The 72,089-nt window shown below is 32.4% G+C and overlaps 2 protein-coding genes and 2 long non-coding RNA genes across 4 annotated transcripts; all 4 read right to left on the bottom strand.

The window, feature by feature from the left end:
- Positions 1 to 7,456: 7,456 nt before the first annotated feature.
- On the bottom strand, positions 7,457 to 29,852 carry LOC126265827 (sodium/hydrogen exchanger 10-like). Its single transcript, XM_049968658.1, has 16 exons — positions 29,727 to 29,852; positions 29,440 to 29,674; positions 25,718 to 25,792; positions 22,204 to 22,416; positions 17,405 to 17,836; positions 17,043 to 17,352; positions 15,107 to 15,247; positions 13,417 to 13,594; positions 10,471 to 10,763; positions 10,181 to 10,415; positions 9,637 to 10,129; positions 8,360 to 8,633; positions 8,063 to 8,308; positions 7,829 to 7,987; positions 7,681 to 7,774; positions 7,457 to 7,624 (listed from the first exon to the last, which is right to left on the bottom strand). The coding sequence occupies exons 2-16, from the start codon at positions 29,657 to 29,659 to the stop codon at positions 7,511 to 7,513; spliced, it is 3,477 nt and encodes a 1,158-aa protein (XP_049824615.1). The 5' UTR covers positions 29,660 to 29,674; positions 29,727 to 29,852; the 3' UTR covers positions 7,457 to 7,510.
- Positions 29,853 to 32,632: 2,780 nt separating this feature from the next.
- Positions 32,633 to 32,966, bottom strand: LOC126265836 (uncharacterized). Its single transcript, XR_007548291.1, has 3 exons — positions 32,941 to 32,966; positions 32,794 to 32,887; positions 32,633 to 32,737 (listed from the first exon to the last, which is right to left on the bottom strand). It is a non-coding gene; the product is annotated as an uncharacterized LOC126265836 (long non-coding RNA).
- Positions 32,967 to 33,045: 79 nt separating this feature from the next.
- LOC126265833 (uncharacterized) lies at positions 33,046 to 40,088 on the bottom strand. The gene is made up of 6 exons (XR_007548288.1): positions 39,993 to 40,088; positions 39,847 to 39,938; positions 38,599 to 38,739; positions 33,436 to 33,709; positions 33,140 to 33,385; positions 33,046 to 33,074 (listed from the first exon to the last, which is right to left on the bottom strand). It is a non-coding gene; the product is annotated as an uncharacterized LOC126265833 (long non-coding RNA).
- Positions 40,089 to 44,706: 4,618 nt separating this feature from the next.
- LOC126265968 (uncharacterized) lies at positions 44,707 to 46,530 on the bottom strand. Its single transcript, XM_049969082.1, has 3 exons — positions 45,967 to 46,530; positions 45,250 to 45,925; positions 44,707 to 45,194 (listed from the first exon to the last, which is right to left on the bottom strand). The coding sequence occupies exons 1-3, from the start codon at positions 46,528 to 46,530 to the stop codon at positions 44,707 to 44,709; spliced, it is 1,728 nt and encodes a 575-aa protein (XP_049825039.1).
- Positions 46,531 to 72,089: the final 25,559 nt, after the last annotated feature.

A 72,089-nucleotide genomic window follows, 5' to 3' on the forward strand; every position in this document is an offset into this window, starting at 1 on the left:
TGGCAGTTAGCGCATTTGGGGGTTATTCCCTCGACTTGGCGTAGGTTTTCGTCTCATGTTGGTTCCCGCATTTCAGACACCTATGATCCCTATTACAGTTGCTGGTAGCATGACCTCACAGTTGACATTGATGGCACTGCATCATTTGTTTTTCATTTTTTCTTCTTTCCCAGAATGTATTATTATTAAGGATATATCTTCAGGTTGTGTTCAGCCAATCGCAAGTAATTGTGGCATCTGTGACGACCATGAAAAGTGGTCTTGTGGATTTGGGTCGATATACCTGGTGTACCGTGATATCGTGGCTTGTTTTTATGTTATTTACTATGATGTCTATGTCTGGCTCACCATCCAACCCCCTTACTACGAACGCGTGAGTTTTTTTTGTTGCTGTGTGTGTAGTTTCTATTGCTCCGTAAGTGTTATGTGTGTTGTTATCGGGCACTCGACCTAGTTGCAGGGCGGTGTTGCAGAGTCTCAACCTGCATTGGCGCTGGGATGTGGGTTGCGACATTTGTTTGTTGGTGGGGTCCAAACTTGGTTGAGCAGATGTGTCAACAGCCTCGGTAGTCACAGATACTGACTTCGAGATATTATTCCCGAGAACTGGAGGGAGGATGCTTTCTGATTGGTTGTGTCAGGCGCCTTCAGGGAAAATTTTGCTTTTCACCACAATGATGAGGTATTCCCTTTCTGCGATTTTGTTTTTCTTATAATCTGATATATCTAGGTCAGATTGAGAAAGATTTAATTTTGGGATGTATTTTGCCTGAGGACGTGACAGATGATAGAGATACGTTGGTGGACGAAAATTGAGGGTCCTCTAATGTAATGCTTTCAGTGCAATTGTCTTCTTTATTAAGGGGTGTACTTAAGGATTTTGATTTATTTTTTGAATAGTAATGTTTTACTACGCCTGTGCCTAGGTTCGCTTCATATCTTCTGCCGCGTGCGGCAATTGTTTGCTTTGTTTAGGCCGCACTGAGGGTTCACAAATGATGAGTCAAGTTTCTCACATCATTAGAACTAAAACTGATTATAACAGTACACATCAAACTAAAGCAACAATTAACTGAGTCTATTTCTCTATATATATGCTAAATCACATTTGGTAGGATTCAAACAAGCACTTTAATATTGGTAATTTACACTTGAGTTATCGGATACACGTCCTGCGTGACAGGCGGGGATACTAATCCGGCTCCGACAACTGGTCGCTTGACCACATGAGCATATTGTTCTAGTATTTCGGCGGGTGTGTTGTTCCCCGCTTGTGGGATTGGGACGCTGATGGTCATTCATCCGGTGAGGACCGGATGGATGACTGCACTAGCGCTTGCAACGTCAGCGAGGCTGGAGATGGAGCTATGTGTCGGCGGAAGAAGAGGTTGGGTGGAAATCTCACTGCAAAGCACGAGGGTGACGGCCCGCTGGTTATAATTTCATCGGTGGAGAGAAGTCTCATAGGGTATGCATGCAGGAGATATTTGGATTTGTGTGTGGGCGAGTTACGGGACTGTTCGGGTCGCGTGGGACCGGCCGCTGCGGCTATAGGGGTGGGTGGACCGCGCTTGCAGGCTCCACCGAAGGTGAAGAGGTCCTATGCATTGGTAGTAAAGCCAACGGATACGACCGTGTCTAGAGGAAGAAGCGCGTGCTGGGTACCAAGTACCACCCAAGTTGAGTGATATTAGTGTCAGGGCGGTTCGGCGCAACAAAACAGGAGTGGCAATAGAGACGGTGACCAAGGAAGCGAGAAACAGGCTGCGTGAGGTGTCGGCTTTCGGGGAGGCTGATCTCACGACCGAAGTGCGAAAAGAATGGCTAGTTTGAGCATGGATAAGTTTAACAAAAGGGTGAGAATAGATAGGAGATTTGTGAGTAAGAAGGATGCGTTGTTAGGAACTCCAGACTCGTTGCGTATGTGTGTGGGGAGCGAGGATGAGAGTGGAGGTGTCTGAAACCAAAACCACTGCCACGCTTCTCAAGGGACAACTGTCAGCCAATCGTCTACCTTGTATAAGGTTGGGCAATGGCCATGTAAGATATGAGAGAACGGTCAAATGTCTGGGTATTTTAATGGGTGAACGTATGAACTTCTCCCCCCATATTAGTAGTTTGCGGCGGAAAATATCTGCCGTGGCCAGTTCCTTATAGAGGGTAATGAGAAAGGAATGGGGACTTCGGAGGAAGGTGACTCGTACTCTATTTAGGGAACTTTTTGAAGCGTGTGCGTTGTACGATGCGAGTGTTTGGTGTGCATGCTTGTCCATGGTAACGAATAGGGTTCGTCTACTGCGTTGTTAGCGAGTGGTATTATATGCTTGTCTGAATGTGTATCGTACAGTGTCTACGGGGGCCATGGTGGTGCTCACGGGGGAGCTTCCTTGCGAGTTGGAGACGATAAGACGGAGTGTGGGGTTCAGAGTTCGGCGAGGACAACCACCCGGTATGTATGAGAATGCTGTAATGAATGTGGGAGTCGGTAGGGCGTTCAACTAATACTTGTTTGCGCGTTGGCAAGAGCGTCCAGTGACAAGGGTCGACCCGTGTACAGATACGTGAAGGAGTTGGGTTTCGTTATTACGGGTCAAGGTAGTATGAATGTGTTTTTATTTAATAGAAGGTTGGTGACACTGAGGAGTGTGATTGTGGTATCGGCCGAGAGGATGTGAAGCATTTACTGGTGGAATGTCTGTTGTATGTGAATGAAAGGAAGGAAACCTGGGTGAGAGGGTATGTGAGGTGAAGGATTGGTCAGCTGTCATCGGAACTCAGAATGGTTTTAAAGCACTGAGTGCATTTGCCACATATAATATGGTGGAATGGAGTGAGCATCGTACATTTTAAAATCGTGTCATCATATATTTTAGAGAGGATGAATGTGTGCTTGGGGTTAGAGAGCAGAGCGTGATGAATGTTGTGAATCAGGGACTCCCTGACTGATGACAACTGAAGTGTGGAGAGTATGCTTTTTTTAATTTTTCATGTATTGTGCCTTCTTTTCAGGTACGTAGGGGGCGTGTGTTTTTTTTATTGCACTCGGACTCGTGGTGTAACCATGTCACGATCCTGACTATACCAATGGTGCTGCCGTCGTATTGGAGGAATCGGAGCTTCCAGTCTGCTGAAGGTCATAAGGGAAGGAAAATGGGCGGACATTGGGGCGGGCACGGGAATGTTTTCAGGAGGTTCACTCACGTTTCATGGACAGCGACCATGCGTTCCCGAGCTGGCCACATAGGGCCTGGTGAAGCTATTTTTTTTTGATATAATTTTAGAGTTAAATGTTAAATCTGAATTTTATTTTATGCTGTTTAATTGTTATTAATTATTTTATGTTAATGTTTTGGTTTATATTTTAATAAAAGAACTCATAAAATATAAAGAGTGTTTACCTAAGTGATATACATAAATCATAACGAGGCGTCTATCCCCGCATTAGGCAAGTATCCTTCGCAGAATTTTTAACTTTGGACTATTATCCGCTACTATTGCCAACTATCCCTGTTTTGAGATGACAAATAAAACAGGATTTATTTAAAATAAATATTAAATAGGTCTACAAAAATCGGCTAATATTAAAGTTCAGACTTAACTTTGGGGCAACTATCCGGCTTTTATTCTACTATAACAGGAAAAGCAAAAACAGTTACACTTTGTTTAGCAAAAACTAATCACGTGCAGTCAGGAAATGTATTGCTACACTGCTTGTGTAGCTCTATACTTAAATTTAAAGTAGTTTTGAGATAGATACTCAAGTAACACGGGTCAATGACAACCTGAAATGTCATCACTATAACAAACCCTCTTCAAGTTATAATTAGGACTCTTAAAAGTTTAAAGAGAAAGTAATTAGTGACTGCAGAGAATCTCTTAATTCTCAATACATAAATGGTTTACCGTTTAGTTTTTGGTAACCGAGTATAATTTATTATATTTTAAGATGATTAATTTTAATTATATTTACAATACTAATTTAGACAAATCTACACAACCTATTTGAAAGTCATGGGGAATACTACTGGAAAGTGGTTCAATATAACAATGAAATATTTTCTTTGCAGGATGTATTTTCATCATCTAAAATTAGTATATTCCAAATTTTATTATAATTAATAGTAATATTAGAAGAAGAATAAAGAAACATTTAATGTTAAATAAAGAAACTATTAGAAATGATCGGTGTTATTTAATATTTATGTAATTGAACAACTCAATAATTCATAGAAAATGATACATGCGATAAAATTTGAAATTAAATAAAAAAAATTAAAGTTGGCAGTTATAGAGACTGCCGATAGAAGTGAAAACTTAGAACTTTTAATGTTAAAATTTGAAATTTCATAATGTTTGAATTAAAATTATTAACTCAATCTGGTTTTCACATCTATTGACACTCCGAGCAACAATTATGTTTATGTGGTTTTTTATTATTCAAACATATTACGGACTGAACATGTTCACAAAATATAAATACAATTCTATTGAAATAACAATTAGTAAACAATCATATTATTTATGGATAGTATTTGTATTTAGTTATTTCAATGTACTTGATTTTTAACATTAATTAATTGTTTGCATCATTGTCATCATTAATTTCAACAATACTTAGACTTTTTGTACTTTCAATTATTTCATTTTGTTCTAAAAAAGATACAATGTGCTTATAGTAAGTAAAGTAAGAAATGAAAATGTTTTATTCAAATTTATCTTTGTGTCGCGTAAAAACGGCATCGATTGTTGTTTTATATTTTGTAGTACTGAGTTTTCGATCATTGTCCTTGACAATTCAAATAATAATCAAACAAGTATATACCATTGCACTTTTCACTAAATCCATTCAATTTCACTTATAAGATATATACAGCACAATACGTCAGCTGTATAGTTACAGACATATTGTCAGCATCTCGATGATGCGAACGCACGAGATTTCACCCATTCAAAAAGTGTCTAAGGAACACACCACACTGCGCTTGCGCCAGTTCTGATCATGTCGGTGACACGAACCCATAGGATTTTCCCCTACCAAAAAGTGCCCAACGCGCCTAATGAAGTTTTCACTTCAAAAAATTTCTTTTTGTTTATTTTGTCACGTGAAACATTGCTTTACTTTTTATTGATGACTTCATCTATACATCTATACATATAAATAAAATTGGAGTGTCTGTTTATAATATTGAAATAAAAGTTTTTTACTACATGCATATGAATATAAATACGGTACATACATGAAAATAACATTTTTTACAATTTTTGTCTCTCTGTCTGTTTGTTCCGGCTAATCTCTGAAATGGTTGGACCGATTTTGACGGGACATTTATTGGCAGGTAGCTGATGAAATAAGAAGTAACTTAGGCTACTTTTATTTTAGAAAATTTTTTTATTTTAGAAAAATAAAGTAATGTTGCAATGTCCAAGTACTGTCCAGTACAACGCGCAGTTCACGCGCATGCCACCACTGGACCATTACGTCGGGCGCCTTCCACCACTTCTCCCACCAACGATTGATTGATAGTTTGATTTGATTGGGTATCTTTTATAATTCCACCGATTCGTTCTTCTTATCTTATCTTATCTTAATTCAAAATATTTTGTTACATTTTTACTGCTTTCCTTTTTTACCTTTGAGTTGATTTGTGTTCAATATTCAGATTTACATTGAAATTGATAAATTATTTATGGGTTATTTTATTTAGTTAGTAACGTAGATAGTTGTTTTTTTTTTATAATATTTAGTTATGCCTAAAAGGAAGTCAAATGTCTCTAAAACATGAGAAAGGCCAAAAGCCAAAGATTGAGACGTGAAAATGAATCTGAACAAGATAGGGAAAGTCGTCTTACAAATTGTAGATTACGGATGTCCATGTCTAGGTCGAATGAGAGTAGTTCTAAGAGGAATGAACGATTACAATTAGATAGAACGCGTCATTCATTGTTAAGGGCTCAAGAATCTTTGGAATCTCGAGATCACCGTCTAGAAAACGATCGTATTCAACACGCTATCTCACGAAGCCTAGAATCGCACGATTCGATTGGAAAGAAAGAGCAACGATTGGAAAATGATCGTATTCGACACGCTATCTCGCGAAGTCTAGAATCATCTCATTTTAGGGGGCAAAGATTAGAGAATGATCGTATTCGTCTCCCGATCTGATTCTAGAGAGCAAAAATTGAGTCAACAATAAGGTGTTGATCTGTCTAAGCATTAGCTAACCTTTAAAATTTTAAATTATTTTGTCAGGAAACACTTTTTCAACAATGCAAAGCATATACTCATTGAACTTTTCACTAAATCTATTCAATTTCACTTATTTCACTTGTTTGGTACGAGATAATAAAAACTCTAAAATATCACTTACTGTTAGATATTTAATATTAGGTTAAAACAAATGATAAGTAAGACGTTACTGCAAAGAAAGTGTAAATAAAAGGCATAAATGTATTTCCAGAAATTCTTTTGTTTTTATTATTTATTAAAAAAGTATACCTGATTGTCGATGAATAAAGTAAAAGTTTCCTATTACGTGGCAAACATGCAGACTTATACTGTTTATGTCGTGATTGATGTCTCTTGCAAAATGCAATCGGATCAAAAGCTTTTCGATCGGTATATCACTTCTTCAAGTTAGATCTAAATCTTCATGTAAATGTTTTTTCTTAGTAATCGATAACTGTTGTTTATTGTAGTCAACCGCTCAGGAAAGAATCTGATTAGTAATGTTGTTTCTTAAGATCGACTGTATATAAATGTTAAAATATGCAGAGTGCACTGCAGTGAATAAAAAAATGTTATTTCATTAGTGTTTTCAATATTTAAATCCAAACTCATTATCCTCTAATTATTAGTAGTAGTCATTGCAATCATTGGTAATCTTGGAGAATCCGCGACTTAAGGAACATTTCTTGGTTCTTGAACAGTTTACAGTGCAGTGTTGTCGCTTTGATACGGTGAAAATATTCGAATTGTTTTTGTAAAAGTTTTATGTTCTTTGTGACTTAATTATTGTTAAAATAGTATATATCTTTTTGTTTTTTAGTTTATAATTTTTTCTAATTTGATGATTACGCTCATTAATTAAAATATTTTACATTACAGCTTATATTCCCATGGTGTTTCTAAAAACAACGTATTATTCTTATTCTTCTGGTAATTACATTCTTAATTTATTGGTAAGCTCATTTATTATATTTTACTTTATAGATTATTTTTATTTTTAAAACATTATATATTTTTAATATTCCGCGGACCGGATCCTAACGAAAATAACAAGTTCACAGACAGTTGGTTTACAGAATTACCACACAGTCCAACATTCGGCAAGAATGAATATCTAACAGTAACCACATGTGAACACAGGTTGTGAAAAACGGGATTAAAGTAAACTGTCACTCGTTATTATTTTAACATCTACCATATAATGTATTGAAAATTAATTTTTAAACAAGATAATTTATTTAAAATTTATTCACTTTTATTCAAGCTTTATAAAAGAATGTTTGTCTAATTTTCCTCATATTTATATTTTTCCTGAATCTTGGAAAGTCTCATATCTCTATAATATTTACTCTTTCTAAGTTTCCAAGGTGTACGTTTGGTACCAGGCAAATTGTATTCCTGAAATTTACATGTTGATACAGAGTATTTAAATATTTGCTACACAATTTTCTTACGTCAACATCTTCTTTTACTTGTACTTCTAAATCATTTATGTCTTTATCTTCTTGTGGCGACTCAATAATATTGGTTAAACTTTGATACAAATATCTAGAGAATTAGAGAGGAGACTAATAAAATTTCAAAGTAATTATCAAAAAATACCTTCCAGAAGTTCTACTCCAAATTTCTGAAATACGTTCTTCAGATTTCATAAGATCTGCTTGTTTTATATCTCTAGCAGGTATAATCATCATTTTGGTGAAAATATTAGAAACATGCCTCAAAAGATGACTTTTGGATAAAGCAATTTTTTCTACATTTCTAAAAGATTTTTTATGTATTTTTGATGCACACGATTAAAGATCGTACAAATATAAAAAATAAACATATATATACCTAGGAATATAACAAGGGGCGACATACATTTTATTCCTTCGGATATCTAATATTATACCTTCAATTAATAAAAGTTCTTCTATATCACTATGAACTACAAAAATTTTGTAGTCCTTTAAATTGGGAATAAAAGCTCTATCAACCAGTTCCAATATTTCTTCTTTAGTTGAGTTAAATGCTCGACTCTCCATCAGTAATTGATAAGCAATCATAGTTGCCGCATGTTTCCACATAGCAGCTTCCAGACTAAAAATATATTATTAGACAAGTAAAAATTAGGGTTAAAAAATAGTATACTTATTATAAGGGCTCGGATTGTTCTCAAAAATTGTATGAAAACAATCTAGAGGTAAAAAATAGCACATACACGGAGTTTCCACCATTACTTTTGAGTTATAATGTCGTCCAGTTAAAACACCCATCTCCCCAAAAGAAAAATCTTTCATTAAAAGATGTTCAGAAATTGTTGCAAAACTCATATTTGGTTTTAATTCTACAATCGGTAACTCTCCATGCACATTTAATGCTTCTAATAATTCTGAGTTTGGAGTATATATAACTCGAACATTACCTAAAATATTGTTAAAATATTACTTAATTAATGCAATATTTTATTTTCTATGAAGAATTGATAGTATTAGAAAAAACCCAACTTTGGAATAGGAGATAAAATTTGTAGATTGTCTTATTTATTTAATAAACTCGTAATTAAAAGATGCCTTCGATATTTTAGAACCACCACATTCGATATATACCATACACGATGCGAAATATTCTGCCGTAGCACTGAAAAATTATAAATGTTTGACGAATGGAAAATGAACATCTGATTATGTGGCAATACTAGATTCCCGCTATGATGTCCTCATATTTTTTCAATTCGACCAATACCCAATAATTAGGAAAAACTGGGACGCGAATGTGCAAGATATCAAGATGACCATCGAAAATATTCATTTACTGTATATTTGAATTGTATTAAAAAATTATGAATATTATCAAACGTCACAAATAACTAAATTTAGCAAATTTAGACAAATAAATAAAGCGTTCAAATATGCAAACCATTAACTTAATTAGAACTGCTACTTTGACAGAATGAAAATATGGAAACTAAAGAATTCCAAGTCTTCACCATCATGTAAAACAATATAAAGAAAATGTAATAGACTCAATAATCAATCACAGGCAATTAAAAGGATTTATACGTGGATCTTAGATATTCTTCCTTTGTGCATGCTGTAGTTCCAACTACCGAGGAAAGAAACATGTTTCTGAGTCTTTCTTGTATATGCGAGTATCTGTCCACACAGGAAACTTAACAAAAGAAGATTTTAACCACTGCCGGAGTTAAAGAACGGCAGTGATGTGTTAAATTGTACCATTTGAAAAATTCTATTGTACGTTGAATTGATGTTAATATAATATTCGGAACCCTCTTTTCAGAAAAACCGACTTTATACACATATAATAACATTGTTTCTTTTGATATACACTCTATAATAAATTCATTTTTAAAAAATTATCATTTTTCTTAAAAACAATATAATACACATTACAATATCAAAATTTACCTAAAGCAATAATGTAAACTCCAATGGGCTTATCTCCTTCAGAGTATATAACATCCAGCGGTAGATAGAATTGAATTTCAACATTTTTCAATAAATAATTTTTGGTATTAGAATCCAAAATTTTTAACCAAGACACCTTACTAAATACTTCTTCTGCCGTTTGTGGAGAAACTTTTTTCTGAAATTTATTTAAGAACAGCAATCGATCTTCATACGAGTGCATTAATTTATAATACTCCGATTCATCGATTCTTCCAGTATCCTTCATTTCTTCAATATTTTTCTTTGTGTTTAGCAACGTCTTATACATAACATATTTAGTTCTCACTGTTACTAAAACCCAAGGATGTTGTTTGATTAATAAGGCCAGTTTTTCCATAACTTCTTGCTTATGTCTATTTAAATGTTTAATTAGTGATCTTTCGATTCTAGGATCTTTAACAAGAAAATTTTCAACAGAATGTATTGCATCATCATTTCCCCTATTATAAGTCTAAAACTGAGAGATGTATAACAAATTTTAATGTATAAGTTCATTTGAAACCTGTCCCAGAATATAGAGGTATATTAAGTTGTCACGTATTTTATATCGCACAAATTCCTCAAAATTAGGAAGAATTCCAAACACAATTCGACAAATATTTCCACTAACTCTAATAACAATCATTATTATTAACAATATTCGAAGAAAACCATGAAAAGTTAATATGTTACACATATCCAATGTTACTTTTAATATTGAAATCATCCAAACAATAATGTTAAAAAGTGTAAACGACCTGAAATTTATGTTATAGTCAGATCTATATCTATGTTGTACTTTTAAATTCTCACATAAGGTTTCTTTTTATCGCATCCATATACCCATATCTACTTGAAGCCGTAAAACTTAAGAAAATATCTATCGTTCCAATAAAAATTGATGTTAGTAAAGTCACATAAAGTTGAGAGCTAATAAATATAAGGTGGAAGAATAAATAAATGTCCACAACCATGCAAATAAATCTAAATGTACATGATCTCTTGACTGTGTAAAGAAAGGCCCCCCAAAAATTTGTTGGCTTACGTAATTTTCTATCCATATCAAGTAAATCGAATAGACATAATAATATTATTCTGATAAATTGCTAAAAAACAGTAAAATCAAATATGTGTGTCGTTGAGCATCTTATTGAAGCCGATGTTCACGTAAAACTCTTCATCTGACAGACCAAAGAGTAGAGATGAGATATTTTAGCTATTCATTGGTTTATTTTAGCGCTGCAACATTTTATGTTGATGTTGTATTAACACTGGAAATATCTTGTTCTATTAACCCCTTGAGACCCGATTTATTTGGAATTTTTAACACATTATACATACAATCCAATGACGGGTGAGGCTCGTCATCTGTAACTTTGGTTATTCATATCGATGACGAGTCTCATTCGTCAAATGTACCCAAAGGGTTAAAATATAAAAATATTTATATATTAACCGACTTATCTCCTTTGACACCAGACTATGATGTGATTCATATTTTACTTGATGCGTTCAATTTTTATTAGTTGTGCACATAAATATGTGGCAAGAAAAGGGTTCAGAACTAAATAATTTCAAATTTTTAGATAGTTAGTACACTCCACAATGAATTCAGACAAACAAATATGGATCATTCAAAGCTCAACAAGCTTTAGTTGATCAAATATGTTTAGATGTAATGCTTACAGACTACGGACCTAAATTTGGAGTAAGAGCTTCTAACGTATAAATAGATATGATATTTCAAGATAAAAATTATAAATTTTTTTTAAAATTGAATACACCTGTAAATGTTCTTCAAAATATGCAAAACGAATGGACAATTAATATAAATAAATGTCAAATTAAGTTATAAAATCAAAAATATCCTTCAACATCAAACAATTATAAACAATTTAATGATTATACAAATAATTATTAAATTAGACCAAATGTCACTCCAAGAAATCCAAATTTTATTAAAAATTTTAACACAACGATACAATTTGAAACTCCTAATCAACACTTAAGGTCCAGAGGGGCAACTGACAATCTGAAAAAATTCTAATATCGGAAAAACTGTAGTTTCTGACGGAATTAATAGTACCATTTACATAAATGAATTATAATTATTAGTAATTCTTAAAATAAAGAATATCACGATACTCGTGATACTAGAAAATATTAGGAATCGAAAATGATTCATAATTTTCGAATATTAAAAAGAAATTATTATTAGATATTAAACATGAAATAATTAATTTTTAAGTAGAAAAAGGTGTCTTATTTAAATTAATAAATTAATTTCTTTAGCTACCAGTGTTTCTAAAAAGTTAGTTTAGTTATTTTAGTTAGTTTAGTTAGTTTAGTTAGTTTAGTTAGTTTAGTTAGTTTAGTTAGTTTAGTTAGTTTAGTTAGTTTAGTTAGTTTAGTTAGTTTAGTTAGTTTAGTTAGTTTAGTTAGTTTAGTTAGTTTAGTTAGTTTAGTTAGTTTAGTTAGTTTAGTTAGTTTAGTTAGTTTAGTTAGTTTAGTTAGTTTAGTTAGTTTAGTTAGTTTAGTTAGTTTAGTTAGTTTAGTTAGTTTAGTTAGTTTAGTTAGTTTAGTTAGTTTAGTTAGTTTAGTTAGTTTAGTTAGTTTAGTTAGTTTAGTTAGTTTAGTTAGTTTAGTTAGTTTAGTTAGTTTAGTTAGTTTAGTTAGTTTAGTTAGTTTAGTTAGTTTAGTTAGTTGAGTTAGTTGAGTTTGACTTTGCTTAAGTGTATAATTACACTGGTATACAGGGTTTTAGATTGAAGCAAACAAAGAAAGAAAATTTCAAAAGTAAATGACAGTATTTAAACAATCGTTTGTCTTTGTCTGGGTTCATTTCACGAATTACTAAATTTACCTGGATTTTATGGGAAAAGTCCATATGTGAAAGGGAAAAATGCATTTTGAGTGACATCCGTGCACCTAACTCACAATAATTTTACAATAATTCAGTAACAATTTGTCTCTAGTTATCACTTTTCATGTTTTCAAGAACATCATCAACGATGCTTTTGAAAAATTGCCAGGTTGCAGATTCTTTCCCCAACAAATATTGTGAAAAATATTCATCATAAAATAATTTCCTGATGTGAAGACCAACAAATATGTCTTCTTTAATTTTAACCAAATTTACAGCACCACCTTTATTCAGAGCCGTGACAATGGTTTTGAAAAGACCTAGCTTTATTTGATATGTTTTGCTTTCCAAAAGAATACTCTGCTTTTTTTGTGCGGCTTAAAAAGAATTGGACGTGATACTATAGCACAATTTTGAATACTACGTAACCAAATTACTTAAATAATATCCTTCCCTTTGTAGACCAGTGTTATTAGTATAAACTTTTATATAACATTTAAAACATGAGGATGAAATCGAAAAGAAAATTCCAATATTAATTTGCTACATTAGAAGATAATTTGTTTTTTATCTCCATGAGTTTATTTGGTGAAATAAATTTAAAAATCAAACGTATTTAGAATCATACTATTTTTATAAGAGAACAATATCTAATTTAATATTTATTTTAATACTTTACTTTATCTCAAATAATAATAATAAATATTTAAAAGAGATCACGTAACAATTCAGCATCATATTTGAACTCATAATATTTAATGATTTTAGCACATATTAAGTAACAGTTGTTACTTGAGATTTTTTGTCAGTTATTTATTTCCTTCATCTCTGCTCCAATAAAAAATGTGAATAAAACTCTCGAAGATCCCTTGTTATGTTTCCCATTATAATTTTACCTTTTTGTCAAAAAGATTAAGGATACTTTCCACTTTTATCGTTTGAGTTTTTGACATGTTTCTTGTATGACTAACTAAATTCTGAAGTGTAATCAGAACTGCCGAAGTACACAATCCTTTTTCGTATTGTTGATAGTATGACATCTCCAAAGCATTTAAAACTCTCAATCTTGAATATCTAAAAATAAAAAATTATGATATTAACTCTGACTTATACAACGAATCGTTATTAATAATTACAATTATTTCCTCACAGAGGAATATTGAGTTTATACAATATATAAAATAAAAATATTTTTATTTTAAAGTTTAAAAAGAAAACTATTTTAAATTGTTTATGTTATATACGAAGCAATTTTCTCTTTTCCTCTGCCTACTTTTTAATACCCCATTTTGTAACTCCAGAAATTCAGTAGACATCTTAAATTTATAGTAATAGTAATATATAGTTAAACAATAAAAAATAAAAAGTTTAATTTTAGTGATGATTATTTGTTTTGGGCTACAAATAATTTGTAATTCGTATTTTAATTAAATCTACACTAATATATCGTAAAATTCCCATTATTATGAATAACTAACAAACGCTTTTTTTTAATGGAAAGCATTAGATGGTAAATTAAAAGCAACTGCTTAAAATATTTTGAAGTTTTCTTCGGGTCATTATATTGTTGAAAATAGTGTTTTAGTGGCATATTTTGTTCTGAATACGGTACCACTTTATTTTATATTAACTCTGTTGTCACGGGTCGCGACAAAAATTTTAAAACACAAAAAAATGTTCTGTTTCATATTACTACATTGGTTAGTTACTAGGAATGGTGCCAAAGTGTATATTTGTGCTCTTTACGTGTGAAGCTGCTTTCTCAGCCTTGGTGTACTTAAAAAATAAATATATAAACAGAATGGATGTCGAACCGAATGTGAGAATAAAATTAACATTATTTCTTCCTAATTCGAAATTATTATGTGATGACAAACAACATCATCCTTAATAAAGTTTTACATGAAGATAATGGATATTTTTTTAATTTGTTTTTGTTATATAATTATTTTACTATTTTTGTGTATGAAAGAAACAAACAAACATGATTTTTATTAAAAAAGAAAATTTGTTTTGTATATAAATGTTTTCCTTTCATAAGGTGGGTCGCGAAAAATTTTAAAATCTCGTATAAAAGTTTGGAAAACGCTGGTGTAGACTGTAAAACTAACAATTATTGTAGATTTTGTAGAAATTGGTGACATTTAATAAGATTGTTGCTCTACTTTTTGCCAGCCGAATTTAGTTTTTTGATTTGTAGCTAGCAGAGTTTTAATACAAGAAATATTCACCGACATAGTATGATTATAATTGTAATAAATTATATCAGATTTGCATATAGCAATTTATATATTTTTAAAGTTGCCCTACTTTCTGCCAATACTGTACACAAAATGGTTGATATAAATTTGATATATTATGTAACATAATTTTTTCCTTCCCAACACAATAATTATTTATTCTTAATACATTTTATGTTCAGTATTAAATAAATTAACAATTTACGATAATATAATAATAAACAATTAGGTATAATTACTTAATGCCAACAAGTCGATGGCATGGTAATGAATTTTCAATACATTTGTTTAATAATTAATACCTTTTTGTTTAAAATTACAATACACTTAAATAATTATACTGTACCTCAGTAGAAGTTCATAATTGAACGTGGGCTTAGGTTTTGCCACGTTATCTTCCTCATTATTTACAATATCTCTTTTTTCGTATGAGCTATCAAATTCTATCCATTTGCTTACTACTTCCCAATTTACAGGACCAGGATTCCTAAAGTTTTCAACTGAATTTAATCCTACATAAGCTGTGACCTATTTAAAATGGAAACTCAATTCTATTGAATAAAAGCTTAAAAATTAGATATTCAAAATATCCTCCAACAGAGAAGTATTACAATATATTTTGTAGTCAAAAATTGAAAAAAAATATGTTCTTTAAATTTTCATGTGAAATAAAATAGGGACGATTACAGAATTTAAGATTTCTGCCAAACATCGATGAGGCAACGAGTCTATCAACTTTTAGCACTTCCCTGGGGAATTGAATTTCATGCTTCCTTCACCAGGAACCAGAGAGCTTCTTTATTAGTGACACTATTACCTCTCAGACCTTTCTTCACAACGTGCCATAAGTTCTCGATAGGATTTAGGTAAGATAATTGGACAGGTCAGCTTAAAAGCTGAATTTTCTTGTCAGAAAACCATTTCTTTACCACCTTCAATGTTTGTTTCGGATCGTTGTCTTGTTGAAACACCTATCGCAGTTGCATTTTGTCCTCAAAATATGCCAATATAGTTCTACTTAACACATTACAGTAACAGATTGCTGTCATTAGTTCGTTAATACGGTATATTAGACTGACCCCTTGATAGGAGAAGCATCCCCATACCATAATAGATCCCCCTTCGTCTTTTAACTGTTTTTTCTCGTAAATTGTGACTTGAACGCAGTGTCTTGTGCTCTACAATCGGAATGAAACAAATTTTATTTGGTTTCATCTGACCAAAGAATATTGCGCCATTTCTCCACTGGCCAATATATAGACTCTAGCAGTAGCAGTTTTTTAATGTTTCGATTCAATAGGAAAGAGACTCCAATTGGCTTTTTCGCTTTTAAACTATTCTTAATTAGCAGTTTTTTTATTTACAAATCTCGTAATGATTCGTTCAATATTCGGCGTTATCTTAAAATTTCGTCCTCACGTTTTATTTTGAGGCTTATATTTTACTGTATTTCTGAAAACTGTCTTTGAGTAATTTAAATTTTCGGCTATTTTCCGGTATGAAATAGCTCTTTTTGGTAGTTGTTCTATCGCTTTCGTCGTTCAAAGGTGCAATGTTATACTATATTTTCACTTTTTACTAAATTTTTAAAAATAAAAAAATAAAAAAATTATATTAATAGATTGAGTTTAAAAAAAACTAGAAATTCCCTCTACTTGTCGAAATGTCGTAATATATCATAAAGTTAGAAAAACATTAGCCTAGTTCAAAGGTTCCCTGTCCTCGCTGTCCACGTTTATTTGGTCTCTAATACTAGAGAAAGGGCAATCTATAAGTGTATATAGTCTTTGGTTCTATTATGTTATGGAATCGCCCCCGGGACTACCCAGACAGGTAAAAGAGATCTTCTCTCTTGGCTGTGTAACTTGTTTCCGAAATGTCCTCCTGGGTTATGGCTAACTTGAGCCGATCCCACTGGAGAGGGGTTATTAGTCGGTGAAAATCCGACACTACCTCCAAAATCCATGTTTTAAAGCGTATACTGCGTCACGTTTCGTCGTGGATCTCTGACAGCTGAGCGATATTTAAGAAAGGTTCTTGAAGAAACTGTAGTAACGTTGCAGAATAACTGTTATTTTTATTATTTTGCTGGTTTTCCTTTCATTTCTAATTTTGTGGCGAGTGTATTTCATTTTTGATTAAAATATATATATTATAGAAGGCATATAAAATCTTTTTCCCTGTCTTTTGAGCCATTATTCAATAAAATAAAAAAATAAGAAAAAAGTTGGAGGTGCTTCTCCATCTTAAATGAGTCACAATATACATAATTCTATATTTACTGTTTTCTTTTTGCAATATCAATTTTGCATTTGTTTATTTCCATAATATGCTTTCCACAGTTATTCATATTTAATTCACTTATTCCATCCATTGTCTTGTCTTTCAGAAGTACGACAAAATAAGGGACCAACGAAGAATTTATAATGTTTGAAAATATGTAATGCATACAAATTGCTATAAATATAATATCGCAGTTACGAAAATATTCGACTTGTGCATCAGAAACAATTAGCAAAAGTATCATTTGAAGGAGTTCAGACATGCTAGACCATCCAACTATTATCACATCTCTCCACGTGTATTTATAACCTATTATCAAATACCTATGTAATAATTATTAATAAGTTTATTATGTACTTACCTAAAAAATATAGAAATGGCCAACAACAAAATACACTAACATATCGGCTGATACTCAAAAGCGGATAGAGGAGGAACGCAAATAAAATGATCTTGAGACTAAGTGGGTGCAGTGAATCATGAGTTATTCTATAATATACTGGCAATGTCATTCCCAACACCATTATTAAGAATATACGACATGTGAAATCTATCATGCGAAATAAATAATCGTTTGCTTCGTTCAACTCCATAGAGAAAGTTCTTCTTTGACTACTTAGTAAAAATCCCATCACCAAAAAAACAACTGTGCCATTTAAATATGCTATTTCGTTAATATATTGTATAATCATAGGCATGGCGACGTTTGTCATCATAACACTAATCGTATCCCGATTGGAAATGTAGTATATAAATATTATAATTTTCGCCCACAAATAACCGGCTATAAGAGCTAGAAAAAAATAAATAAGAATCTTTATATACTAATACATATACAGAAACGTCGCAATATAACAGATATATGTACAGTCGGCTGCAGAATGGCATTACAACATTGTCAACAAAACCCTATGTGACCCACATCAATAATCTCCCACAGTATACCAAAAAGAGATGCTCTGTGGACAGATTTAGTAAAAAAGGGATAAATACTAATTGCGGTACTAGTACTAAAATTTCAAAGTTAAAAGTACACTGTCGAAATCAAGATTTCCAATCTCCGTAATATTTTTAAAAGTGGAAAATTAGAAGAAATTTGTTCCGATTTAAATCTGACTACAAGAAACATAATTGTTTCCCAATTGAGAAACTCCTCTCGAAAATCTAATTGTAAAATTTGGTCTCTTTATAATCATTCTTGTTTATTTAGAAACAATCTTGTAAGACAGTTTTTCTTAAGTATAGATTTATGGAGATCTTGATGAGAGCAGTGATTTCAGAAATCTAAAACTTTTACAAATTTATTTATGACATTGCGCCATAATTTTTGTTCACTAATTTTAAATTATTATGTGAGAATTGTTGCACAGAATTATGTTATTTCTTATGTCATTTTTCGTCCGTTGCATGTTGTTTTTACTTTAAGTATTGAAGCTATTCGCCGAATATCGACTATTCGGCGAGCTCCCTATTTTTACATTAGTTTTTGGTTTTATTGCAATAATTTAAGAATACTGTGTTCCCTAGACACTTTGACTGCGTTATTATATATTTTATTACTGCATCGCTCTCTCTTTCACAGACGAGCTCTCATATTCAGACCGCAAGTGAAACTGAATAATGGAATGGCAATGGCATTTTGCAGCCTACTATGTACCATTCGCATGCATAAGTGGTCTGCCACTTCATCCACGTCAGGCGGTATACGGTCACATTCTGTATTACCGTGCACTGCCTACTCCACACCACTCCACACCACATCGTCAGATGAGATTCCCAAATGTGTTGTCGATTCAATGTGAATTGTTATTGTGAATAGAAGTAAACAAATATGAATCTAAACAAAGAATATTTTCCTTAAAGAACAAGAGAAAAAATGAATGTTATATATAGCGATGGAAGAGAACCTCTCTAGATGTGGTTTAATGTTTTTGGTATTTTAATTTTAAAAATTGTTATTGCAATTTAATGTTCCATATAATAAAATAAATACAATTTTGTGATTATAAAATGAATTGGGAAACACTATGGCCATTCTGCAAACCGACTCTGAGGTCTAAGATGATTTAGATTTAAGAATCGAATCGAAACACGACGTGAATTTTGTGAATTATATGTACAAATTATGTGTAACTGATAGAATCTGGAGACGATACAATGAATAAACATTATTATAACTAATATATTATAGATGTTTACTCAATAAATATCTTATATTTTAATCTTATAATTTTTTATTTTCATTTACAATATTAATATTTAATTTATTTGTTTAAAATAAATGTCAATAATAAAAAAATAAAATAATAGAAATTACAAAATTATATAACATGAAAACCTAATGTATACATTTTTTTAATATCTTTCACTCGAGGCTATTTGAACTGTATGCAACAACATTTAAAGAATACCATTTATAGAAACAGATTACAAATGATGAATGAGTTATAAGATGTAATAACAAATAATGTTCAAAGAAACAATAAATGAAGAAAAAGTGAGGATCTTTTTTGAACAAACCAAAGTGGTATTTTTAAATTCATAGATCCAAATTCTTTTTCATCGTTTTTTACTACGATATGTATGTTATATTGTTAATAAGTATTGTTATTTTATTGTTTTAATTTTAATCTACATAAAGAAATTAATAGCAAAATTGTCCATAAAATAAAGTTTTAAAAAAGTAAAAATGTTATGAATCATGACCGTTAACTATTTACTTAACAACATAAGAGTAAATACAATTAACAATTTGCCATTATTATTAAAAAGAATATTAGATAAGTAATTGTCGTATATCGTGATATTTCAACTCATACACACGAAGAATTTCTAATTACTCGATCTTTTTTATTATATTTGTTCATAACATTTAAAATGTTTTAATATGTACTATTTTACGTTTCGTAAATACTTTATTTTGTTATGAAAATAGTTAATCTTTGTTTCTTGTATGTAATATTTTAAATATTTTTAAAATATATCACATTAGTCAAATACTAATTTAAATCATTTTTAAAATAATTCAAAATAATATTAATTAAGATTATTTTAATATTTGTTATTTAAATAATCGTTTTATATATTGTAGTTATTATAACAATTTTAACAAAACATAAAAAATATTCTCTGAATAACTAAAGCTTACAAAATTAGTTAATAATTTGGCATATTTCAATCCTTGCAGTCCTGTTTATATTACAAAATGTAATTCTGTAATTTCGATACACTTCAGGCGGAGTCAAAACTTATATTAATTCAGTTTTTGAACCAAAACGATGCACGATGCACGGTGCACGGTAACAGAATGTGACGGTCGAGGTCAAGCGCTTCCGAAAGTGGCAGACCACTTATGCATCCGATAGTACATTACATTATATATTTATTTTTTATGAATCCTTTTTGTTATACGGATATGGGGTATAGTATAGACAAAAGACGATGAATGACTAAGCTGGAAAATTTGAGGAAAGTATGGAACGATCTGCCGACGATCGCTGCGTACAGTGTGCGAAGAAACTCCAGTCTCGACCGGGATCAAATATTTTAGAACAGGGATGGTGAACGAATGGCACGCGTGCCACAAGTGGCACGTTTGAAAATTTTGATGGCACGCATAAAAACAAAATTATTTTTTTAACTACACTTAATTTATTATTGATTAGTAAAAAATTGTTTAAAGAAGAATTGCTTTTATTTATTTAATTATACTTATGTATAGTTTCACCACGCTAACATTTCGAATGAAATTTTATTGTGGCACATTACCTATTTAAAAAAAAACGTCAAAAACGGTTCGCCACCCCTGTTCTAGAAGAACCGGCTAAGGACATAAATGTACGCTTGACCGACAGCGACATACTAATAAATATCAGTGCCTTGTTGTGTCTGTGTTGCAAATAGAGTTTCAGTTTAATTTGGTGTCAGTATTATTTTCACACTACCCGAACCAGAAAAACTCTTACAATATCATGTAACATAAGTACATTTAATATTACGACGTCCAGAAAGTACAGTATTGGCAGAAAGTAGAGCAACCTTTTTAAAATTCAAATAATTTTTCTCTTGGTTATTATATTCAAAAAAATGTATATTGAAAATTTAATTATAAAAAAATAAAGAGTTTAATTTTACTGATGATTATTTGTTTGGGGCTGACAAAAAGTAGAGCAACTTATGCTATTTAAAGTTTTATTACTATAAATAATTTGTAATTAGTATTTTCATTAATTCTACACTAATAGATTGTAAGATTCACATTTTTATGAATACCATCCAAACACCTTTTTTCTTGGAAAGCAACAGATGGACTATAATATTTGGATCCATACTTTGCTAGGCCTCTTGAAGGCCCGTGAATAAATCTTCCTGATTACTATACACTTATTTTGTTGTTCACTAACTTCCATAAGTTTTTAATTAAGTTTAGATCGGGAAATTGACATGGCCAGTTCATAACATTAATTTTTTTCCTTAAAAGCCACTGCTTCAAATATTTTCCTTCGGGTCATTATCTTATTGAAAATAAGGTTTCAGTGGCATATTTTTATCTGATAGTAGTGGTTTTTTAGTCTGGTCTTCTCGCATGAAGACCCCCTTGTAGTAATCTATCTCTTACGGTCCTTGAAGAAATATTAATTCGAAGTTGTGTCTCAACCTTTTGTTTTGCTGGAAATCAGGAAAGGACAAAATTTGTTTATCCTGAAACCTACAGTTTTGTTTGGTTTTCCAGTTTTGTTTTTTCCTGTCACACAACAAATCTTGTAAAAATTGTTGTATTATAATCGAGCGATACTGATTTTCTCTCATTAGATTGAAAGAACGATACAGTCCTCGATTTTAATTCGGAAAATAATTTTTTTCTACTAGGTACTATATTAACTCAGTTTGTTTTAGTGTGTACTATAAAACTAAAAATTATTGTGGATTTTCAATAAAATATCTATATATTAGTGACATTTGGTAAAACGTTGCTCGATTTTTTGTCAGCCGAATATTTAGTTATTAGATTTGTAGCTAACAGAATTATTCTTAATACAAGAAATATTCACCTAGATTTGTATATACGAATTTATATAGTTTTAAAGTTGCACAACTTTCTGCCAATACTGTATATCAATTAAGACATAAACTGGTATAATATTAATGGCTATAACTTACGAAAAGTAATGTGCTTGAAAATGTCGTATAAGAATTCTTGCCATGTCTGAATCATGTGCCTCATCATAGGTAGAGTGGCAATCCCTTTTAAAGTACTTATGAGTGCTTCGAATTCTAATGTGTTTGAGAACATTCCTTGATAAGCCCTCTCATTTCCTTCTCTAAGCATAATATTCACTGGATCTTTCACCAAAATTAATGTTAAGAGAGCCGCTGAAATGATTTACGGATTCTAAATTGTAAATAAATTAAAAAATAAAACATAAAAGTAAAAATTATGTGCTGATTAACAACAAAACTATCTAACAAAACTGTGTACCCAGGTTAGGTTAGGTAATTTATTAATTAATGTTTGAGAAATATCAAAACCTATCTATAGATTTGAACATTTTTTTATTAATTCACCAAATTCAGCATTCAGTTGCTACACTCCACTGAAGACTTCAATATATTTTTGGTTCATATAGTCGATTAGCGAGAATAAAATAGGGGTAACTAACACACAAGTTTGGACAAGTCACCTATTTTATGGTGTATCAAGTACAATGTTAGTTATTAATCTTGTCAATTATATTAACGTGTTTTATAATTTTTAGGTATAAATGTATCTTTTACAATAAAAGATGTATGAAATACCAAGTACGGGCTAGATTTGTGTAGAGAGAATTGTATATTTTAATTTTAAGAGGTATTCAAAGTAACATGAACAACATAATAATCAAACAGTGTTAACACGCATGTTATCCTCAGCAACAATTTAAAACAGTTTAAAATATGGCAAAGATATCACGGAAAGTGTACATACACAACTTAAAATTATACTTCTAACGTATTAAACATATTTAAATCTTTAACAACAAAATGAGTAATATTTTAACAACAAGCATCGGAGACCTTTATTAAAAAATAAAATAAGAAATTGTAACACATCGTAAACGTGACAAAGATATCATAGGAAGTGTAAAAATGTATATGGACATTAATTAAAACTATTCAATTTTTAGAAAGAATCTGAATATTATATTATTGTTATGATGTGGAAGACTTAATTTATTTAAATAGTGAAATATAAAATATGTACCCTGAAGATACCTTAATAACCTTATTTAATGTAATAGTTCTAGTTAGATTTATTTATGAACAGTAATATTAAGTTAATTAATATTACTGTTCATAAGTAATTATCCAAAATATAAATAATAAATATTTTAATAATTTGTATTGTTTATACAGTAATCGTTGGATATTAAAAAAGCAATTTCATTCAAATTTGTAGTTAGTTCACCTAATGTAGATGAAATTATTAAGAAATAGAAATTAGATAGATAATTTAAGCACTATGTAGGATAGTATGCATGATAAACATCAACAAAATAATTTATACCCAAATCAACTAAGATACTAAAATACTTCAAATTTGTAATAAAGTTTGGTATGAGATAATATTAAAAAAAGAACAATAAAATATCACATTTAATATAAGATTCAAACAAACGTTATGCAAATAAAAGGCATAACTGCATTTACAGAAAATTGTATATGACAAATTAGTCAGTATTACTTAGTGAACTGTTTTGATGCCAGTAAAAAGTGGCAGCAACATTAAAGGTTTTTCATTGCATACTAACTATTCATCGACAATCAGATAATGTAATCTTCTGAGAACTTAAAATGAATTACATTAATAGTTTGATAGCAATTTTAATAAATAATATATACTTTTTAATAAACATTAAAAACAAAAGAATCTCTGAAAATACATTTATGCCTTTTATTGACACAACTTTCTTTATAGTAACATCATTCATATCATTTACATATTTTCCACGAGTAAGTTATATTTTACTGTTTTTTCTTTAGTGATATCTCATAATAAACTTTATTACAAATTTGAAGTATTTTAGTATCTTAGTTGATTGGGTTGGTGGATTTTCTAAGTATAGATTATTTTGTTGATGACTATTCAACATAGCAAACTAAATTTGCGCATAACAAATAATTACTTGCCAAATGAACCCTAACCTAACAAAATTAGGTGTATATTATTAATTGTTAATAAACAAAACTAATATTTTAAAAATAAAACCAATTTGTTTTGCTACTTTTATGCAACTACAATTTTATCCCACCATGGTTGTAATAGTAAGAGTATTATTATATAATTGATAAACTGTAATCCTGTACCCTAGATTTAACAAACTTCTTATTATAATCAATCTCAATAAAACTCTTTTTAATTAATTTGAATGACAAAAAAGTAAGATAAATTATTAAATAATTACTAATTATTATTAGAAAGTAATTTATATAACCAAAAATATTTGATTAAACAAACTTTGTTAAGGTACCTTCAGGGTAAAGTTTCACTGTTTATATAAGTTAAGGTTTTCACATCATCACAATAGTATAATACTTTAGATTTGTTCTAAAAATTGAATATTTTTAACAGTTCATAAATATACTTAAAACTAATAGCCATATACATTTTTACACTTCCTATGATGTCTTTGTCACATTTACATTTTAATTTAGGTCTTCAATGTCTGTTGTCAAAATATTACTAATATTGTTGCTAAAAATTTAAGTATGTTTAATACATTAGAAGTATAATTTTAAATTGTGTATATACACTTCCTGTGATGTCTGTCATTTTCTAATATTAAATTTAGCGAGTCTTTGGTGCCAATTTTCGTTCAAATCTGTACATAGTGTAACAAGAACTTGTTGACTTTATCTTTCTGTTTAATAGTTATAACAGAGGATTCATTAAGGATGTCTAAAAAGAGAGACGAATGACAATAAATAAATAAATATTAAAATTAACATTAAATTAGCTTCGCCTTTTTTCTATTGCTCTCATTCAGTTTAACACTCGCATACCGCTATACTTAAGAGCAAAATATAGTTGTGGAAATATTCTTCAAATATTATTGTAAAGGGACAAGTAAATATATAGAACTCTGTAATTTTCATTATTATCATCCAACTTTTTGAAAGACATTTTCGAAACAAATTTTATAATATCTAAATAAACTAATAATCCTTGATGATAATTAAACCAAAGAACTGAAGGTACTTCTTCGATTTTTATGTCATTGTTACTAATAATTCACGTCTTACCTTGGTTTTATCTGTTCATTACATCATATAAAAAATATACTCCCAAATAAAGAACTGCAGGAATAATGACATTTTACATTAGTTCTATATATCATCAACAAAAACGAAAATTTCTGCTCACAGGTCCTCACACATATTTGAACACAGTGAGTCAAATGTTAGATATGTTGATTCGTGAAAAAGTTATATGACCAGACCTCTATTTGATATTTTTTTTAAGTACAAATCATTTAATTAGAAAAAGATAACTCGTCCATCAATATATCTGTGCCTCCCTATTGTCTTTAATATCAATCTCTCTCTTCTAGGACGTCCTTAATAAGAATCTAACAGTCTGTTTGACCTAATATATGTTAACATTTAACTTAATTTAAGCTTATAGATTAGGAATTACCCATATCCGGAGAAAGATTAGGAAATCCCATTAACCACCACCAAATGTAAATTGCGAATCCATCAGAAACAATATCTAAAATGAACAAAATATTAAAAAAGCATAACGTAATAATAAAATTTGTTTATATATAACTACATTTAAAATAAAATAATGCATACAATGTGATCAATTTTTTGTAACTCATAACATCATATTTGTATAAATGACATTTTACATTTTGAACCTTATTGAGAATAGAAACAAGAAAAAATATGTACTTTTAAGAAATATCGTTGTATATTGGATAACAAATTTCGTAACTTCTTTGTGGTGTTATGAGGTGTAGAAGTGTAGAATCTCTAAGATTTTATTTTTAAAAGTTTTGCATTGAAATTTTATTATATATTAAAATTTTAAATTAATGAACGTTATATTGGGAGGGAAAAAATATATCTGATAAGTAATTTGACAATTATTTTAAAACAGTTCAATTGCATTAATCCTGTCTCCCTTAAAAGTAAAAGCTACCCTAGATAGTTTTATGATTAAATTTGTAGTTTTGAGTGAATGTGTTTGTTTTTTGGGAAGTGCATTAGAAAATTTTCATTAATACAGTCATGTGAAAAATAATAGGGACACTTGTGTGAAATAAGATGAAAATGCCCCTGGGTTACAATTTGTCTGAATTTATTCGGAATTATACATTAAATTGGCAACTGGAATCTTTAGACAGAAAAAACTGTTGTCTGGGGGTAAAATGTTTTCATTTTAATTGATGGTGGTCCTAAAATACTTAATAAACGGCAAATAGAAAATATAGTGGATTTTAGTTACAATGGGGAAAGCAAAACGTTACACCTTTGAACGACGAAGGCAAATAAAACAACTGCATAATATAGACTTTTCGTACCGGAAAATAGCCGAAAACCTAAATTGCTCGAAGACAACGGTAGGAAATACAGTAAAAGATAAGCCTCAAATAAAAACGGTCGAAAGGCCAAAATAACGCCGAATTATGAACGAATCATTTCGAGATTTGTAAATAAAAATCCTTTTTCATCGTCAAAGAACATTAAAAATGAATTTTCTGTGACCATCCACACTTCGACTGTTCGAAAATACGAGTACTTATATATATTCCTTTCAAAACTTTTTGAAAATATTGGTTTAATTTACATTTTTTTTGTATACCGACAAGTGCCTTTATTATTTTTCACATCATAGTAATTTAATATCGAAATTAAGAAAAAGCGTTAGTTTTAAAAAAATAGATCTGGCTCTATCTTTTCTATTTTCTTTGTTACTGAAAATATAATGTAAAAACATTTCAGTCTATATAATTATCAATTGTAATGTAATCCTCCTTTAATAATATAAAATAATAAAATGGACAAAACTAAATACCAAATAATTTGTAGTCCACAATCATCTACAAACTAATAAATATGTGGAAGCTCACATAATGTATAAAGACAAAACCTTGATACTCAAGGAAGATCAAATTTATCTATTCAACAATTGAAAAAACGAGGAAGGTCTCAAAAACAACATAATACATGGGTGAAAAATCTTAATTTTTATTCGATTTTAGTTTGATAGGACGTTTATAATTACTTAAATAACTTAAATCTGTCACTTTATTGCATCGAAACAAATTAGTATTGTTTGATGTGAAAATTTTAATTACTCGGGAACTGATGATGTGTTTACCACGGATATGCATATGAACCCTTTGAGTAGTACATATAAACGCATATTTTATGAAAGTGAGAAAAGATATTTTATTCAAATTAATTTGCATTGATAGCAAAAAGAAATTTCCTCTTTCGAGGCTCGTGTTGTCGAGTCATTTTTCTACATTTTCGTAGTCGGTGAAGCGTTGCTCAGTCAACGCGTGTCCCATCGAAGCAAACAAATGATAATCAGATGAAGCCAAGTTTGGTGAATAAGCCGCATGAGAAAGAATTGCCCAACCAAATGTTTCAATTGTTTCTTTCGTCTGTTTTGCAGCGTGCGACGGTGCGTTATCATGCAGCAAAATGACTTTGTGGTGCCTTCTTTGATATTCTGGTCTTTTCTGACGCAAAGCTTGGTTTAATTTCACCATTTGTTGTTGGTAGCGTTCATTATTGACAGCTTCGTCAGGTTGCAGTAGCTCATAATAGATAATACCTTTCTGGTCCCACCAAACACAGAGTATTGTCTTCCGTCCATAGCGTTTTGCGAAATACCCATGATCCTCTACGCTTAAGATTCGCAAAATAGAACCACTTTTCGTCTCCAGTAACAATCCGGTGAAGAAATAACTTTCTTTTTTACCTGGCGAGCAACATATCACAAACGGTCTGTCTATTCTTCTGCTGCCTTTGGCTCAATTCATGTGGAACTCATTTTCCAATCTTTTGAATGTTTCCCATAGCTTTTAAATGTTTGAAAATGGTTTCTTGGGCTACGTTTAATTGATTCGCGAATTGTTGTTGGATTTGAGTAGCATTTTCATCCAACAATTCTTGTAATTCAGTGTCTTCAAAGTTTTTGGTGGGTCGACCACGTTCTTTGTTTCTAATATCAAAATCACCACTTTTGAATTTTCTAAACCACTCTTTACACTGTGTTTGACTAAGAGCATGGTCGCCATAGACTTCCACAATCATTCGATGCGATTCTGCAGCAGTTTTCTTCAAATGATGCTGACTGCACATCACTATTTTGAGTTCGACATGTTTAACGTTGTAAAAATATATGTTCGTGTAACGAAATTCGAATTCTCTCAAGTTCTAAATATTCCACAGACAGAACCGAAACAAACAAACTCAATCACTCGTCTGTATGGTACCAAAACTGACCGCTAGGACCCTTCTAGAAAAAGGGCGGTTTCATATGCATACCCTTGGTATTGACATTTTATATTATTTGTGTTACAGGAAAAATGTTTGTTTAAGTGGGCATTTTTATTTAATTTATTTTTATTTAGACGGTAAATAATTATAAAATTACGGTAAATAATACCAATTATAATGTTCATTTTATGAACATTTATTGATTGTAACATATACATTTAGTTTTACACTATTGTTTACTTCACTCCGTACTTTATATGAATACAGTATAGGTAACTGGTACGACCAGTTCTAATTTGTTCCATATTGATACAAGAAGTTGGCAAAGGCACACTTTGTGTGTCGCGGGGTTATGAGGTTGCCAATGTGGCCAATCGATTTTACTAAACGTTCAGTGAGGACTAGAATTAAATAACAGACAAAGCTGTAAACTAGGGCAATCAGACAAGTGCGTAATAGCTGAACAGCACTACTAGATGGAAATCGAAATATAAAGTTCCAAGAAACACAGTTGCTTGTCTCAACACAAGGATATCACAGTAAAATGACTAGGGAAACAAATGAGATCCATAAACCCAAATTTTAATAAAAAGGAAGAAACATTAAAAAGTTGTCATTCGTTAATCAGATGTCAAAGGGACACGAACCAGATTAGACCTCTGAAGATGCTAGCCACAAACAATTGTCAACAAAAGCCTTTACTGCATAAACAGCCTGATTCATATACCAATCGAAAAGCGTTTGATCCGATTGAGAGAGACATCATGCACGACTGAGGCAGTAAATATCTGCAAATCTGCTCCATAGTGGAGGTGCATGATGTCTCTCTCAAAATTCAGTAAGATAAAACGCTTTACGATCAATGTATTGGACACTACTCGAATTTATCTATATACTTACTAAATGCTGTGAGGATGAAAGCATGCAAACAACATAATTTCGCTCCTTGAAGTGGCATATACAAAATCCTCTTAAAATAAATGGTTGGAAGATAAATATACAATAAAAAACTGGGGTTGTTAGATATAAGCCTTTTCTGTATCAAATGAAAAAATTTGTACTCTTTCAACACCATGGCCAAACTAAAGGTTATTAAAAAAATACATGGCATCACTGACATACTCGTGTTACGCACCTAGAATATTTTGAATTAATTTAAAACCGCATTCGTATTCATTTATACTTACCAAAAATAGAGTTAATATTATAGAACTAACAAATATTACTGTGAAAATTGCACCCAGATCACAAAACCTTTTTGTTAATTCTACAAAAAGAAAATTGGGATATGAAATCTCTGTTAGACAGAGTACAAAAAGTACTTTTGTAACCAATAATATATATATTTTATATATCAATTTCATTTCTATATGAAACGGAAAATGAAAACCAATATTTATGAAAGTTACTAACGAGTAACAGTCATATTGTTGAGATGTTGTCATAACATTCCAGACAAAAAAAAAATGAAAATCATAAGCTACCCATGATGGAAATATATTGTAAAAATATGTGTAACAAAACATTATCTGAAATGTGCAAAATTAATCATATTGATCCTTGACCTTCTCGATCTACAGGTAATGGAAATGTGCAGACATACCAGTATTTATTAAACGTTTACTAAACTTATTTTATTTATTATTTAATATATTTCAGAATTTCATGAGATTACTATAAAATCATATGTTTAAAAAAGTTGAATACATATAACTAAAATTGGAGTGTCTGTTTGTAATATTGAAATAATCGTTTTTTACTACGTGCATATGAATAAAAATAACATTTTTTACAATTTTTGTCTCCTTGTTTGTCTGTTTGTTCCGGCTAATCTCTGACATGGCTGGACCGATTTTGACGGGACTTTTATTATAGAAAAATAAAGTAATGTTGCAATGTCCAAGTACTGTCCAGTACCACGCGCAGCTCACGCGCATGCCACCATTGAGCCGTCACGTCGAGCGCCTCCCACCACTTCTCCCACCAACGATTCATTGATAGTTTGATTTGATTGATAGGTATCTTTTATAATTCCACCGATGCGTTCTTCTTATCTTATCTTAATTCAAAATATTTTGTTACATTTTTACTGCTTTCATTTTCTACCTTTAATTAATAATTATAAATAATTATAAATTAAGTAGATTTGTGTTCAATATTCAAATTTACATTGAAATTGATAAATTATTTATAGGTTATTTTATTTAGTTAATAACGTAGATAGTTTTTCTCTAATATTTAGTTATGTCTAAAATCAAATAATCAAAATCAAAATAAAAGTCAAATCTCTGTAAAAACATGAGAAAGGCCAAAAGCCAAAGATTGCGACGTGAAAATGAATCTGAACAAGATAGGGAAAGTCGTCTTACAAATGGTAGATTACGGATGTCCATGTCTAGGTCGAATGAAAGTAGTTCTGAGAGGAGTGAACGATTACAATTAGATAGAACGCGTCATTCATTGTTAAGGGCTCAAGAATCTTTGAAATCTCGACATCACCGTCTAGAAAACGATCGTATTCAACACGCTATCTCACGAATCCTAGAATCGAACGATTCAAGAGAGCAGCGATTGGAAAATGATCGTATTCGACACACTATATCGCGAAGTCTAGAATCATCTCATTCTAGAGAGCGAAGATTAGAGAATGATCGTATTCGACACGCTGTCTCTCGATCTGACTCCAGAGAGCAAAGATTAGAGAGTGATCGTCGTCATCACCAAAATCAACGTGAATTGAAAAGTCAAGAACATCATGACAACCGCGTTTCAGAACAATGCCATCGATATAATGAGTCACAAAGACAAAGAATGGAGCGCTTATCTCAGCTACGTGAAAGGGTGAGCATCATACGCCATGTATCGCTTGCCTGTCCTGTTTAACATTTTCCAATATTTAATTTATTTAAGTGAAAACTTTAATCTCTGTCCACTTTGCACATTAAATATAGTAAATAATATTGCGGTATCGAAAATGTTACGTTTTATTCTTTTTTAAGAATTTCCATTACATCATAATTGGTTAAATTATACTCAATTGCATTTTTAGATAGTAGAAAGCATATAATTGTTGTCTAGTCCTGACTTAGTGGAAACGGAAATGTTTTCGAGTAGTTCAATTTGAGTGGGTTCAGAGTTCTTGTTGTTGAAATCATTTGATGTTGCTGAACATACCATTTTTGGAAAGAATGTGTTACATTATTTATAAAGAAAATAATAATTGATATTGTCTATCACCTTTATTTCGTATCCAAACAACAGGAATAAAGTCCATTGCGGAATTTAGTCCACATTCTAACAGTAACTACATGTGAATATAGATTGTGGGAAATGGGATTAAAGTAAACTATCGAACTATCATTCATTATTATTTTAAAATGGTAGTAAAACGTAGTTTGAATTGTCATTTGAAACTATATTGAATATTTATTTTTAAACAAGATAACTTATAAATAATTTCTAAACTTTTACACAATCTTTATAAAAGAATGTCTGTCTACTTTACGTCATACAATATTTCTATTCTTTTATGTGTCCTGGATACTCTCATATCTCTATAATATTTATTCTTTCTGAATTTCCAAGGCATACGTTTGGTACCAGGCAAATCGCATCCCTAAACAAATTGAATGTTAATGAAGAATATTTAAATATTTGCTTAACAGTTTACTTACATCATCATCTATTACATCATTTATCTATCATTTATCTATCATTTATATCTTCCTGTGGTGACTCAGTAATATTGGTTAAACTTTGATATAAATATCTAGAGAATTAGAGAGATTGTTTTTTAATTTATTCTTTCTTCTAATTTGATGATTACACTTAATTAAAATATTTTACATTACAGCTTATATTCCCGTGGTGTTTCTAAAAACAATGTAATATTCTTATTCTTCTGGTAATTACATTCTTAATTTATTGGTAAGCTCATTTATTATATTTTACTTTATAAAGTAAGTAAAATAATAACATGACTTGAATTACCATTTGAATGTGTATTGAAAATTAATTTTTAAACAAGATAATTTATTTTTAAAATTTATTCACTTTTATTCAAGCTTTATCAAATAATGTCTGTCTAATTTTCCTCATATTTATATTTTTCCTGAATCTTGGAAAGTCTCATATCTCTATAATATTTACTCTTTCTAAGTTTCCAAGGTGTACGTTTGGTACCAGGCAAATTGTATTCCTGAAATTTACATGTTAATACAGAGTATTTAAATATTTAGTACACAATTTACTTACGTCAACATCTTCTTTTACTTGTAATTCTAAATCATTTATGTCTATATCTTCCTGTGGTGACTCAATAATATTGGTTAAACTTTGATATAAATATCTAGAGAATCAGAGAGGACATTAACAAATTTTTAAAGTAATTATCAAAAATACCTTCCAGAAGTTCTACTCCAAATTTCTGGAATCCGTTCTTCAGATTTCAGATAGCAGGTATAATCATCATTTTAGTGAAAATATTAGAAACATGCCTCAAAAGACTTTTGGATAAAGCAATTTTTTCTACATTTCTTAAAGATTTTTTATATATTTTTAATAGATACGATTAAATATCATGCATATATAAATAATATACCTAGGAATGCAACAAGGAGCGATATACATTTTGTTCCGTGGGATATCTAATATTATCCCTTCAATTAACAAAAGTTCTTCTATATCACTATGCACTACAAAAATTTTGTAATCTTTTAAATTGGGAATAAAAGCTCTATCAACTAATTCAAATATTTCTTCTTTAGTTGACGTAAATGCTCGACTCTCCATCAGTAATTGATAAGCAATCATAGTTGTCGCATGTTTCCACATAGCAGCTTCCATGCTAAAAATTATTATGAGACACTTAAAAAATAGGCTTAAAAAATGTTATACTTATTATAGGGACTCGAATTGTTCTCAAAAATTGTATGAAAACATCCTAAAGGTAAGAGATAGCACATACACGGAGTTTCTACCATTACTCTTGAGTTATAATGTCGCCCAGTTAGAACACCCATCTCCCCAAACGAAAAATCTTTCATAATAACGTGCTCGGAATTCATTTTGAAATTCATATTTGGTGTTAATTCTACAACTGGTAACTCTCCATGTACATTTAAAGCTTCTAATACTTCTGAGTTGGGAGTATATGTAACTCGAGCATTACCTAAAATACATAAATTGTGAAAAAAGCAGTCATAAAATATTAAAATATTACAAAATTAACACAAAATTTTATTTTATATGATGAATTAACAGAGAGCGGAAAAAATCCTGGTAAACAAAACATTGGTATAGGAGAAAAATTTCGTACATTAACTCCTATTTATTCAAAAGGTAGGTTTTTTTTAATTTTTTTTTAATTTTATATATGTATATTAGCACTCAAAACTTTAAATGTGTGAAATCGCCTCCGGTTATGCAAGTTGTACCGGTATGGCATAGATCAATTGTTTTAGATACCTCCATAAGAAAAAATCTAACGGATTAAGGTGCAAGGTTGTCAAAATTTACCATATTTTTTTAAATATTTAATTCAAACATCGAACAAACGTCACTGGAAGAAATAACAAAAATTACCAAAACTAGGCAAATAATTACCGTTCAAATATCCAAACGACTACCTTAATTATAACTGCTACTTCGATAGGATGGAAATGTGGATGCCGAAGGAACCCAAAGAATTCCAAGCCTTCTCTATCATGTAAAATAATATAAAGAAAATGTGATAGACTCAATTAATAATCAATCATAGGCAAAAAGGTATTATACGTGAATCTAAGATACTCTTAGTTTACACATGCTGTAGTTTCAACTACCAAGGAAAGAAATAATGTTATAGAGCCTTTCTTATACTTGCGTGTATCTGTCGAACAGTTCTTCAAACGCAAAAAAATCTAACAACAGAAGAATTTAACCATTGCCAGAGCTAAATAACGACAGTGGTGTGTTAAATTGTATGATTTGAGGAATTGTATTGTAGGTCGAGATGATGTTATTAAAATATTGGAACTTCCTTATCAGCAAAACACTCTATAATTAATTCATATTTAAAAATCATTGGCATTTTCCTTAAATACAATACAATACACATTATAATATCAAAATTTACCTAAAGCAATAATGTAAACTCCAATGGGCTTATCTCCTTCAGAGTATATAACATCCAGTGGTAGATAGAATTGAGTCTCAACATTTTTCAATAAATAATTTTTAGTATTAGAATACAAAATGTTTATCCAAGGCACTTTACTAAATATTTCTTCCGCCGTTTGAGGATAAATTCGTTTCTCAAATTTATTTAAGAACAGCAGTTGATCTTCATACGAATTCATTAATTTTAAATATTCCGATTCATCAACTCTTCCAGTATCCTTCATTTCATCAATATTTCTCTTCGTGTTTTGCAACGTTCTATACATAGCATATTTAGTTTTCACTGTTACTAAGACCCAAGGATGATGTTTGACTAATAAGGCCATTTTTTCCATAACTTCTTGTTTATATCTATTTAAAGTTTTAATTAGTGATCTTTCGATTCTTGCATCTTTAACAAGAAAATTTTCAACAGAACGTATTGCATCATCATTTCCTTTAATGTAAGTCTGAAACTGAGAATTGTATAACATATTTTAATGCATCAGTCTAATTGAAACCTGTCCCAGTATGTAGAGGTACATTAAGTTGTCATGTATTTTATATCGTACAAAATCTTCAAATTTAGGAAAACTTGCGAACACAATTCTACAAGTATTTCCAAAAAGTCTAATAATTATAATTATTAATAACAATATTCTAAGAAAAGTAGAAAGAATTCTATTGTTGCATATGTCCAATGTCAGTTTTAATATAGATATGATCCAAACAATAATGTTATACAGTGTAAATGACCTGAAAATTATATTATAGTCAGACCTATTTACAGACTATGTACTATTAAATTCTCACATAAGGTTCCTTTTTATCGCATCCATATACCCGTGTCTACTTGAAGCCGTAAAACTTAAGAAAATATCAATTGTTCCAAGAATAATTGATGTCAGTAAAATCTCAAAAAAAATGAGAGACTCTAAATATAAGATAAAGAAATAAATAAATATCCACAACCATGCAAATAAATTTAAATGTACATGATCTCTTGACTGTGTAAAGAAAGGCTCCCCAAAGATTTTTTGGCTTACGTAATTTTCTATCCATATCAAGTAAATCGAATAGATGTAATAACAATCTTCTGATAATATGCTAAAAAAACATTAAATTAAATCAAATATATAGTACTGGAAGATTACATTGCTTTGTTTATTTTTCTCTTATTATCACCCTATATGTAATTAAAAATTTTCCAGTTCTGTATATATACAGTACTGGCAAAAAGGAGAGCAACTTTAAAAATATATAACTTGCTACCGCCCTGTATATGCATTCTAATATAATTTATACCAAGTATGAACACACTGTACACAAACATATTGAATCAAAAAACTAAATATTCGGTTGACAAAAATTAGAGCAACTTTTGTCTAAATATCACTAATCTCTACAAAATCCACAATAAGGTTTAATTTTACAGTATACACCAAAGAAAACTGAGTTAATGTAATGCCTCGTGGAAAGAAATTAGTTTCCGAATTAAAATCATGGTTCGTATCGTTCTTTCAATCCGATGGGAGAAAAGTCAATATCACTTGATTTTAATTCGTGCTTTACAACAATTTTTTAGATTTGGTGATGTGAAAGGAAAAAATAAAACTGGAAGGCCAAGAAAAAAAAAATACATTTCAGGATAAACAAATTTCATCCTTCTTCAAAAAAGATTCTTTCCTGTCTTCCAGCAAAATAAAAGGTCTACTTGAGCCACAACTTGGAATTAATGTTTCTCTAAGAACCATAAGAGATAGATACTAAAAGGGGGTCTTCATGCGAGAATACCAACACTACTATCAGAGAAGAACAGGCGAGTCAGAGTTGAATTTGTTATGGGAGATAGTGAACGAAAAAATAAGACACAAAGAGAATAGTAATCAGCAAGATTTATTGGCGGTTTTGCAGGAGCCCTGGCAAAATATGGATTCAAATATTATTGACCATACGTTGCTTTCCATGAAAAAAATGTGCTTGAAAGTTTTTGGAATTTATATTTAGTGTATTATATATTAGTGTAGATTTAATTAGTATACTAATTGTAGTAATAGATCTTAAATAATAGCATAAGTTATTCTACTTTTTGCCACCCCATAACAAATAATCATCAGTAAAATTAAACTATTTATTTCTTTATCGTTTAACTACGCAATTGTAAAAATTATAAAGGGAAGTTAATTTTTAATATAATAACCAGGACAAAAATTATTCGAATTTTAAAAAAGATGCTCTACTTTCTGCCAATACTGTATATGCATTTACTTTTAATGATGTTAACTCTTTTATGTTATTTATTCAGTTAATTATCATCTCTATTCTATAATAAAAAAATGAAAAGAAAACCCTCGAAGACCTCTATTTGTGTTTCCTATTATAATTTTACCTTTTTTTCAAAAAGATTAAGGATATTTTCGACTTTTATCATTTGAGATTTTGACATGTTTCTTGTATTGTTGACGAAATTCTGTAGTGTAATAAAAACTGGCGGAGTACACAATCCTTTTTCGTATTGTTGACGGTATGACATTTCCAGAGCATTTAGAACTCGTAATCTTGAATATCTAAAATTATGGCAAAATCACATTTAATTCTTATTATACAACGAATCATAATTAATAATTACGATTATTATATCACAGAGAAAAATACTGAATTTATACAAAATAAAAATTTATTTTATTTTAAAACTTAAATTGTTTATATTATATACCAGGGGTGGCCAAGCTTCTTGATAGTCCGTGTCATTTTCAGAGTTTGAAATTATTGAAAGATATTAAAAAATTTGCAGAAATTATATTTATTCAAAACTTAAATAAAAGTACAAAATATATGTAGTGAATTTAAATATTAAAAATTAAACTCATTTATTTTACTTCTCTTGATAATTCTGGAATGAAAAGGTGGCTCACGAGTCACAGGTTGGTCACCTCTGTTATATACGAATCAATTTTCTCTTTTTTTCTGTCTAATTTTGTTATATCTCATTTTGTAGCTGTAAAAGTCAGTAGACATCTTAAGTTTACAATAAAATTTGGATTGCACCAATGTAACTTTATACATTCTTTCAGTATCATCTTTTTCACTTCACTAAAATTCTTTGGTCTCTCAATACGTCTTATCCTGTTAAAGAGAAATACAATATTCCTTAATAATCTTTGTTCTAAATTGATTGCGACAATATATTTTATATAAAATATTGTTAAATATTTTTAGAGCATGATCCAAGTAGCCATAATGGCATCAAATGTTGCCGTCAATCAGTACTGAGTCATTTCGTTATTGTAGCGCTGCCATGTTTGTAGCGCTGCCATTCGTTTCTCTTAAAATGTTTCCACCTCAGGGAGTAGCTCTGTCGTGTACTGGATGTGTGCAAGCGTATGGTTCGTAAATTATTTTTACTATCCAGTCTTCTCTCTAAATACTCAAAATTACATTTGAGATCCACTTCCAATATGCACCTAATCTAATTCCTTCATTGAATAATGAGAAGATACCTTGACTCCTTTTTTACACTCTATTTCACCTTCGTTTTTACTATAGCGTAATGATAATAAAACAGTCTTCTAGTTCATACTTCAACTCATCAGATGAGGAACTATTAAAAAACATCATTTTGTCTTTATGAAAACGTAGTGATGTATGTTACTTGAAAGCACTCTCTCGAAAACGTTAATCTACGTTAATTAACGTTAAATATCACGGTATTACGATATAATAATAAACAATTACGTACAATAGTGTCATTAAAATTATTAGGTCGATGGCGTTAGTTAATATATAAAAATCGTATGAATGCCAAAATGCTTCGTCGTCTTGATTTAAGTCTGGTGATGAATATTCAATATATTTATATAATAATTAATAATTTTTGTTTAAAATTTAATACTCATAGATTTCATTAAAAACATACCGTACCTCAGTAGAAGTTCATAACTGTACGTGGACTTAGGCTTTGCCGTGTTACCTTCCTCGTCATTCACAGCATCTTTTTTTTTTGGTGAGCTATTAAATTCTATCCATTTTTCTACTACTTCCCAATTTACAGGACCAGGATTCCTAAAGTTTTAAATTGATTTAATCCTACATAAACTGAGACTCATTTAAAATGGAAACTCTTTGTATTGAACAATAGATAATGAAATTACCATCCAACAGGAGTATGCTATAATATAGTTTGTAGTCAAAAATTAAAAAAATATTAAGGCCGTTATTATAAAAATATGAGAAATAAAATTTTAAAATATATTTATTTTTTCTGATAAAGCGAACCATAGAATAAAATGTTAAAGACATCAAATCATCCACGGCCTAGACGAGTGTCTTTTGAGTAAAAGCACTCAATCGTTGTAATTGTTGATTTTCAAAAATTAATTAACTTAATGTGTATTCTAAATTGTATTAGTCGTTTTGTTTATATTCTTATATTTTAAAATATTTTTAAAAAATAACATAAAAGTACAATAATTGATATTGATTAGTTAATTACAACTTGACACTTTTTCAGTTGAATAATACATGGTATATTTTTCCTTCTTGATTCCAAAAATGTTGGTGAAAGTGACAGATGAAAATTAATTGGATTCATAAAAAAAGAATGCCTGGCAAAATATGGATCCAAATATTATTGACCAAATGTTGCTTTCCATGAAAAAAAAGTGTTTGGAAGTTATTCATAGTAATGGGAATTTTACAATATATTAGTGTAGAATTAATTGAAATACTAATTACAAATTATTTGCTCCACTTTTTGTCAGCCCAAAACAAATATTCATCAGTAATATGAAAATATTTTTTTATTGTTTAACTATATATTACTTTTGACTAAAAAATATGTTATAGCAAGCATCTTATTCTCTATCTTTTGAACCATTATTGATTAAAATAAAATAAAATGTTGGACGACTTTCCATCTCAAATTAGCCAATGTACATAAATTTATATTTACTGTTTTCTTTTTGCAATATCAATTTTGCATTTGTTTATTTCCATAATATGCTTTCCACAGTTATGCATATTTAATTTATTTATTCCTTCCATTGTTTTGTCTTTTAAAAGTATAACAACATAAGGGATCAATGAAGAATTTATAATGTTTTATAATACGTATTGCATACTATATGTTATAAGTACAATATCGCAGTTACGAAAATATTCTACTCTTACATCAGAAACAATTAGCAAAAGTGCCATTTGAAGTAGGTCTGACATGCTAGACCATCCAACTACTATCATATCTCTCCATGTATATTTATAGCCTGTTTTCAAACATATTAACATAATAACTATCAATGAGTTTATTATGTACCTACCTAAAAAATATAGAAGGGGCCAGCAAAAAAATACACTGACATATCGGCTGATAGTCAAAAGGGGGTAAACGAGGAAGGACAATAAGACGTTCTTGAGAGTAATTGGGTGCAGTAAGTAATGAGTTATTCTGTAATACATTGGCAACGTCATTCCAATCACCATTATTATGTATACACAACAAATGAAATCTATCATGCAAAATAAATAATCGTGTGCTTCAGTCAACTCGCTGGAGAAAGTTCTTCTTTGTCTGTTTAGTAAAAATCTTATGACCAAAAACACTATTGTTCCATTTAAGTATGCTATTTCGTTAAAATATTGTATAATCAAAGGCATGGCAAAGTTTGTCATCATGACACAAATTAATTCACGATTGGAAATTTTGTATATAATTATTATAAATTTCGCCAACAAATAGCCGGCTATAAGAGCTAAAGAAAATAAATAAGAGTATTATATACGTTCACACATAGAAACGTCGCAATATAGATATATGTATATATGTAATATATGCGAATTGCTGTTTGTATTCCAATTCGTAAGTGCGATCGATACTTTGCTCCTTACTTATAAAATAAAATTTAATATTTTTTAAAAATAATTTTTGTTAGGTAATGTTATAACACTATTTTTAAAATATATAGATACTTGATCAATACCTAGATAAACATTTCCCTGTGCATCCAATAGAAGTAAAAATACAAGAAAAATGTTTGTTTACAACAAGCTATACAAACATGTCTAGTTTAGAGGGTCTAGAGGGTTATTGTTTTATACCTACCAATGTAGAGTTTATCTCAGAAATTAACCCAGTTACATTCTTTTGGTCTTCTTAACAAACAGTCGACTGAAGTGTCAGTTTACCATGGCACTGATCACACAAGGTCTACGAAATCTTTTGTACTCCGAAATTGCAATAGTACGGCGCATGATGCTAATATGCTAAAATAAACATAATAGATAAAAAATAATTTAGAATTCCTTAACACTGATACAAAACCACCCAATTTTGAAAATATTAAATAATTTCGATATTAAATAATTCGTTAATAATAATTACCTAAAACCCAAATTATATATATTTTTAAAATATTTCATTTACATTTGATTCAAACAGTAAAGAATAAGATTCAGTAAAGAATAGAATAAAAAAAGAAACCTATATATAAGAAAACCTTATATTCACAAACATGAAGTACAAACCCAATTTAAGAATATTCTAAAACAAGGGACCATCAAACCATTAGAATCTCCCTGTTCATCCCCTATCTGGGTGATACCTAAAAAGAAAGAAGCGCTAGGAAAATTCAATTAAGCTGTGAATCGAGTTTCTTTGTTTTGGTTATGTCTGTGGAATATTTAGAACTTGAAAGAATTCAAATTTCATACCCGCAACATGTCTTTTTACAAAGTTAATCATGTCGAATTTTGTGCCTCAAAATAGCGATATGCAGTCAGTTTTGGTTTTTTGTTACCATTTGAAGAAAACTGCTGCAGAATCGCATCGAATGCTTGGGGAAGCTTACGGCGACCAGGCTCTTAGTCAAACATAGTGTAAAGAGTAGAAAATTCAAAAGTGGTGATTTTGATATTAGAAACGAAGAACGTGGTTGGCCGACCAACGCAACAACTCGCGGATCATCTAAATGTGACTCAAGAAACCATTTCCGGACCTTTCAAAGCTATGGGAAAGATTCAAAAGATTGTAAAAAATAAGTTCCACATGAACTGAGGGAAATGCAGCAGAAGAACATAAAGACCATTTGTGAGATGCTGCTCCCCTAGTACAAAAGAAAGTGATTTCTTCATTGGATTGATACTGGAGACGAAAAGTGAATCTATTTTGAGAATTCTAAGCGTAGAGGATCATGGGTATCTCCAGGCTCTGTGATTGGAGGAACCAGAAGGATATTATCTATTTTGCGTCAAAAAAGACCAGACTGTCAAAAAAGGCAGCACAAAGTCATTTTGCCGCATGACAACGCACCGTTGCAATTGAAACATTTGGTTGAGAAATTCTTTCTCCTGCGGCCTATTCCTAAGACTTGACTACATCTGATTATCATTTATTTTTTTCGATGACACACGCGTTGGCTGAGCGACGCTTCACCGACTACGAATATGTGTAAAATGGCTCGATGACTGATTTGTTTGCCTCGAAAGAGGCAAAGATTCACAAATTGCCGGAAAAATAGGGAAGTTGTATTGTTATCAATGGAAATTATTTTGAATAAATGATCTTTTCCTACTTTCGTAAAATATACGTTTAAGTGTACAACTCAAAAAGGCGAAAATATGCATACTCTTGGTAGATACATAAAAAATCGCTGTCTCCCTAGAAAAAAGTCATTATAAATTCGTAACAATGCCATTTAGTCTTAAAATAGTTCCTCTATTTTTCAATGTTATGAACAATATTTTAAGAGGAATACAAAATGATCCGTTTCGTATAGACAAGTAATATAATATACTCTACATACTAATTAAATTAAATCCCATAACTGCAATAACTGTTAAAAAACTACTAAATAATTAAATGAATTTTTAGGGATTACTCGTCTATTATCGGAAATTTATAAAAATATTTATGAAAATAACAAGACAATTAATTTATTCAACTGTTAATTATATAAAATTGTGTATCCAATTATGACACTAAACGAACATAAAATAAACTACAGCATTGTTGTAGTGGAATTTAAATTTATGAATAGTATGAGTACACATTACTTTCACCGGTATTTATATGAATAAAGATAACTAGCAATAACAGTAACATATCATAAACTTTTACAATCGTCATTTATTTAGCTTGAAAGGACCAAATTTAAAAGTGGTGTGGTGGGACTTGGGACGAATAAGAAAATTCGATTATGACATTATTTGCAGATAAACTAAATCCTAATACAGATGCACCTAATCTGAATATTCTTGAAAAAAATAGAATACTATTTTTTAATACACGCAACATTTTAATGAAAATCCATGTGTTGGACTATCTTACGTCTAATTAATTGTTCACGGACTTTCTGTGAATGAACAGCAAATAGAAGATAATAATACAATTCACATTGCAATCGGAAATCCCATTTGTAAAGTACCAATTAGCGTTACACTGTATGAACAAATCTGTTCAATATTAGAACGAAACTTTAATAAATTTAACAAAATGTCAATGAACTACTATTTCTATAGATAAGTTAACCCATTTATACCCGTTAAATTAATTATTAAACCAAATCATCATCATTTTGTATAATAGCAAAACCAAAAATTGCTAATTATGATACTTTTCAAATCTCGACAGCTTGTGAATTTTCAACTGAAAACTACTATAAAATGACAATTTCTTTAAAATTTTAATTTAATGTAATTTTTATAATACACTTAATTTCTTATTACATTTAATTTAAGCGTCTTCAAGTAACAATCGATTTTAGGACTATTTTTTTAATCATACCTCTATCAAATATTATATATTAATTATTATATTATATTATATATTATACTATTAAATTTTGAATTGGATCCTTTCTGTTACTTCGACCGTGAGTATACGCATATAGATATACTGAGTGTTTGAATATACATACCGTCTAAATATATACATACAAATAATATTGCGACGTCCAGAAGGTATACGAATTTGGACACAAACTGGTATAATATGAATAGCTATAACTTACAAAAACAAACATCCTTAAAAAGGTCAAGTAGGATAGTAGAATATGGGCCACTTGAGACAGACAGCGTAAGTGTGACGTCACGACTCCCCCCTCCCCTCCGGCGCCAATGGGCCACTTGAGACGAACAGCGTAGGAGTGACGTCACGAGTGTATGAGTCGTGGGCCACCTCAGATCAAAAGCGTAGGCAAGAGTGAATGAAAATGCAATTAATTTATAATTATGATTTATTACATATTAAAAACAAAAACATATCAATAAGTTAACAATTTATTATTATTATTGTACATTTATATTACAATTTATTATTGTACATTTATATTACAATTTATTATACATTTTGTTATTTCGATACATGAAAAAGAGGTGAAAAAGTTCTGTCTTTCGTTGTTGCTTTCGAATCCCAGTCGTTGATTGGTGCAAAAACCGTGTTTCTAAAGTAAACAGAAAACATACATATACAATATTAATTATTCAATGGTAATTTTTGTAGTGATACACCTTTTTTGTGACTGATTATTTGACTGAGGCTCATAAGTGTAGTTGTGGTGGCTGTGATGTAGGCTGAGTGTGCAAGTCCGTTTCTCACCCGGTTGTACGCGTTGAATATATCAAAAACAAAATAGACAAATTGTATGTACCATATATATCTATATAATATTAATAATTCAAAGTTACCTTTTTTTTATATTATTATATTAAGTTTTAATTTCCACTTAATTAGTTCCTAGGGACCTTGTATCCGAATGGTCGAGAACTGTTGTCATCCATGAAGAGTCACTTTGTTGAATTCGTTCTGTATGTCTTTGTCTCCTCTTTGGTTATTACACGATGATCTTTTGTCCGCACAAAGTTCATCGACGTCAAACGAATGGTATCTGTTTTTTCCAGAACCATTTGTTTAATTTTCTCAAAATTAATCAACTGAGAAGCGCTGTATGTTAAGGCGATCCCTTTCACCTTACAAACATGTTCGATACACTGCTTCGTCGTTGACCACACCGAGTATGCGTAATTTTTCGGCCCGCCCTAAACAAATTCCGTGATGTAGGAACCGATACCGTATACCTCCAGCTCATCGGTCATATCCCCAATGAATTTTCCAATCGGGGGATCTGGAAAATGGTTGCTTGACACATAGATAACGGAATCGGTATCGTAGTATAAAACATGTGTATCCAACATCTCTAGATATTCGTACAACTTCAAACGGGCCTGTGCTGTAACAAAAGCTGCAATTACCACATTCACAGTAGGCAGAGATTCCACAGCCTCGTCGGCGTACTCCCAGTTGATTACAACAGTTTGTTCATTCACAGGAGTCATACTGTTGACATTCTTCGACGGATGCGCAAGGAGATCAAAGCATTCCTGAGGATCGTTGACGATCGTTGTTTGGGGTTGGCTTTCACGTTGTCCAAACTCTCCCCAGAACGAATTCAACATTAATTTGGCGAGGTATCGAAGACCAGGGTTATTTTCGATGCGTTCCGGTGTTAGCTTCACTTTTTCAGCTTCTTCAAAATCCACCAGATATTGTTGTTGTTTCACCACATCGACACACCGACTGACCCGCCGCATGGTTGTATTGACGCGTTTCGTATGTCCACACTTCAAACACTTCCACCAGTCTGTAGCCTTTTTCCAATGCTTTAAGGACTTCTGCAATTACCCATGTCCCTATGAACAACCGTTCTTCCTCCGTATGGCAACACTCACGCTGCTGTGAACTTTCACCACAGCTGTTGCAAAGGGCGAACATTAACTTTCCCTTCATCCTGACAGGGAGAACGGGGTGGTACAACTGCGCGGGTGGTAAAATTTTACATTTCACCATGCCATCTACGGTGGATAAATCAATGTCCCGGGCTGCAGATCCTACATAAATTGTGGGGTGTCCTAGAGGAAATCGGCCGTACTTGCACACAAAAGGGTACAACGAGCATACATCGATGTATTTGATGCGCTCACCCTCGTTACATTTGTAGTATGTAACAGTGTTTCCGGTTCGGCCTCCATAAAAACCGTCACGAGGAATCAATGGTGATGTTGCCAACACGGGATGGTTTTCGACAAAATCACGCACTTCACAACTCTGTTTTAATAATGTGCGGAAGTTACATTCCCACATTTCGATGACTTCAAATCCTAAGTTGCGAAGTCGAGTCGTTTTAATGGTGGTGGCCTCGTAACGATTTCGCATGGTATCCATTTTACCTCCTCCAATCGATGTGTCTCTGTGAAACAGCTGGTGCATCCATGGAAGTAACAACCGTGAAACTCGAATACCTGACGTTGCTCCTCATTAAAGCCGTCAACTTTGAGTCCTCCTCCTACTAGGTGTTCTCGACCTGTACCGGCGTGGTGTATGGTGATTCCTCGTACGTTCTCCTCCCACAACAACCATTGTAAAGCGATAACCGATTGATTATCAGCCAATCGGTAACCACCACGGGGAATAACGGCGATTGTATCGGCTTCCAGATAGTTTCGTGCAAACACCTTATTACACGCTGATGCTATTGTTGTTGCTTCGGTGAATGGACAAACCTTACACTCGTTAAGAAGCATCGACCTAAATGAAAGACAGGCTCTCATTAGTATTTCCACGTCCGACTTGCAATATGCGACGATTTCCTCCTGGAAATTAAAAACATCATTCTGATGCTCTTGATGCCAGTTTAAAAACGTATGTCGGTCCTCGGGCTTCATTTGATTCGGACCGTAAAATTCAGCAGATGGTAAAGGACACACGTATTGCTGATTTTCCAGGGTATTAAACAAGTGTGGAAAATAAACCTTCTTAAAGTTTCCAGCAAGGCCGAAAGCTTTAGGTAGCTTTGCTAGAGCCATTGGAAAATAATTTAGCGAGTCCAAAAATCGCACATTTCCCACATCAGCCAAATAGTATTTCACACTACAAGGGAAGAAAGTTTGAGATTCCCGCCCTGCGCGCCATACTATTTTTCTTACTACCTCGGCTACGCCTCGGGCAATATGGCGCGCAGGGCAGGAATCTCAAACTTTTTTCCCGTGTAGTGTATACTATTTTTCTTACTACCTCGGTCGAAAATACGTATTTTGCTCCCCGGTTCCACGACAGAAAAATACTATTTTCTGTCGTGGAACCGGGGAGCAAAATACGTACTTTCGACCGAGGTAGTAAGAAAATAATTTTTGTCCCCCGCATAATTAAGTTTGGCTTGATGTCTGTTTTGGTGAGAATATAGTTCAGGATGAACTGATGGTCGAATGCTTGACCGTTATGCGCAATCACAGTCACTCTTTTGAAAATTTTCCTGATTCAGCACAAAGTTCATAAAATTTTCAATAGGGTTGTTGATAATTACGTGGGTCCTTACGCCGCATTTTTCACAAAATTCCACTTCCGTATCTAAACAGTTGGAACAACACAATTTAAACACACACAATGTGGTTTCATGCACTGCACTGCCGTCGGTCTGAATGGTGTCCTGTCGTGTTTCCAAATCGTAAAATATGAATAATAAATCAGTAAGGCAGGGTTCCTTTGTGTTTGGCTGAATATAACACTGTTGATTTATCTGATGGTGTTTTTTACAGATCTTACAAAAAATTTCACCACATTCATGCCTACGTTTTCCATCGACAGTTTTAAAGCACTTTTGACACAATCGCAAGTCGGCACACACGTTGGATGTCTTCTTAATCCGTAGATGATTTTCCAAACATTTCCGGCTCCTGAAGTGACGATGACAATCCACACACTCTATTTTCTCCTCATCCTCGCACCGTGGTGATTCACGACAGCACGGACAAATCCCACTGCAACGATGGGTGACGCGTGTATTGAATGGGAGATTACATTCTTCGCAGTAGTAATTGCAGGAAAACGCAGAGGTTAACGATACAATCGGGTTGTAATGTTCTTTGTGGAGTAGTAAATTAAGGGTTGGTCCTTCACCTTGTCCTTTAAAAATCACCTCTCGTCCACCGGCACCGTACTTGAACACTGTAATTCTGTATTCGGATAAAACTCCTTGCAACTCCTGAATCCCGGCACCCTCCGCGGGAATATCAACACCCGCTCTCTGGCACAGTTCCATAGCTCGTATTCCTTGTAGTTGTCCAATGTCCCGGCGAACCTGTACGAATTGTGGATCACTAGTCAGTTTCGCGATTAACACTACAAGTGCTCGTGGCAGGCAAAGGTTATCTGAATTTTTTTATAACAATAATACCTCTTCTTGCAGCACATTCTTCTTCGAAACTATTATATTTTGTTTTCTGGGCATGCCCCATACCCACCAGCATCTTAATAACCGTCACTTTTATCTGAAAAGTTTCAGTGTTCATACCAGCCGAATTAGATTGGTATACTGATTGCACCAAATCGAGCACCTCATCAGCGGACACTGAATGCCTTGGTGCCCAGGCTTTACCGCGAACAAGTTCACTACCAGAAAACGAAAACCCGACGCGATCCTCCGGATTGAGTCCCTCCAATGAATGTTGAACAATTGAGGTTATTCCTTTGCGTATCCAATTCGCTGGATGAATGTTCTCCGGAACGGGGTTAATTTTAAAGAAAACAGCTCGCTGGATTAGGTTAAAACGGCCAGTCGATTGTTCAACATCGTCTACAACTTGAAATGCTTGTTGTTGTTGTTGTTGTTGTTGTTGTTGTTGTTGTTGTTGTTGTTGTTGTTCTTGCGATTCAATCTCATCTATTATGTGTAAACTCATGTTGTAGGACTCATCGTCATTATCTACAACGGAGGATTCATCTTTTGGAAAAAAATATAAATAAATTAATAAATATATAAATAATTAGTATACATATATATTTATAAATCAATTTACCATTGTTTGGTGTCAAGCCAAGTTCATCTATAACGTAGAAAATGATGTCTGAAGATTCAAGATTATTATCGTCATTATCATTCACAAAGTGGAATGCGTTGTTTTCTGTAATAAACACAAATAAATAAATAAATAAAAATAAATAAAAACAACTTACCCATGATAGCAGAATAAAAAGGTGAAGTAGAAGTCTAAAAATAAAATAAAAAAAAATACGAACAAAAATATTCGTGAGGATGATCAACAGATCTATTCTTTCAAATAACAGTCAACAGTGTTAGTAAACTCATGGTTGATGTAAGAATATGAATATCAGAGCAGAAGACTCTAAATATAAGACCCTGTACCACCACCATCCCTACCATTACATTTCGAATGTGGGGGCGTTTCTTCTAGGTTGGTCTTTTTTCACTTCATTAGGTGGTGGTTGTTTCTTTTTATCTATTTGGTGGGAGTGGATGGTTACTTGTGAGTGGTTGATAACAAGGGTGTAGGTGTAAACAGTGAATTCCAGAGTGGGGTATTTTCTTTAAAACCATTTGTATTCTGAAGAATTAGACAGTCTAGAATTTTTTTTTAATTCTTAAAATCATTGGCAATATGTCAGTCAGGACAAACATGAATGAGGTGAGTTTTTAGCTTATTATATTATTACAATTTACTCATTAAACATATATTTTCTTATATAGGAAAATTGGGACGACGATTGCGGCGGCCCTTCCTTTTTTGACACAGATTTTTACACAAGGACGGAGAATCTGCCGATCATCCGGTATCCACCTCACGGTCTCACTCGTGGGGAAAGAAAGGCCTTTAGACGTCGCGAGGGTGAACGTCACCAAAGATTAAGGAGAGAGGCGGAGGCAGTTGCGGCAGCGGAGGACGCTGAGGTGGTGGCAGCAGAGGCGGTGGCTAAGGCCGCTGTAGCCAAAACCGAAACGGCAGAGCGCCGCGCCGTTGAGGCTGCGGCGACACTTGCTGGTCTCCAAATAGAGGCTAGACGGCTCCGCATCATTGCGGATTCATCAAGTGCAACAGCGAGGGGAATAGCCGTCTCCCTCGATGCAAAAAGACGAAGTAAATAATATTTTATTTATATATATATATATATATATATATATATATATATATATATGTCGCAGCGCGGTCAGGATTATCGGCCATTTCGAATATTAAATAACACGTAAATAGTCCTTACAATGTAATTGAACTAACAGGCACAGGATTACAACTAATAGTCAAACAATTAGGAGTCGTATGAAACGCGGTGATCCCGACGGTTATGCCAAGCCAAGCCAAGACTTCTACACAGCTTCCCTGACGGAGCTTAACTGTCCGCCCTCGCAGGTCTCCTCTACCGTCACCCTCGGTTCGAGTACCATCCCCTGCTTAGCACTTCCGCTGATTCCACCCAAGTACTATAAGTATGCAACCCATAGTACTACTTGCGTTTCACATGAACCCTCCGACATATATATATATATATATATATATATATATATGTATGTATTGTATTGAGAAAAAAATTTAATATTAAAAATATACGTTACAAATAAATTTGAATGTTTTACCTCACTGATTGAAAACATCGGTGATAAATATGATGTACAAAGTGCTGACATTTCATTTCAATGTTAGTCATTGAGTATCCCGGTAATGGTTTATTAAACTCTGTTATTGACAACTTACCGTTTGAATTACATCTACCATTTTATCAGTACTGTGGTCCTGGTACAAAATTGAAAAAACGACTAGCGAGAGGTGATACAGGTATCAACGAGTTGGACAAAGCCTGTAAACGACACGACATTGCCTACGAGGAAAATAAATCGCTGCAGGATAGACACAAGGCAGACTTTGTTTTGGAAAACGAGGCGTGGAACCGTGTAAAATCCAAGAACGCTAATTTGGGTGAAAAAGCAGGCGCGTGGCTTGTAACAACGGGAATGAAGATAAAAAGGAAGCTCGGAATGGGGCATCGCACACAACACCAATCAAAATTTTCATTCAAGAAAGACATTGTCGACAAAATCGATAAAAAGATTTTAAAATCGGTCGACATAAAACCAGGTAGCAAGTCACTACGAAAAATCGCTGCAGCGGCAATAAAAATAGCCAAAGTCAACACTAAACGAATTGGGGGGTCGAAAAAACGTGAAGATACCTAGAACAATTCCGTTTAGTTCGAAACAAGGAGGAATTCTGCCATTACTGCCAATTCTCGCTGGTTTATCAAGTCTTGGAGCATTAATGGGTGGTGCTGCCGGTGTGGCAAAAACAATAGTCGACGCGAAAAATGCAAAGAAGAATCTAGATGAACAAAAACGACACAATCAACGCATGGAGCAAATAGGAAAAAAGGGTAGTGGATTGTACTTACGAAAAAACCCAAAAGGGTACGGTTTGTTCTTGGAAAAAATTCCAAAAAACTACCGATAAGAGTGCCCGCACGAGCACTCTACGATCATGAAATAATCAAATTTGCCAAACAATTGAAAATACCCTATTTTAGAGGTGTTTTTATGCGTGACGCTCTACCTTTGTATCCTAAGAAAAACGAAAGTGCCGTCGTGAACCTGGACGATTCAACAAATTACGGAACTCACTGGGTTTGTTACGCAAAGAGAGGAAATCAAGTCAAGTATTATGATAGTTTTGGGATTTACGACCACCGTTGGAGATAATTCGATACATGGGAAAAAATTGTCAAATTTATTACAATGTACACCATGAGCAGAAGTTTAATGAGTCATCCTGTGGTCGTTACTGCTTGAAATTTTTATACAATGAATACTTTGTCATACTATAATAATAATAAAGAAAAATCATTAATTTTAATTGAGTTTTATTTGATGATGATTTTACATATATTAACTTTTCAATATACACACACACACACACCTACACACACACGCACACACGCACACGCATCCACAATTGCTGTTGTTGTTGTTGTTATTGTTGTTGCGTTTTCTATTATTTTGTGTTAAATAAGCAGTGAGTTAAACTATTACTCAGTCTTATTTGAAACGTTGTGAGAGCAATGTCATATATATTTACTCTTACAAGTACCAACCACATATTAAATATCGATTTTGTAAATCCTATTCAGTTGGATCCCGAAGTACAGTACGGGCTCGCCTTAATTGGATTTCATTCGTACAACAGTATTCCGAATATTGATTCAAATTGTAATACGTTTAACTACCGGAACATAGCCAATCGTATCGGATATATAGAAATCCCCGAGGGTGCATATGAAATAAGTGATATTGAAAAATATTTACGAAAGAGAATTATTCAAGATTCCATTGAAGACGAGTTAGCGGAAGGAAAGATTTTATCGATAAAACCTAACCATAACACCCTCAAGTGCGAAATATATAGCGAAACACTTGCAATTGACTTCAGCACACCGTCTTCTGTTGGAAAATTGTTGGGTTTTTCGGCAAAACTTCTAGAAACAGGAATACTTTACGAATCTGACTTACCTGTGGATATTGTAAAGGTGAAAACATTGCATATCGACTGTAACATTACCACGGGTGCGTTTTACAAGGACAGACCGACACACACCATCTACGAATATGCATTGGACAGCAACCCTGGCTACGCGATTAACGAAACGCCAAGACATATTATCTATCTCCCCGTAATGAACAGAAATCAAATTTCAAACATTTCACTGCAGATTTTGGATCAAAATTTTGAACCTGTTGATTTCCGAGGGGAGGAAATTATTATCCGATTGGAATTGAAAAAACTCACGTAAAATGGGTTTGACTTTCGATTACTATAATTCGGACAACAACAGTACAAATCCATCAGTATATGAAAAACCGTCATCGTGTGTGAATCAACTTAATTATCAACAGCAAAAGAAGAAACAGAAGCAGAAGCAGAAGCGCAGGCCGAAGCAACGTTTGACTCTAGACAACGTATTGTTTTTACAATCATTGGGTTACAATGTCGTCGTACAATCAGGTGTTCGAGGTCTATCGCAAACCACGGTACGACGAAACAATTCAAAAAATGGAAACTCGCACCTATTACCCATACATAAAATCGTTCAATAATAATGACGTTATTGAAATCTCCATAAACCAGAGGGATTCCTGGGTACTGATGCACGAGGCGGCAATTGTGATTGAAGGGGAGCTGAGAAGGTGAAGTTTCATTGGTCAACAATGCTGGTGCATTTATGTTTGACAATATCACGTACGAACTAAACGGAAAAGAAGTGGACTCTGTTCGTACACCGGGAATCGTCTCCACAATTAGAGGATATCTTTGTTACAATCAAATGGATAGCAATATTTTGAGTACGGCAGGATGGTGTTACCCAAACAATCTAGTTACGACCAAGAACAAGTCAACGTTTGTTTTAAGAATACCACTGCATCATCTGTTTGGTCTATTTATCGACTATAAACTAGCTCAATTTGGTAAACACACCTTAAGATTGGTCAGAGCTCGAAGCGATCTAGATGCTATTGTGTGTAAATCCTTGAAAGATACAGCACCCACCTCAGGTATCATCAAAATGACCAACATTTGTCTAAAAGCACCCATTGTTGTTCCAAATGACATGCTGAAAATAAAATTGTTGGATTCGATAAAAAATGATAAACCTATACTTTTACCATTCAGAAGATGGGAATATCATGAACTGCCACAATTAACAACTGGATCAACGAAGGAAATTTGGGGTGTGAAAACATGTACAGCTGTGGAGAGTCCACGATTTGTAATTGTTGCTTTTCAATCGGACAAAAGAGAAAATGATTCGGTTGATACGACCGTCTTTGATAATATGCGCGCCTCGGAAGTACGGGTCGTGTTGAACGGTGAATATTATCCAGCTGAACGACAGGGTTTGAATTTTGCCAAACACAGTTATACCGAATCACATTACAACTATACTCAGTTTTTTAACAATTTCAAACACGATGCATCCCAAGCAAAGCAACCTCTACTCGATTATTCAACATTTAAGGATAATACCATATTTGTTATTGATTGCTCCAAAAGAAATACAGCACTGAAACTGGGCACTATAGATGTTAAATTGGAAATTGAATCGAGGGTCGCATTTCCCCAGAAAACAAAGGCATATTGCGTAATCGTGCACGATTGTGTTTTGGAGTATCTACCGCTAAGTGAAATTGTACGCACTGTGACTTAAATATAAGTTGGATATCGGCATCACAATGTGAATAGAACGAGAAAATATTTCATTGTGTAAACACCACAACGTCCACAACAGTAGCAAACACATGGAATCCAGCAAGTCTGTCGACGTCGACGTACCGGCGGACAACAACAACAACAACAACAGCAACATCAACAAGAACAAGGAATGTGAAAATATTGTTGCAATGAATTGCTGGCGGGATGTTTTCGAAAATCCGTTTAGATTTAGAAATTTAAAATATAAACCTGTAGTTAGAATAATTACACCAAGAAATGTATTGTAAAATTAATTGTGTGTACGAGTAGTAAAAATATCATAATAAAAAAAAAAACTAATGTAATAGAGATCGTTGTTATTCAAGAACCCCTTGACCATCCTCTTCAGAACGATGGAAAAATCCCAAAACTATTTTGTGAGGTATCATTACTATTTTAATGAATGCCTAATGATTATCAACAATCCTAAATAGGGACAGAGCAGTTTATCATTATCGGTTCGACACAGGGTCGTAAACATCCTTCAACCATCTGTGGTTGATAAGATTGCAACCACATGTTGGGTGACAAAAATATTTTGTGAGAAAACTATTTTAATGAATGCCTAATGATTATCAACAATCCTAAATAGGACCGAGCAGTTTATCATTATCGGTTCGACACAGGGTTGTAAACATCCTTCAACCATCTGTGGTTGATAAGATTGCAACCACATGTTGGGTGACAAAAATATTTTGTGAGAAAACTATTTTAATGAATGCCTAATGATTATCAACAATCCTAAATAGGACAGAGCAGTTTATCATTATCGGTTCGACACAGTAAACATCCTTCAACCTGTTGTGGTTGATAAGATTGCTGTTGGGTGGCAAAAATATTTTGTGAGAAAACTATTTTAATGTTTGCCTAATGATTATCAACAATCCTAAATAGGACAGAGCAGTTTATCATTATTGGTTCGACACAGTAAACATCCTTCAACCTGTTGTGGTTGATAAGATTGCAACCACATGTTGGGTGGCAAAAATATTTTGTGAGAAAACTATTTAATGAATGCCTAATGATTATCAGCAATCCTAAATAGGGACAGAGCAGTTTATCATTATCGGTTCGACACAGAGTCGTAACACATAAACCCTACACCTAAATTATATTTTCATATTTCCGTATTTGTAATGAATTTCTATAAATTAATTAACCGTCTATATTTAACGTTTAGTTTCGAAATGTCATCGGTACCGAGCTCTTCGTCGTCGTCGTCGTCATCGGCGCCGTCGCTGTCACCGATCATCAAGTACACCTTAGAAAAAATTGAAGAATTTATTCAAACGTGTATAGGTCGGGAAAAAATCAATAGACTTGAACTGTATAAAAATAAAATTGAGAAGGTTGTTAATGTGCGCGAGATTTACACCGAATCTTCTGGTACACATTTTGAATCATGTATTTGGGCTAATCCAACGACTGTCGAGGGACCCGATACTTGTGAATGTTTTTACATATTCCGTGCAGTGTACGAAAGCAATCAACTGATGGGTTTAGACGCTGAGTTGTCTTCACACATTACCGCATCATCACCGTCTTTATCTTATGTCCGATTCTTCAGAGGCAATAAATCCATCACACTGTCTACAATTTTTATGTAAACCAGAGAGTTTCGATAAACTTTTGATATGTACAATTGAAATGTTAGGCATTATAAGAGAGTTGCTCAAGAAATAACAATAATTTTTTTTTTTGCTGTAAATTTATCTTTTGTTTTTATTCCTTTGTAAAATACTTATATACCTAGTCAAAATTTTAAACTGCTTCAGTGTAAGACAAACCAATCATGCAGTACATACAACAGCGTCAAAAGTTACCCACTGAAAATCTAGATTATCTTGATGATGAAGCAGCAACAGGTGTAAAAAACAGAAGGCATGGTGAATTGTTACCCAACTCATTCAGAGCTCTGTTTATTGGTCCTTCAAATTGTGGAAAAACAAATGCATAACTGGCTTTAATTTACGATCCGAACGGAGTACGTTTTGAAATTATTTACGTATATTCAAAAACTCTGTATCAGCCAAAGTACAAACTGCTCGAATCCGTTTTAAATCGTGTCAAAGGAATAGAATATTTTCAGTTTAGTAACAAGGATGAGTTGATTGAACCGTCGGAAGCTAAATGCAATTCGGTATTTATATTTGACGATGTTATATGTGAAAAACAGAATAAAATTCGCGAGTATTACTCCATGTGTAGACACAAGAATATCGATGCCATGTTTGTAGCACAAACATACACCAGTGTATCCAAGCAACTCATTCGCGACAACAGCAATGTAATTGTACTATTTCGACAGGACGAGAAAAATTTAAAGTATGTGTACAACGAACATGTGTCTCCCGACATGGCGTACGAACGATTCAAGGAATTGTGCTGCGACTGTTGGAGGGAAACTTATGGTTGTTTAGTGATTATTAAAGATTTTCCTCTGGACAATGGACGCTTCCGAAAAGGATTTGATCAATATATAAAAGTGTAAGTTTAACATACAACTGAAACAGTCGTGACAATGTCGTCAAACAATACTCAGGTTATGCGTAAAATCGATGAATTATCCCGCAACATACGAAAAAAATACCAGTTACTTAAACAAGACAAATTGGATAGTGAAGCAGTGTTGGGTGAACTATTTACCCCAATCACGAAACCATTAACTGAATTGACGGCCAAATTTGAAAATTCTACAAAACAGACCACACCAGCAACAACACAGCAAAAGTTGTACAGCGACCCACCACAATTGAAGAAAATCGATGATGATGACGACGATAACGTTTCCAAACAGTTAGAATCTGAAGATGAAATTTTTTACGATCCAGAACAATCAACTTTGTCCAAGAACAGTAACAATGATGGTTCATATGGTAACACAAACGACATGTCGACCATCGTCTACACTCCTTTGACTCGTTCATACTTGGACCTGTATTTAAATGACTCTAAAAATAGGGAGGTCGATAAAACGTACGGTGTAAAGTACGATGTAGAAACGGAGCGATGGTTGATTGGTAATTCTGAAATTAATTTCGATACCGAACTGGATCGTTTTACAATTGGAGGTCGAACGTACGACGGACGAAAAGGCATTTACGAGTTGCTGTTTAAAAAAAGTCCCGTTTTTTTTACAAGACACGATACAAAAGCGTATTTAGAAATTTTAAAGTGTACTAATGTACATCGAAGAAATTATGCACCTAATGGCTCTATAAGAGGCACGAATAAGCAACAACAAAAACTACAACAATCGCAAACACCACAACGATAAAATTGACCTGGTAAATGAACTACACCGACCGATGCGTATAAATTTTCCAGGAAGACAAACCGTTGTTAAAGGATTGGATGATTTGTGGCAATCGGATCTTGGAATATTGGACAAGTATGCCAAATACAATAGAAACTATAAATACATACTGGTTGTGATTGATTATTTCTCAAAGTATTTATGGGTGGAACCATTAAAATCTAAGACGGGGACCGAGGTGGCAAAAACATTTGCAAAAATACTGACGGACAGTTCATTCGAGCGACTGATGAAGCAGCACAGCATAAATCATTACAATACGTTTAGTAGCAAAAAAGCAGCGATGGCTGAACGTGTAATACGAACAATAAAGGAGAAATTGTATAGACATTTTTCACTGAATGGAGAATACAAGTGGCTAGACGTAGTGAAGAACGTTTATACAGAGATGTGTATGCTGGCATTAAAATATGGACGGGACAGGGAAAATTTTCTGTCGGTGATTTTGTACGAATTAGCAAAGCAAAACATGTGTTTGAAAAGGGATACACTCCAAACTGGACCGCTGAAGTTTTCAAGATATTCAAAGTGGTGCACAGCAATCCGAGAACGTACATATTAAAAGATCTTGAGGGTACCATAATCAATGGTGGTTTTTATGAACAAGAACTGCAAAAGACAAAACACCCTGACCTGTTTCTAATCGAAAAGGTTTTACGTAGACGGGGTAATTTATTACTCGTCAAATGGTTGGGTTATAAGAAAGAAGAATGGATTGACAAAAATAACGTTGTAGAGTAACCTGTAGAGACATGTTGAGATCTGTCGAGACCTGTTGTACAATTTTCTGGGGGTTAGTTGGGTGAGATTTCGTTATTTGTGTATGTGTATGTATGTTTAGTAGAGTTTCAAAACTCGGTCCGTGCAGACTAAATAGTGAATAAAATTGTAATAATAGATAACGTAAAAAAGAAAAAGACAACGAGATGAACTTTACGGACTCTTGTGGAACAACAGTTGTGGATATTGCGGAGCAAGGCATCAATTACAATGCCGAGTTGGATCGCATGTGGAGGAACTTTCAAGTAGAGATTCAGAAAGAAAAATATCTTTTGTTTTGCACCACCCACGAATTCAGTCATGTTTGCCAATATGAAATTGAGTGTGGATTAAGTGTTGTCAGAGACTGTACACCTGTAGTTAGAATAGTGAACACCTGTGAAGATGAAACCAACGTGTCCTTTGACATTGAAGAATGGATAAACTTTATTCGAATTATTCAGAATATTTCAACTGAGCAACCGGAGGAGATGAGCAGTTTATCAGTTACATTTCAAAAAGTGTCCGAAGAAATTTGTTTATCATACGATCCGATATTTAATTGTGTAAATTTATATCGAGTAGACAGTTGTGTACTTTTACACATGTGCGACATTGAAAATATTATTTTGTTAAATGGTATAATATGTAGTATAATAGAAATCTCGACAATGGCATTCCCCTCTCCTTTTCTTCCTCTTCATACCGAAAATTGTTTGTAATTGTTAGAATATGTACGAATGTTACATTAATAATAATTAAATTTATATTGTAATTATTGTAGGTTTATCAGTTTAGTAATTATATTTGTAAAAAATATTATACATTTTGTGAAATAAATACTGTAAACTCTATTTCATTGTTTTATTTACATACATACGACTATGGCATTTTTATTGTGCATCATTGTCGTTCATTCAAGTTGAGATCTGATAACTTGTACAGACAAGTTGGATTTACTCTGTCAAGTCACGCCTACTACTACCACCACCACCACCAACACTATTTTGTGATTATTGGTCGGGAGGGGGAGGGTGAACTTTACTTTTTACATTTTCATTCTCATCGGTATCATTCCATCAGTGGCAGCTTTCGTTTTACCATCACCATCATCATCGCTATCATCATCATTAATCAGGGTAAGTACAAATAATTAATAACCTTTGTATAAATGTATGTTATATGAATATTTCTCTAAGCAGTGAACAGAAACATGGATTTGCAACAAATCAACGCTGTAACCGATCAGAACAGAAAACCCATATCCAAGCTGACCAGTCTACAGGAAGGAGAAGGTCATTTGATACTCGGCATGAGGATAGTGAATGGCACATTCGGTAAAAGTGTCTTGGTGGAGTTGGAAAAAACTGTAGTGTTTCTGCCGAATCGAGCGACCAATGTACTGGAGGCCAACATCGAGAAGTTTGAACCGGAAAAATACTTGCTTGTATTCACAGGTCAACAACTCATTGGTGGTTACTCCAAACCACTTGCCACATTTCAAATTGTTACGAAATAATAATAAAAATTATACATTATATAAATACACAATAATAAAATCCTAATTATAAATTAATTGCATTTTCATTCACTCTTGCGTCTTCCTACGCTTTTGGTCTGAGGTGGCCCACGACTCATACACTCGTGACGTCACTTCTACGCTTTTGGTCTGAAGTGGCCCACGAAAGATGCACATGTCATACACTCGTGACGTCACACCTACGCTTTTGGTCTGAAGTGGCCCACGACAAGGGTGGCGTTTGCCCACATACCGACAAAGGCTATAAACCATCACAAACAGATGAGTGGCGCGTGCCCACATGCCGACAAAGGCTACAAACCGCCCCAAACAGAGGGGTGGCGCGTGCTCACTTGCCGACAAAGGCCAGCAACCACCCAAACAGATGGGCGGCACGTGCCGACAGGGTCGTGACGTCACTCCTACGCTGTTCGCCTCAAGTGGCCCACTGGCGCCGGAGGGGAGGGGGAGTCGTGACGTCACACCTACGCTGTCTGTTTCAAGTGGCCCATATTCTACTTAGGATTTCCTCCCATGTCTGATTTGCGTACTTCAATATATGTAGAGTGGCAAATCCTTTTATAGTACTTATGAGTACTTCGAATTCTAATGTGTTTGTTAACATTCCTCGTTGAGCTCCCACATTTGCTTCGACCATAATATTGACTGGATTTTTCACCAAAATTAAAGTTAGAATACTTGCTAAAATATAAAGAATGTTTTATGAATTATAAATAAATTAAAAAGTAATGCATAAAAGTGTAAGTTGTGTGCAGAATAATAATAAAACTATTTATCAAGTCTGTGCATCTAGGTTAGGAGTTGTTTGAGAAATATCCAAATCTATATATAGACTTAAACAATGTTCGAACAATCCCGTTTCATCGCTTGTTAGATTTGGGTGTTTAAACAGCATGTGAATTTAGCCAAACAAAGATGCTGCGCTTTCTTGTACAATAATTGTTTCCATCAAAATAATCCTGGAAAGAGATTTGAGAGCAACCATGAAAAAGGAAGAGAGATATCCTATTGTTTTGTTACCAAAAAGTTGCGACCAGAATCTGAGTGCGAAGTCAACAGCAAATTAATTATATTAAATAATTAACTGGGGTATGGTGTCCGAAAATGTTAAAAATTAAACTTTTTTATCGTAATTCTTTGAACTTTGATGAAAAAATTATCGAATTTAACTTTTGTTCGTTTACGATTATTTAATTTTCTGGCAAATTTAAATACCTTGTATTAAAGTATTTACTAATAAATCCTTTAATTTGTTGGATTGAATTAATTAAATAAATTAAAAGAAATATTTCATATTAAATTACAATACACATACGAAAATATATGTGTCTTAGAGGCAAGTACACCGCGGATAACTAAGGAACGACTTTACGTCCCCCAGTAAAGAACTGCAGCAATTGTGACACTTTACAATTGTTGTATATATTATCAGAAAAAAAAATGTCCAAAGATTCACATACAATTTTGAAAACAAATGTTAAATATGTTAATACATAAAACAGTTTTACGCTATTTGATTTTTTTTCGAGTTTTTTCAATTAGGAAAAACGAATTTTTAAAGAAAACCCATACAACAGTTCTTCCCTACTGTCTTTCATATCAATCTTTCTCTCTAGGACATCCTTATTAATGTACATGTAAATGTATATTATTAATTAAATTAAGCTTATAGATTAGGACTTACCAGATTCCAAAGTAAAATTAGGAAATTCCTGTAAAGTCCACCAAATGAAAATTGCGACTCCATCAAAAAAACATCTAAAATGACAAAATAATAAAAAACCATAATATAATAATAAAATTGTGTAACATGGTGCTATCTATACATTTAAGAAATGTAAAATAATAAAATTATGCATATACTGTGTTCAATTTTTTATAACTCACAACGCCACAGTGGAGTAACCAAATTCGTTATATTAGAGGTGTGTATATATACATACTCAGTGACAAAGAAATTGCAACACCAAGAAGGGAGTGTTTAGTTTCGACGTTTTGTCACTTTTCACTAAAGTTGCAGTCAACGTGATATCAGAAATATTCCCTCCAGATATAGTGGACCTTTTCCATAAGTATCTTACTGAAGCAATGGACAATCCTCTTAGTTCTGTGATCGCCAATTTCTTTGTTGGAAAGTTTGAACAAAAAACGATTGAGGCTTCCAAACACAAACCTTCTGTTTGGTATCGTTACGTGGATGCTTCTTTCGTGTTATGAAAACATGGACAAAAAAAACTAGATCAGTTTATAAACACCTAAACTCAACATAACAATATCAAATTCACAATGGAATTGGAGAAGGGGGAACAAATACCTTTTTTGGCTGTCCTAGTGAAAAGAGTGGGTGAGCATTTAGACCATTCCGTATATCGAAAACCTACATACACCGATCGGTATCTACATAAACTTTCTAACCATCATCAGTCAAAAACAAGGGGTCTCCTCCCTTTTGAAACATTTATTTAGGAAAAACAATCCAGTAAAATAACTTTGAATGAGAGTATTGAAATTCTTTATTAATAATTCCGCCAAATTAATAACTAAACTTCTCAATATCTGTATCTAATCATTTAGCTTTACACAGCCATCTAACCAAACAAATATGATACTCGAGGAAAACCAATACCGAAGAGCACAATTTCCTACTCCTCTTTCTTCTTATCTATACAAACCTTAGAATAATTTGATTAAAAATATAGAAGAGTGCACAATAATAACTTCATAATAAAAATGTTACGCTGACGGGATTTTGTTATTGGATATTGTTTGTATTACAAGACATAAATTTTATTTAATTTTCCTTGTTAAGTAAAAGAAATAAAAGAAAAAGAAGAGGTTGAAGTTCTGCGAGTTTTGAATTTAAACTAAAATTTTGAATGACGAACATAATTTCAAATAAAATATGCCATTTTGAAAATAAAAATGGATGCCATTGCAACTTTGCCAATGTTATTATACAAGAGGATGAAAAAAATTTGGAACCACACGTCCATGATAACACAAATAAATAAATGCTTTGATCATCAGTGAGTATGACAAAATGTTAAACAACTTGGTACCAGATAAATGAAAGTGATTGGCAAAAATAAAACAATTGTGAATAAGAAAAAAGAAATAAAATATTTCAACACTAATCCTGTACTGGTATGCTAGAGATTAAAATCAAAAGAATTTTAGTATTTTGAAGATTTGGCAAAGAAACTATTAAATTAAATTAAAAACTGTATTTTTTTTTAAACTAAAAGATTCAAGTTCAAGTAGTGTTTAAGTTTGACAATCAGAAATATTTTAATTAACTACATACTTACTAGTTGCTGTGAGTAGTTAGGGCAAAGCGGTTTCTGGCCCACTGACCAATCACAGCGCTCGCCCCTCCCCTTTTGTGTGGATGCCACGCCCCCTGCTCTGTTGGAGGTGTGGTCTATTGTTGTAGACTAATGAGATGTAAGGGGGTGTTACTTGTTGTGGATGGAGACCAATAGCGAATTAGTTTTATTTGCATTCCTGGCCAATGAGAACTCTTGAAATTTTGCAAAGTTAAGTTGTCGAGCAATGGGAATGCGTGAATAATTTGACATGTGACTTATCCCCCCAAAAAAGTTGATGTCACTGAACATGTGTGACTTATATAGAAAGCCCCGCCCACTCAACGACGAATGAGAAGAAAAAAGCATAATAAAACACACACAATTATTTAAATACATTTATTTCAATTATTATTATTATTATTAATTACACACACACATACACAACCTTCAATGCTTCCTTTGACATAAAAAATCTGTATATTAATTCTTTAAAATTAACTAATTCAACGTTACTAATGTAAGGTACAACACACACACACACACACACAATTATAATAATATTACTATTACACTACCATCTTTAACGCTACCGCCTCCGGCACCACCACCACCACCAACACCACCACCACCACCACCACCACTTCACTTTAAACAATAGTTATTTTTTCTTTATTATTATTATTATTATTATTATTATTCTGCTGCTGCTGCCTCGGCTGGATGCTGCTGCTGCTGCTGCCTCGGCTGGATGCTGCTGCTGCTGCTTCTGTTGTTGTCGCTGTGCATATTTGACTGCGAATGCGAAATTAATACGTACCGGAGTACCTTGAAGCACGTATACCTGTTTATTAAGAGCAATGATCGAGACACGATATATATAGAACAAGTTGACCTCGATATTAAAATCCGTACTCTCGTACATACTCATCATTTTTTTTTTTTTTTTTTTTTTTTTTTGTTTTTACCTTAACTTGATTCTTTTATGTAGTTATATTCCCGTTTAGCGGCATAATGCGATCGTGTAGAATTAAATCCGGTACATCTTTGTTTGTTTCAAACTCGAGACGAATGTCCACCATACCGTTATTTAGAATTTCATTTTGCCTTGAACAATCGATAACGACTATGGGACAAATTCTTCTATATTGATGATGATTGTATAGAGGTTCGTTTGATCGTTCATAATAGGATTGTTGAAAGGTTGAATACATTTCATATAACATGGAATATTGATTTTTATCGAAATTTATTTGTAAATTATCATATGGGAAAATTTCTGAATTTAAATACAATTTAATGTTAGTTAAATTAATGTGATCAAAAATACTGGAATTAATAAGGGAATTGTTTTTACGATTTGTTTGAAATCCAACTATTATAAATCGAGGTTTTTCGAGCTGCGTTGCCGACTTTACGCTCCACGTGTGACTTTGAGTCTTTGGTAGAAGAGGATACTCAAATAGTTCCCAATTACGAAAACCAATTTCCAATTCTCTACCACTATCGATGGGTCGATAGTAATTTTAAACGTTCAACGTCCGACACCGCGATATGCGAAACTTTCCAAATAATCTTATTAATTTTTACTTTGTTTTTCTCTTTCGGGTCAGTATTATAGATGGCATTTAAATCGGAATTACTACGAATTAGTACTAAATCCTGTCGTAAATTAACAATTATTTTTCTAAAGTCTTCAACGAAACCGAAGAGTGTACGCAAAGGGATGCTTAAATTAAAAGAGCCCGTGTTTGAATCGTCAACACTTACAATGCTCTCTTCTTCAGCCCATCCGGCACACGACAGACGCGTCGCTTCGTTTCTATTGAATGAAACATAACCTTTTAGAGTGGTAGTAATTCCTGGATTTTTAACGCGATCAATGACCTTACCTCCCACTTCATATCTCAATTCTTCAAATAGATAAGGAAAAAAGTTGTTTACAAATGTAGCTGTTTTGGCGGGATTACCTTGATCGTCCAAAAGTTTACCTTCAATATAAATGTAACTGTCCCAAGGCAAGGTGTTCAAGTTGGTTTGTTGAATCGGAATTCTTAATTCGTCGTTGTTGTTAAAAGCATTGGAAATGTATGGTAGATGTGAATGTTTTTCTGCATTAATGATGGAATTGTCGAAAAATGCCGTTTCATTTATAGTTAAAATATCCATGGTATTTATTCTGATGCTGAAGCTGCTGCTGCTGCTGCTGCTGCTGCTGCTGCTTCTTAACTTTGAATCCCAGCGATATTAAAAAAGCGATATTATTAGTTGTTAACCCTTCAGATGACTGTGTCTGAATAATTCTAGATTGAGATCTATTATATTTTATAACCATTTTCTTTGTTTTCTCTTACTTTTCAATCGATCGACAGCTCTCAGATGAGTTCTTAATGTTATCGTTTCTCCCCTAAAATTGAGCAGTTTACCATCTTGATCGACCAATTTAAATGTTATGTTGTTGATAATTTTCGTATTTAAAGGAAGATATATGACATTTTGTGGGGATTCTATAATTTTAAAACCAGCACCTACGCTTGGGAAAAATTCATGTAAAATATGGCTCATGACACCATTATCGTAGGAACCAGTTATAATATTACACAGTACTTTGATTGCATTCACTTTCATTATATTAACTGGTTTTTTCGATTCGTTTAGTTTGTTTACATCCAAGATTTTACTCTCAAACCCCAATAAATCTCCGATGGAATCTGGTTTGGAAAAGTCCACAACATGTGTACATTTTATTTCACATTTCAATGTATTCAAATTGGGATGTATCGACAAAATCATATGTTTTTTATGTATTTTATTTAACAGATCAATTTGATTTAAAAGATTTGAATTAATGTCTTTAATATCATAGGTGCCTGTTGGAATTTCAAGCGTATGATTGTCTATATAAAATTTATTTTTACCTATATAAATGTTGGGAATTGAATTGTATACTTCTAAACTTAAAAAGCCTAAAGCAAAGTCTTCACCCCCACCACCACCACCACCATCTTCATCATCAACATCTTCGTATTCTCTAAGATCTAAGGGTGGATAAAAGTCTGCTGATAAAACAGATTCGGTGCCTGTAAAACTGAACGTTCTCATTCTACCTCCCTCTCTCTCTCTCTCTCTTAAAACACAAATTATATACTAAACAAAAACTATATTTTTAAGAATACTTATACAAAAATTCCAAACATAAATGACCGCAATTGTAGTAGTCATTGGATTTCTGAAAATTATTATAATTATAATCAATTGTTGTTGTTGTTGTTGTAAAATCGGATGAATTAAAATAATCAATAATATCTTTGGGTGGTTTAAGATTACCAAAACTATCGAAATATAAGATGTACTCTTTATTTCTTTTTATATAAGAAACCCAGTGGGTGCCTGGTCCTTGTTCACAATCGAGATTAACAATACCGCATTCTTTGAGTTTACGAATTTTATTTGGTAAATTGTCTCGCATAAAGACACCTCGAAAATTTTTAATTTTTAATAATTTAACATATCTAATCAAATCTAGATTTGTTAGAGCACGTTTTGGTAATCTTTCTAGGGAAAATTTTTTTCTGTTGCAGTTCCGGCATAATACGAATAGGGATTTACAAAAAGACCTAAACCTTTTTTATGTGGTTTTAAAACTAAACCCTTTCCCATAGCGATCGCTTCCATTTTTTCATTATGGCGTTGTTTCTCTTTTAGCTGGTCTTGAGCTGATTTGGCTTTATTCACGGCCGAGGCAATCGAACTCGCTCCCCCCGCTAACGCTCCCAATGCACTCAGACCGGCAAAAAGAGGAATTAACGGAAGAAAACCTCCCGTTTTTGGTATAGGAATTATTCTAGACATTTTACTTCTTTTTCCTTTCTTTATTTTACTGTCTCGAATCTCTCTAAGAGCAATTTTGATTGCAGAAGAAACATCGTTCGGTTTTTTTTTACGTAAAACTCGACGTACTTTTTTCAGTGCACTTTGAAATGAAATGCCAACATTTAACGATAACGAAAATATTATGAGTCCTTCTGAAGCGAGGAAAAATTCAATTTTCATATTTGACGATGTGGCATGTGAAAAACAGAGTGTAATGAGAGATTTTTTCGCAATGGGTCGACATAACTTGATCGATTCCTTTTATTTAACGCAAACCTACGCTCACATTCCCAAACATCTTGTACGTGACAATGCGAACATGTTGGTGTTATTCAAACAAGACAATATGAATTTAAAACATATTTATAATGATCACGTCAATACGGACATGTCATTCGAAATATTCTACGATATGTGTTCAGAGTGTTGGACAACAACAAAACATGGATTTTTGGTAATCTGTAAAGATTTTGATTTGAACTGCGGTCGCTATAGGAAGGGATTTGATATTTTTATTGCATTATAGTATTTTTTATTATAAATAATATACCCATACATAAATGTCTTCATTCAGAAAAAACGTTGTTGCCATGGAGCATGATAAAGACCGTGACAAAACAACTATTACGAAAAAATTGGTGCAGGTGCGCAAGAAAATTCGACATAAATTGAATGCTTTAAAATCGGGACGAATTAATATTGAACGAGTCTTACAACCATTACGTCAAATTATTACAAAATCTGTTGAACCATCATCATTATCATCATCATCATCATCATCATCACCATCTTCAACCATCAAACAGGAATATATAAAACAAGAAGATAATAATAATGTTACACCTAAGAAAGAAATGAGAAAAAAAGAAAAAGAAAATAAGAAAACAAAACATGTTGGAACAAGTCCAATACAACAACAACAACAACAACAGCAACAGAAACAAACGTTTTCTCCAAGAAAAGTACAATTTATAGATGATAGTGTGACATTTACACATACACCTGAATCAGATAATGACGATTATTATGATGATTATAATAATACTATCAACAATGAGGGAAGTTACATTTACGATGATGATAATGATGAAATTGCAAATCCAAATAGTAGATCAATCATTGAATCTATACCTGAAGAATCTTTTATGGAATACTTGGAACAATATCATGAATTACCACAAATTTATATATCTCGATTTATTAGGGACACCAATCATGAATTTGATCATCACTATCTAAGTCACGATCCTCTAACTGATAAATTTAAATTTGGCGATTCAGAAATGGATTTTAAAGGTCCCAATATAACGATTAAGAATAAAATTTATGAAGGGACTCCCGGTCTATATGACTTGATATTTTTGAATAAACCGAAAAACTCTGCTACAGCCCAGGATATAAAGAATTTTCAAGAAATACTTTTAGAAACAAATGCTCATAAAAGGAACTTTAAAAAAGACGAGCAAGTGGCTGGACACAGAGGTGACAAATACAAATTTGTAATTAAACCAATGTTAAACGCGTTGGCAGAGGAACAGATTGAAGCAGACAAACAGCACAAAAAGATGAAATTAAGAATGCACCATCATAAAGGAGCAGGTTTGGGAGAAGAAAGTAAAAGAAGAATAATAAAAAGAAGAATAAGAAAAGGAAAGGGAATTGGTACTTTAATGCGGTTTAATGAAAAACCCATAGAATATGTACACTGGGATGATCCAAATGAATTGGTGGAAAGATTAAAATTGTTAGTTGCTTCCCAAATGGCTGGAAATAATAATCATACCAACGAAATAAACAGCATAATTGAAGAACTAAAAGAAGCCAATATAATTGAATAAAAATCATTAACATTAAGTCATTTAGAAAATGTCAGTTGATAAGTTTGGACGGCATCAGCTGCAGCTGCAGCTGCAGCAACAGCAGCAACAGCAGACATCGACAATGTTAAGTGAAGATTTTGTTAAATCACTAATTGATGATAAAATTAAAAATTTAACCTTGATTATTGAATCGATTGTTGATAATAAACTAACAACAACAACAACATCAATACTCGATAAATCCGATGTCGAATCATTAATGGACTCTAAATTGACAAACATTATTCCAAGTCTTGAGAAAATGCTAAAGGATTTACACGATCGTCTAATTGTAATTGAGAAACAACCGAAAATCACAGAATCCTATTCCACTGACTTTATTGTACTCGAGGGAACGTTGACGGCTAACCCTTATAAACAAAATGATTATCACGTTCAGTTAAGTAGCGGTTTGAGAGAGTTCAAAGTTCCATTGGATTTAACTATAAAATCAATTGCATTTATATTTCCATCTACACTAACCCTCTACATTGATGGGAAAAAGTTAAACAACCCCCTCATAAATATTATCGGTAAAAAATTTAAAAAAGGACAATCTATCATAATAACACATTCGAAACCAGGTAGCGTAGGTCAAAGATCACTGGTAACTTTGCTTATTAACTTACCCTTAAATAATTAAAAAAATGAAAAAGCAAAAGAAAATTATCAACGACACCGCAGCAGCAGCAGCAGCAGCAGCAGCAGCAACCACAGCCGCAGTTATCAATTACAAACGTGAGATTATTAATGAATTACACAAACCGGCACGGAAAACTTTTAAAAGACGACATGTAATAGTGAAAGGTTTAAATGATTTGTATCAGGCCGATTTGGTGGAAATGATACCGCATGCACGACAAAACAATGGATTTCGCTATATTTTGGTTGTTATCAATGTATTCTCTAAATTTGTATGGGCCGTTCCGGTTAAGAATAAAACCGGCAAAGATGTAACAAAGGCAATGCAAAAAATTCTAATTTCAACAAATAATGTCCCCGTCAATCTACAAACCGACATGGGTAAGGAATTTTATAATAAAGATTTTAAAATGTTAATGAGCAAATTGAAAATTAATCACTATTCAACGTACAGTTCGAAAAAAGCATCGGTAGTCGAACGTGTTAATCGTACATTAAAATCGTTAATGTGGAAAGAATTTAGCTTTCAAGGCAACTACAAATGGTTGAAAATTCTACCCGAAATCGTGTTAAAGTACAATTCAACTAAACACACTACAATTGGAATGAAACCGATAGATGTCACAACTAAAAATGAACAGCCACTATTGAAAACTGCATTTAATCACATAAAAATCTATCGCGGAAGTAAATTTAAAGTGGGCGATAAAGTGCGTGTTAGTAAATACCGAGAGGCATTCAACAAGGGCTACACACCGAATTGGTCCAACGAAATTTTCACCGTAGAAAAAGTCAATTTAACCCATCCTACAACGTATATTTTGCAAGACGATCATCAAGATCGAATAATGGGTGGATTTTACGAACACGAATTGCAACTAGCAAAATATCCCGACATTTATCTTGTGGAAAAAGTCCTTAAACGAAAGGGCAATAAGGCCTACGTGAAATGGTTTGGTTTACCGACCAACCAAAACAGTTGGGTTAATAAAAACGATTTGTTGTAAACAAAGAGAGAGGGGTGGTGGAAGAAGGGAAGTGGGTGGGGGGATCATGAAAAAATTAATAATTTTATTTAGATTTATTTCACAGTCTAGTAGCGTCGCTCGTAGAAATAATAGTAATAATAATAATAATAATGATGATGGATAGTGCTGCTGATACTGATGCTGCTGCTGCTGCTTTTCAAACTTGTGGTGATATTAAAAGTGATGGTATGAGAGGAGGAGGAGGAGGAGGAGGAGGAGGGGGAGAAGGAAAAAGAAGAAAAAGAAGAGGAGATTATGAAAACCTGCAAGATGATAATGGTGATGATAATTATGATCCATCGCAAAATCTTCTTATAAAATCCACTTATGATATCAATCAGACAACTCAAATTACATGTGGATTGAATAAATTCAATAATTTTCGAATTGTTATAGAACTGCAGGATAAATTTAACAGAGATATAAAAATTTCATTTACTACAGTAGAATGGGATGATCTCATGGAAATATTGTCGGAGGCGATATGTGAAGACTTTATACAACTGAACAACAACAACAATAACAACATTATGAGAGAATGTTATGTTAACGAAAGCATTTATGTTTGTGTCTCATTAACCAATGATCAACATCATTATCATCATCATAAAAAAATAATTAAAATATGTGAAAAATACAACATATTTTTCGATTTATGTGTGTCAGATGTGAAAAAAATTCTAAGTACATACAAACATCTTGTAGCAAAAAAGGTGAACCTATTAAGAAATCTTAATTTCTACGAATATTATTATAATGTATTACGAAATTTAAATGATCTGTATAAGAATAGTGATGATGGTGGTTGTGATGGTGGTGGTGGTGGTGATGTACCTTGGATTAAGGCATTAGAAGTCTTTTCCAATGTTAATGACAGTCTTGAAAGTTTCTGTTTCACCGAATGTTTGATATTTTTCAAGGATCAAGTACTATTGGATATGGAATATTGTAAATAATTTAAATAAAGATATAAAAAAAACAACAGTATTTTTATTAACAATTTTATTAATACATACATACATACATATATTATACATGTGTAAAGATATATAAAAAAAAACAACAGTGTTTTTATTAACAATTTTATTAATACATACATATATTGTTATTATTATTATTATTATTATACATGTGTTTCTATACTATAATGCCCCCAAGATAGGGTAGCAAAATCATCATCATCAACATTATTATATCTTTTATCATCAAAATATGATAAACCAATTTTTTTCTGTGTAATACTATAAACATTATGCTTATTTGATCTAATTAAATTTTGATTGATATATAGTTCTTTTTTTTTTTTATTTAGACATTCTACATAATCATCAAAAGTTATAGAATTTTTTATAATATTACTTTTAACTCCTTTAGCTTTTTTAACGCATTTAACAGATTTGTTATTACTATTATCATGACAGCAGCAGCTGCTGCTGCTGCTGCTGCTGCTAGTGCTGCTACCTTCAATAAATTTAAATGAATACATTTTAGATCGCAAACCAACGAAATGAGTCATGATGTTTCCATTTAATTCATCCTTCATTAAACCCACCACTTTTTTATTAGTCAAAGGAATATTGTAAACATTGTTTGCATGATAGTCACTGGTATCAAATAAATTTAAATTTAACTTGATAAAATCCTTATAGACATCTTCACATTCAATTCGATATATAAGACTGTCTGTATCGACATATAATAATTTTAAATTATTATTATTAAAATGAGGAATCATTTCCTTATAGTGAAATTCGTAAAGACATACTTTTGATAAGTCTAAAATGGACATGCCAATGTAAAAGGGCTTATTAAATACCACATCTAATTTGTTAAGTTCTATGGCCATTAAATTTTCATGGAAGATGGTGCGACTATGGAAACGGGGGCACTAATCAAATTTTTGGCACCATAACGACCCTCCCAACATGTAACCAATTTAATATTTCGATATTTTCGTACGTTTTCCATTGTTTTTCCAAACACTGCATTATTCATCAGTTTAAAAAGATCTTTTTCAAA

Source organism: Aethina tumida, chromosome 6 (assembly GCF_024364675.1).
Source record: "Aethina tumida isolate Nest 87 chromosome 6, icAetTumi1.1, whole genome shotgun sequence".
Classification (NCBI taxonomy): Eukaryota; Metazoa; Arthropoda; class Insecta; order Coleoptera; family Nitidulidae; genus Aethina; species Aethina tumida.

Coding starts and splice junctions, on each gene's coding strand:
- LOC126265827 (XM_049968658.1), bottom strand. CDS start 29,659: ATGTCAGTGATGCCATGTATTTTTTTAATAACCTTTAGTTTGGCCATG. Junction 17,353..17,404: donor GCCATTTCTATATTTTTTAG/GTAAGTACATAA, acceptor ATTTGATAATAG/GTTATAAATACACGTGGAGA. Junction 7,775..7,828: donor TGGAGTAGAACTTCTGGAAG/GTATTTTTTGAT, acceptor CTAATTCTCTAG/ATATTTGTATCAAAGTTTAA.
- LOC126265968 (XM_049969082.1), bottom strand. CDS start 46,530: ATGGCTCTAGCAAAGCTACCTAAAGCTTTCGGCCTTGCTGGAAACTTT. Junction 45,926..45,966: donor TTAATGAGGAGCAACGTCAG/GTATTCGAGTTT, acceptor TGGATGCACCAG/CTGTTTCACAGAGACACATC. Junction 45,195..45,249: donor TCAATACAACCATGCGGCGG/GTCAGTCGGTGT, acceptor TGGATTTTGAAG/AAGCTGAAAAAGTGAAGCTA.